The following is a 72,089-nucleotide window of genomic DNA, read 5'->3' as shown; positions in this document are numbered from 1 at the left end:
AAATTTGGTACACATATGTTCCTTAATCGTGCCAATGTGCGCACACAACGTGATGATCCTATCATTCTTATAAGTGTGTCAAACAATAAAATATACTTGTAAAAATCACCAAATTTACGAACAATCCAGAAATACGGCCAAATTTAACGTATAAGGGAGAGAGATACGACAAAATGTCACAGGACCAAAGTTGTAGATCACTCCCAATTGAAGGGACATTGTGCCATCCGTTTTGTGATACGACTTACCGTTTAGCCAAAAAATAGCTCAAAAGGATTGTCTGCGCAGTCATTAAAATTGCCTCCATATTTCGATATCTTTGGGGTTAAAAAGTGAAAAATTTGAACACATTGGAATTTTCCCGTCGGTTAGGGACCAAAAGCTATAATTTCACCAAATTTCAATTGTCTACCTCGTCTCGCAGGTTGTGCCGCCATCTTGATTTGGGGGGATGGGGGATAAAAATGAGGAAATTTCCGAAAATTTTTAAGCCCACGGAACCTATAGGTTATCGTTTTGGATATACTATACGACTGTGTTCTTATGCTGAGCCCAAAATTTGAGCCCCCCCAGCGTGCCCGCTTCAGGGAATTTTGAGAATTTCCGATTTTTCTAGGGATCCTGGGGTCATCAGTTTCCCTCGTACCAAGTTTCAAATTTCTGAGATTTCCGGAAGTGCCTCATTAATTCACGTCTTTTTTCATTTTTAAATATTTATATATACATCGCTCCAGCCCGACTTGCTTTTATATATATAGATAGATGACGGATAAGCATGAGCACGTTGAAAAGTGCAGACTTCCACTTCGAGATTCATATCTCCTAAACGGTTTATGATATTAAGAAACGGTTTGCGCCATCAGACGCCTCATTTATCGCTCTACATGTTTGTTTCTAAACCATTTCCTCGTATCTCCCATATTAAGGGGGTAAATTCAGTTCAAGTTTTGAATCGGGTGAAATTTGGGTGCATTTTTAACATTTTACATTACATTTTGCCTACTTATGTATAAGCTAGAATCATGAAATTTGGTACACATATGTCCCTTAATCGTGCCAATGTGCGCATACAACGTGATGATCCTATCATTCTTATAAGTGTGTCAAACAATAAAATATACTTGTAATAATCACCAAATTTACGAACAATCCAGAAATACGGCCAAATTTAACGTATAAGGGAGAGAGATACGACAAAATGTCACAGGACCAAAGTTGTAGACCACTCCGAATTGAAGGGACATTGTGCCATCCGTTTTGTGATACGACTTACCGTTTAGCCAAAAAATAGCTCAAAAGGATTGTCTGCGCAGTCATTAAAATTGCCTCCATATTTCGATATCTTTGGGGTTAAAAAGTGAAAAATTTGAACACATTGGAATTTTCCCGTCGGTTAGGGACCAAAAGCTATAATTTCACCAAATTTCAATTGTCTACCTCGTCTCGCAGGTTGTGCCGCCATCTTGATTTGGGGGGATGGGGGATAAAAATGAGGAAACTTCCGAAATTTTTTAAGCCCACGGAACCTATAGGTTATCGTTTTGGATATACTATACGACTGTGTTCTTATGCTGAGCCCAAAATTTGAGCCCCCCCAGCGTGCCCCCTTCAGGGAATTTTGAGAATTTCCGATTTTTCTGGGGTCATCAGTTTCCCTCGTACCAAGTTTCAAATTTCTGAGATTTCTGGAAGTGCCTCATTAATTCACGTCTTTTTTCATTTTTAAATATTTATATATACATCGCTCCAGCCCGACTTGCTTTTATATATATATAGAATAGATAGATAGATGACGGATAAGCATGACCACGTTGAAAAGTGCAGACTTCCACTTCGAGATTCATATCTCCTAAACGGTTTATGATATTAAGAAACGGTTTGCGCCATCAGACGCCTCATTTATCGCTCTACATGTTTGTTTCTAAACCATTTCCTCGTATCTCCCATATTAAGGGGGTAAATTCAGTTAAAGTTTTGAATCGGGTGAAATTTGGGTGCATTTTTAACATTTTACATTACATTTTGCCTACTTATGTATAAGCTAGAATCATGAAATTTGGTACACATATGTCCCTTAATCGTGCCAATGTGCGCACACAACGTGATGATCCTATCATTCTTATAAGTGTGTCAAACAATAAAATATACTTGTAATAATCACCAAATTTACGAACAATCCAGAAATACGGCCAAATTTAACGTATAAGGGAGAGAGATACGACAAAATGTCACAGGACCAAAGTTGTAGATCACTCCGAATTGAAGGGACATTGTGCCATCCGTTTTGTGATACGACTTACCGTTTAGCCAAAAAATAGCTCAAAAGGATTGTCTGCGCAGTCATTAAAATTGCCTCCATATTTCGATATCTTTGGGGTTAAAAAGTGAAAAATTTGAACACATTGGAATTTTCCCGTCGGTTAGGGACCAAAAGCTATATTTCACCAAATTTCAATTGTCTACCTCGTCTCGCAGGTTGTGCCGCCATCTTGATTTGGGGGGATGGGGGATAAAAATGAGGAAATTTCCGAAAATTTTTAAGCCCACGGAACCTATAGGTTATCGTTTTGGATATACTATACGACTGTGTTCTTATGCTGAGCCCAAAATTTGAGCCCCCCCAGCGTGCCCCCTTCAGGGAATTTTGAGAATTTCCGATTTTTCTAGGGATCCTGGGGTCATCAGTTTCCCTCGTACCAAGTTTCAAATTTCTGAGATTTCCGGAAGTGCCTCATTAATTCACGTCTTTTTTCATTTTTAAATATTTATATATACATCGCTCCAGCCCGACTTGCTTTTATATATATAGATAGATGACGGATAAGCATGAGCACGTTGAAAAGTGCAGACTTCCACTTCGAGATTCATATCTCCTAAACGGTTTATGATATTAAGAAACGGTTTGCGCCATCAGACGCCTCATTTATCGCTCTACATGTTTGTTTCTAAACCATTTCCTCGTATCTCCCATATTAAGGGGGTAAATTCAGTTCAAGTTTTGAATCGGGTGAAATTTGGGTGCATTTTTAACATTTTACATTACATTTTGCCTACTTATGTATAAGCTAGAATCATGAAATTTGGTACACATATGTCCCTTAATCGTGCCAATGTGCGCATACAACGTGATGATCCTATCATTCTTATAAGTGTGTCAAACAATAAAATATACTTGTAATAATCACCAAATTTACGAACAATCCAGAAATACGGCCAAATTTAACGTATAAGGGAGAGAGATACGACAAAATGTCACAGGACCAAAGTTGTAGATCACTCCGAATTGAAGGGACATTGTGCCATCCGTTTTGTGATACGACTTACCGTTTAGCCAAAAAATAGCTCAAAAGGATTGTCTGCGCAGTCATTAAAATTGCCTCCATATTTCGATATCTTTGGGGTTAAAAAGTGAAAAATTTGAACACATTGGAATTTTCCCGTCGGTTAGGGACCAAAAGCTATAATTTCACCAAATTTCAATTGTCTACCTCGTCTCGCAGGTTGTGCCGCCATCTTGATTTGGGGGGATGGGGGATAAAAATGAGGAAACTTCCGAAATTTTTTAAGCCCACGGAACCTATAGGTTATCGTTTTGGATATACTATACGACTGTGTTCTTATGCTGAGCCCAAAATTTGAGCCCCCCCAGCGTGCCCCCTTCAGGGAATTTTGAGAATTTCCGATTTTTCTAGGGATCCTGGGGTCATCAGTTTCCCTCGTACCAAGTTTCAAATTTCTGAGATTTCTGGAAGTGCCTCATTAATTCACGTCTTTTTTCATTTTTAAATATTTATATATACATCGCTCCAGCCCGACTTGCTTTTATATATATAGATGACGGATAAGCATGAGCACGTTGAAAAGTGCAGACTTCCACTTCGAGATTCATATCTCCTAAACGGTTTATGATATTAAGAAACGGTTTGCGCCATCAGACGCCTCATTTATCGCTCTACATGTTTGTTTCTAAACCATTTCCTCGTATCTCCCATATTAAGGGGGTAAATTCAGTTCAAATTTTGAATCGGGTGAAATTTGGGTGCATTTTTAACATTTTACATTACATTTTGCCTACTTATGTATAAGCTAGAATCATAAAATTTGGTACACATATGTTCCTTAATCGTGCCAATGTGCGCACACAACGTGATGATCCTATCATTCTTATAAGTGTGTCAAACAATAAAATATACTTGTAAAAATCACCAAATTTACGAACAATCCAGAAATACGGCCAAATTTAACGTATAAGGGAGAGAGATACGACAAAATGTCACAGGACCAAAGTTGTAGATCACTCCGAATTGAAGGGACATTGTGCCATCCGTTTTGTGATACGACTTACCGTTTAGCCAAAAAATAGCTCAAAAGGATTGTCTGCGCAGTCATTAAAATTGCCTCCATATTTCGATATCTTTGGGGTTAAAAAGTGAAAAATTTGAACACATTGGAATTTTCCCGTCGGTTAGGGACCAAAAGCTATAATTTCACCAAATTTCAATTGTCTACCTCGTCTCGCAGGTTGTGCCGCCATCTTGATTTGGGGGGATGGGGGATAAAAATGAGGAAATTTCCGAAAATTTTTAAGCCCACGGAACCTATAGGTTATCGTTTTGGATATACTATACGACTGTGTTCTTATGCTGAGCCCAAAATTTGAGCCCCCCCAGCGTGCCCCCTTCAGGGAATTTTGAGAATTTCCGATTTTTCTAGGGATCCTGGGGTCATCAGTTTCCCTCGTACCAAGTTTCAAATTTCTGAGATTTCTGGAAGTGCCTCATTAATTCACGTCTTTTTTCATTTTTAAATATTTATATATACATCGCTCCAGCCCGACTTGCTTTTATATATATAGATAGATAGATAGATGACGGATAAGCATGACCACGTTGAAAAGTGCAGACTTCCACTTCGAGATTCATATCTCCTAAACGGTTTATGATATTAAGAAACGGTTTGCGCCATCAGACGCCTCATTTATCGCTCTACATGTTTGTTTCTAAACCATTTCCTCGTATCTCCCATATTAAGGGGGTAAATTCAGTTCAAATTTTGAATCGGGTGAAATTTGGGTGCATTTTTAACATTTTACATTACATTTTGCCTACTTATGTATAAGCTAGAATCATAAAATTTGGTACACATATGTTCCTTAATCGTGCCAATGTGCGCACACAACGTGATGATCCTATCATTCTTATAAGTGTGTCAAACAATAAAATATACTTGTAAAAATCACCAAATTTACGAACAATCCAGAAATACGGCCAAATTTAACGTATAAGGGAGAGAGATACGACAAAATGTCACAGGACCAAAGTTGTAGATCACTCCGAATTGAAGGGACATTGTGCCATCCGTTTTGTGATACGACTTACCGTTTAGCCAAAAAATAGCTCAAAAGGATTGTCTGCGCAGTCATTAAAATTGCCTCCATATTTCGATATCTTTGGGGTTAAAAAGTGAAAAATTTGAACACATTGGAATTTTCCCGTCGGTTAGGGACCAAAAGCTATAATTTCACCAAATTTCAATTGTCTACCTCGTCTCGCAGGTTGTGCCGCCATCTTGATTTGGGGGGATGGGGGATAAAAATGAGGAAATTTCCGAAAATTTTTAAGCCCACGGAACCTATAGGTTATCGTTTTGGATATACTATACGACTGTGTTCTTATGCTGAGCCCAAAATTTGAGCCCCCCCAGCGTGCCCCCTTCAGGGAATTTTGAGAATTTCCGATTTTTCTAGGGATCCTGGGGTCATCAGTTTCCCTCGTACCAAGTTTCAAATTTCTGAGATTTCCGGAAGTGCCTCATTAATTCACGTCTTTTTTCATTTTTAAATATTTATATATACATCGCTCCAGCCCGACTTGCTTTTATATATATAGATAGATGACGGATAAGCATGAGCACGTTGAAAAGTGCAGACTTCCACTTCGAGATTCATATCTCCTAAACGGTTTATGATATTAAGAAACGGTTTGCGCCATCAGACGCCTCATTTATCGCTCTACATGTTTGTTTCTAAACCATTTCCTCGTATCTCCCATATTAAGGGGGTAAATTCAGTTCAAGTTTTGAATCGGGTGAAATTTGGGTGCATTTTTAACATTTTACATTACATTTTGCCTACTTATGTATAAGCTAGAATCATGAAATTTGGTACACATATGTCCCTTAATCGTGCCAATGTGCGCATACAACGTGATGATCCTATCATTCTTATAAGTGTGTCAAACAATAAAATATACTTGTAATAATCACCAAATTTACGAACAATCCAGAAATACGGCCAAATTTAACGTATAAGGGAGAGAGATACGACAAAATGTCACAGGACCAAAGTTGTAGATCACTCCGAATTGAAGGGACATTGTGCCATCCGTTTTGTGATACGACTTACCGTTTAGCCAAAAAATAGCTCAAAAGTATTGTCTGCGCAGTCATTAAAATTGCCTCCATATTTCGATATCTTTGGGGTTAAAAAGTGAAAAATTTGAACACATTGGAATTTTCCCGTCGGTTAGGGACCAAAAGCTATAATTTCACCAAATTTCAATTGTCTACCTCGTCTCGCAGGTTGTGCCGCCATCTTGATTTGGGGGGATGGGGGATAAAAATGAGGAAACTTCCGAAATTTTTTAAGCCCACGGAACCTATAGGTTATCGTTTTGGATATACTATACGACTGTGTTCTTATGCTGAGCCCAAAATTTGAGCCCCCCCAGCGTGCCCCCTTCAGGGAATTTTGAGAATTTCCGATTTTTCTAGGGATCCTGGGGTCATCAGTTTCCCTCGTACCAAGTTTCAAATTTCTGAGATTTCTGGAAGTGCCTCATTAATTCACGTCTTTTTTCATTTTTAAATATTTATATATACATCGCTCCAGCCCGACTTGCTTTTATATATATAGATAGATAGATAGATGACGGATAAGCATGACCACGTTGAAAAGTGCAGACTTCCACTTCGAGATTCATATCTCCTAAACGGTTTATGATATTAAGAAACGGTTTGCGCCATCAGACGCCTCATTTATCGCTCTACATGTTTGTTTCTAAACCATTTCCTCGTATCTCCCATATTAAGGGGGTAAATTCAGTTCAAATTTTGAATCGGGTGAAATTTGGGTGCATTTTTAACATTTTACATTACATTTTGCCTACTTATGTATAAGCTAGAATCATAAAATTTGGTACACATATGTTCCTTAATCGTGCCAATGTGCGCACACAACGTGATGATCCTATCATTCTTATAAGTGTGTCAAACAATAAAATATACTTGTAAAAATCACCAAATTTACGAACAATCCAGAAATACGGCCAAATTTAACGTATAAGGGAGAGAGATACGACAAAATGTCACAGGACCAAAGTTGTAGATCACTCCGAATTGAAGGGACATTGTGCCATCCGTTTTGTGATACGACTTACCGTTTAGCCAAAAAATAGCTCAAAAGGATTGTCTGCGCAGTCATTAAAATTGCCTCCATATTTCGATATCTTTGGGGTTAAAAAGTGAAAAATTTGAACACATTGGAATTTTCCCGTCTGTTAGGGACCAAAAGCTATAATTTCACCAAATTTCAATTGTCTACCTCGTCTCGCAGGTTGTGCCGCCATCTTGATTTGGGGGGATGGGGGATAAAAATGAGGAAATTTCCGAAAATTTTTAAGCCCACGGAACCTATAGGTTATCGTTTTGGATATACTATACGACTGTGTTCTTATGCTGAGCCCAAAATTTGAGCCCCCCCAGCGTGCCCCCTTCAGGGAATTTTGAGAATTTCCGATTTTTCTAGGGATCCTGGGGTCATCAGTTTCCCTCGTACCAAGTTTCAAATTTCTGAGATTTCTGGAAGTGCCTCATTAATTCACGTCTTTTTTCATTTTTAAATATTTATATATACATCGCTCCAGCCCGACTTGCTTTTATATATATAGATAGATAGATAGATGACGGATAAGCATGACCACGTTGAAAAGTGCAGACTTCCACTTCGAGATTCATATCTCCTAAACGGTTTATGATATTAAGAAACGGTTTGCGCCATCAGACGCCTCATTTATCGCTCTACATGTTTGTTTCTAAACCATTTTCTCGTATCTCCCATATTAAGGGGGTAAATTCAGTTCAAATTTTGAATCGGGTGAAATTTGGGTGCATTTTTAACATTTTACATTACATTTTGCCTACTTATGTATAAGCTAGAATCATAAAATTTGGTACACATATGTTCCTTAATCGTGCCAATGTGCGCACACAACGTGATGATCCTATCATTCTTATAAGTGTGTCAAACAATAAAATATACTTGTAAAAATCACCAAATTTACGAACAATCCAGAAATACGGCCAAATTTAACGTATAAGGGAGAGAGATACGACAAAATGTCACAGGACCAAAGTTGTAGATCACTCCGAATTGAAGGGACATTGTGCCATCCGTTTTGTGATACGACTTACCGTTTAGCCAAAAAATAGCTCAAAAGGATTGTCTGCGCAGTCATTAAAATTGCCTCCATATTTCGATATCTTTGGGGTTAAAAAGTGAAAAATTTGAACACATTGGAATTTTCCCGTCTGTTAGGGACCAAAAGCTATAATTTCACCAAATTTCAATTGTCTACCTCGTCTCGCAGGTTGTGCCGCCATCTTGATTTGGGGGGATGGGGGATAAAAATGAGGAAATTTCCGAAAATTTTTAAGCCCACGGAACCTATAGGTTATCGTTTTGGATATACTATACGACTGTGTTCTTATGCTGAGCCCAAAATTTGAGCCCCCCCAGCGTGCCCCCTTCAGGGAATTTTGAGAATTTCCGATTTTTCTAGGGATCCTGGGGTCATCAGTTTCCCTCGTACCAAGTTTCAAATTTCTGAGATTTCCGGAAGTGCCTCATTAATTCACGTCTTTTTTCATTTTTAAATATTTATATATACATCGCTCCAGCCCGACTTGCTTTTATATATATAGATTCAACGATTCTATTTTCGAGACTTCGGGAACGTTATGATCCATGAACAGTTTCACTTGGATTTTCATTTCAGTTCCAGATAAATATTAGTTGTGCCTCATTCTCCCGTGTCCATGACCGTCTCCTTTCCAAAATCTACCTAACATATACTGTTTCTGTCCCCATTTTGTCACCTGTTCAGGTTACGCCCCATTAGCATCATCATTTCTGCATCCCCTCAAGTATCCTAACGCTTCGCTTGCAAGCGCTAGACTCATCACTTTCATCCCTCCTATCAGATCAACTTCGGTCAAATCATGTTCTCTTCCGACATCAACGGTACAAGATTTGTGAAGGCCTGAGTAGCCTTTAATTTTTACATTTTGTCTTGTTCTCTATTTCTGTCGAAAGGTTTTTCCATTTTTCACTTCTCATTTCTGCTACATTTGAATTATGACTGGATGATTATCTATCTGGTTATACCGAGCAAATGGCTGTGCGGCTGGCGTCACGCAGCTGTGACCTTGCATTCGGAAGATAGTGGGTTCGATACCCATTGTCGGCAGCCCTGTAGATGTTTTTCCATGGTTTCCCATTTTCACACCGGAAAATGTTGGGGATGTACCTTAATTAATGCCACGGCCGATTCCTTCCAACTCCTACCTCTTTCCTATCCCATCGACGCCGTAAGATCTAACTGTGTCTATGCGACATAAAAAATATAAAAAGTAAAACAACTCTGGTTTAAACAAATTAGTACCACCATCATTTCCAGCATTTCATGAAAGCAAAAGAGGTTGAGTCTGCCTCTGTGGTGTAGTGGTTAGTATGATTAGCTGCCACCCCCGGAAGCCCGGGTTCGATTTCCTGCTCTGCCACGAAATTTGAAAAGTGGTACGAGGGCTGGAACGGGGTCCACTCAGCCTCGGGTTGTGAGCTGAGTAGAGGTGGGTTCGATTCCTACCTCAGCGATCCTGGAAGTGGTTTTCCGTGGTTTTCCACTTCTCCTTCAGGCAAATGCCGGGATGGTACCTAACTTAAGGCCACGGCCGCTTCCTTCACCCTTCCATGTCTATCCCTTCCAATCTTCCCATCCCCCACCAAGGCCCCTGTTCAGCAGAGCAGGTGCGGCCGCCTAGGCGAGGCACTGATCATCCTCCCCAGTTGTATCCCTGTCCCAATGTCTCACGCTCCAGGACACTGATCTTGAGGCGGTATAGGTGGGATCCCTCGCTGAGTCCAGGGGAAAAGCCAACCCTGGACGGTAAACAGATTAAGAAGAAGAAGAAGAAAAGAGGTTGCCTGGGATAACTTTATCCTCTTAGCAAAAAGACACTGCCCCCAGTAGAACAAGGCGTTGGGTATAGTATGATCTATTTCAATGTCAAGAACTTAAAATCGAATGCTGGTCATCGTATTTCCAAATTATCATAGCTTCATTACTCCAAATAAATGAGCTCCGCAATGTACTCCGTCAATGTTGTTAATCAAATAATTATACACGATTAGATATCGTTAAAACTACCTAAAGGTACCTAATCAAATTACTATACATGATGAGATATGGTTAAATCTACCTAAAGGCAACGGATATTAACCTCAGTACCTCCGTCAGGCTAAGACAGCACTCTACCATCTTAACTACGCGCCCTTGTAGGCAGTTTATTATATACCGTACCTCTTACGAACGCTCACACAGTAACCGTTAGTTTAAGCATAGTGCTGTATCAAGCAATCCCAACCAGATGGTCGTGACTGTTTTTACCGGACAAGTGCTTATCCGTCTCTGCAAAGAAAAGCATAGAAGGAATTACTTGCTACGATGATGGCGCATTTTTGAGCGAACGGCAAATATAGTTTTACCATTAGCATGAAGTAGTAATTACTCCAAATAAATGAGCTCCGCAATGTACCCCGTCAATGTTGATGTGCATGGTGCATTTTGAGAAATGTAGAAAACGGACGTAAATTCTTGCAGGCGCCAGGTATCGATCCCTGTACCTCTCACAGCTACGCGAGCGCTCTATCATCTGAGCTACGCCCCCATACGCTCACTGAGCCTCTAAATTAACTTTTCGCAAGGAAACGCTCTGCAGCCGTCAGCTTTGGAATAGTACTCTTATTGTATCAAGTAGTTTTAACAAGCTGTTGCTTATCAGCCTTTCTAAGTTCGAAGTTGGAGGCTACCTGATGTAGATAAATACAATATGTACATAGCGTTTATGTCCGCGTCTGTGGTGTAGTGGTTAGGGGGTTTGATATCCGACTCTGCCACGATATTTATAAGTAGTACGAGGGCTGGAACTCAGTCTCGGGTGGTCAACTGAGTAGACGGGGTTCGATTCCTGTTTTCCGTGGTTTCTCACTTCTCCTCCAGGAAAAATGCTGGGATGGAGCCTAACTTGAGGCCACGGCCGCTTCCTTCCCTCTTCCTTGTCTACCCTTGCCAATCTTCCCATCCCCAACAAAGCACCTGTTCAGCATAGCAGGTGAGGCCACCTGGGCGAGGTACGGTTCTTCCTCCCCAGTTGTATTCCAGACCCAAAGTCTCACGCTTCAGGACACTGCCCTTGAGGCAGTAGAGGTGGGATCCCTTGCTGAGTCCGAGAGAAAAGCCAACCCTGGATAATAAAGGGGTTCAGATGGAAAGAAACGATTGTATTTATTGTAAATTTGCCCTGCGTCGTGCGAATCAATATGGCGGCTCCGCATATCTGCTGGCTTCCACTCTGGCAGCGTTTTGACAACTCTATATTATTCTGTACTCGATGCTTCTACCGTGTGGTCTTCGTGACTTATTTCCACCCTGAGCGCTATCTAGTACAGAACGCTATAGCAACATACGTCCACCTTGGGCGCTATCTAGTCCATAACGTTCGAGCGACAAACATCTACCTTCAGCGCTCTCTACTCCAGAACGCTCAAGCGACATACTTCCACCTACAGCGCTCTCTAGTTCAGAACGTTCGAGCGGCAAACTTCCATCTTCAGCGCTATCTAGTCCAGAACGCTCGAAGTACGTACTTCCACAGCGATCGCTATCTAGCGTGGAACTCTCGAGGTGAATATATTTGTTTTCGAGCTTCCACCCAAGACGCTACCTAGTACAGATAGACTAACAGTACTGTTCGACATTCAGGACCTTGAACATGACGATATGTAGGGCCTACCTAGGAGGACGAGCTTTCCGGAAAGCAGAAGATATTGCTATAGTTAAAACACAGGTGTAGGGGGCATAGCTCAGCATGCGAGAGGTATTGGGATCGATATCCGGCGTCTGCAAAGAATTTCATTTTCGCTTTTTAAAACCTTTCAGAAGCGCCTATCACCGCAGCAATCACATTCCTGCTATAATATACGCAGGAAATACGACGATCAGGACTCAACTTAAAGAAAACAGCTAGGATCCACAACACAGCCGGGCCCACCTACATGGTGCGGCTCCTTCTCCATCAACCCGAAGATGCACAAAGGCTTATACAGCAGGGGATCCAGCTCTTCGGGAAACAACACCGGGTGGAACCATCTCGCTCCAATCCTCAACCACCCACCCGCCATAACCCTAACCCTAACGCTAACCCATCACGGAACCATCCCCATCTCCCCCACCAACCTAACACAATAACTCTAACCTTCTCCTCTTATTACTCACTTCCCTCGTCAATATCACCTCCTGCTATCAGCAAATCATTCACCTGCTCCTCTCCAACAACCCCACTATTAATCAAAATCGTTGTAACTCGTAACTAAATTCAAATCTGTATTGTAATCAAGCAAAATTTGTAAATCATTGTAATAACCAAGCTATGTAATAAGAATCAATAAAAAGCACAAGAGCAGGGACTGCACCCTTAGCCAAGAGGCCAATCCCCCACATCACCAAATTACAAAGCACCCTATTTCTTATCATCCAACCCATTAAATCCCCAAACCCCGCCAAAACTCCTGGCCAGAGAGAAGGCGTAACCTCCTAGGTGGCCCGCCCCTTCCCTTGGGGAAGGGGAATGAAAACATCCCCCTTGGTACTTGGTAGGACAATATTCGTCGTTCCGTCGCATTTCGACATTTTAAAGACGGTAAGCACCAGCTGGTTGAGAATGCTTAATACAGTACTATTCTAAAGCCGTCGACTGCATAGCGAAAGTTTGCGAGAGTCAAATTTAATACAGAAAGTACGCATTTTTTGGGGCGTAGCTCAGATGGTAGAGCACTCGCTTAGAGCATGCGAGAGGTACCTTGATCGACGCCCAGCGCCACCAAGAAATCTTTTTTCGCTTTTTACACCACTTCGGAGCGCCTACCATCGTAGCAAGTAACCTCCTACTACCTCATCCCAATCGTAAAACGCCATTCGTCGAGTTCCACGGTACGGATGCAATGACTGACCGAAACTATGGTCGTAATATCGAAAGATGCATTCTGACACTTCTTAGAGGGAGGTAAGGTTGCCATGGAAACGTGCGCGTGCCCACAGCGTTTGCTATGGAGATAAGCCTGCTGGCCAGGTCGAGTTACTTAGAGTTGCCAAACCTCTCACTTCTGAGCGGTCTGAATGAACGAACAAATGAGCCGAAAACGCGAGAAAGCCGGGCTGAGTGGCTCAGACGGTTAAGGCGCTGGCCTTCTAACCCCAACTTGGCAGGTTCGATCCTGGCTCAGTCCGGTGGTATTTGAAGGTGCTCAAATACGACAGCCTCGTGTCGGTAGATTTACTGGCACGTAAAAGAACTCCTGCGGGACTAAATTCCGGCACCTCGGCGTCTCTGAAGACCTTAAAAGTAGTTAGTGGGACGTAAAGCAAAATAACATTATTATTAAAACGAGAGAAAGGAGAACGGAATGAAAGAATGTGGCAACTCCGTGGATTCGCACGTGCAATGCTCAACCCTCCAACACAGTCTGTCAGAATTAATCTTTAAATATTGCGGTTAAGACCACCCAACTTCAAGATCAAAGTGTTAACATAGCACTGGCAATCAGCAGGTTTCTCCACAAGAAATGCTCGACAACAAAATTTCACCAACCTGCTCAAGACTGTGTCTGCACTCAATGCACTAAACAGTGAGAACTTTACCAACTTATCAAAGATGAGAAAAAAGACAAGTTATTATCTGAAATAAGCAAACATTGAACTATTCGTATCTAGTGCTCTTTCAAGAGCACCTTGTCTATCTACTGTATGTAAAACGATGTTCGTCGTTTCCTCTAACTGAGAACTTACAAAAGCTGATAAGCACCAGCTGACTGGCATATACAGTCAACACCATCTGGTTAAAAACACTTGATACAACAGGCGTACTGTTCCGAAGCTGACGGCTGGCAGAGCGACCGTTTTTGAGAGCTAAATTAAGAGCGGTAGAACGCGTTTGGGGGCGTAGCTCAGATGGTAGAGCGCTCGCTTAGCATGCGAGAGGTACCGGGATCGATACCCGGCGCCTCCAAAATTTTCCGTCTGGCTTTTTACACCTCTAACATGTGCCCAAAACTGTAGTAATTCATCCCGTACTATATCATGTCCGCCTCTGTGGTGTAGTGGTTAGTGTGATTAGCTGCCTCCCCCGGAGGTCCGGGTTCGATTCCCGGCTCTGCCACGAAATTTGAAAAGTGGTACGAGAGCTGGAACGGGGTCCACTCAGCCTCGGGAGGTCAAATGAGTAGAGGTGGGTTCGATTCCCACCTCAACCATCCTGGAAGTGGTTTTCCGTGGTTTCCCACTTCTCCTCCGGGCGAATGCCGGGATGGTACCTAACTTAAGGCCACGGCCGCTTCCTTCCTCGAGAGTTCCAATCTTCCCGTCCCTCCACAAGGCCCCTGTTCAGCATCGCAGGTGAGGCCGCCTGGGCGAGGTACTGGTCATTCTCCCCAGTTGTATCCCCGGACCAAGAGTCTGAAGCTCCAGGACACTGCCCTTGAGGCGGAAGAGATGGGATCCCTCGCTAAGTCTGAGGGAAAAGCCGAACCTAGAGGGTAAACAGATGATGATGATGACTATATCATGCTAATAGTAAAACGGTGTTCGCTCCCGTCCTGTTTCGAACTTATAAAAAGCACTTATAAAGCACTTATCTCGCTAAGACAATCAGCACCGTGGTATTATTCTGAAGGACTAGGAAACTATGTGTTAATGTGGTGGACGATAGTGTAGTATGTGGTATATGAGTTGCAGAAAAGTTGGATACAGCTCAAACACCCAATCCCCGAACCAATGAAATTCATACTTACACTAAAGTCACCCTACCGAGCTAGGAATCGGACGCGGAGGATTGAAGGTCAAGACACTGACCGTTCAGCCATGGAAATGAGGATGTATTTAATCAAATTGTCTGATGTCTAAACACCTCTATATTTTACATTTATATGATTTACTTAAATGTGCGTCTTGGTGTAGTAATTTTATTGTAATTATATAATAACTATCTGAAACCCGTCAGGACCTGACGGTCAATGGGGGCAAATATTTCTTGAAGGATTTCCTTACATACGACATTCTTTGCACTTTTTTTTTTTTTTTTTTTTTTTTTTTTTTACAATTTTCCTTTCAACGCACCGACGCACTTAGGTATTACGACGACGATGGGAGAAGAAATGGCTAGAAGTGGGAAGAAAACGATCGTGGCCAAAATGCCAAGCGAATCGGAATGAAATGCCTTTTGAAAGAAAGCTCTAGTGTTTCGTTGTTAAGTCAATTCGAGGGATAAAAGCTCTCGTCCAGCTTTATCTCCCATTTATTATTTAGAAACCACTTATTATTTCCAAATCTAAACAATTTTCTATCCGTTTGGGAGTAGTTGGGAAACGTGCCGATTTTTTTGAAGCATAACTATGGCTCCCATTTTTAGAATAAGAAAGTGATGACATCTTTAGCAGAAGTGAATGTTTTGTTGTAATTTTCAATCACGATGATTATCATCATGTGCTAAAATACTGGCTGGTAGTCTAACAATATTTGATCGGTCACCAGCTAGAGGAGATCCGCCGTTACCAATTTCTTTTAAAAAATCAGTGAATTCCATTTTGTGTGGTTTTCCTGGATAATTTTATGTAAGCGGTGCATTTTGAAGAAGGGACTGAAAGGAGAGTATTTCATACAATTATAAATAAATAATTGTTTGGTGACAAGCATGTGGCAAAACAGGCAAAACCTTTACGGAACCTCCCCCCAAGAACAATAATTTTCCCATCAGAAGGAATGAAATGTTACCTATGATATATTTTAGAAGACGATTCACATACATCAATGAATGACTATTTGCGAATGGGGCTTTCTTCCATATTGAGTCGTGCTCATCGAATATCGGCAGTTGGTTTGCAATTAAATTTTAATCCAGACACCGAGCTCTCATTTAAATTTAGAGGATTTTTTAATGTAATGAGCACTGTTCAACCGCCAGGGAAGCAAACAGCGGCTATTCCGGTCCACGAAGTTCAGCTGACCAGGAAGGCACCTGAATGCGCATTATTGCTTACCCCCTTACACCTCTTCTATCGTGCTACATATCTCAGTGCTCTCACGGTTCAGGCGGCCTTGAATTACTGGCGAACGCTTTGGCCAATCAGAAGTCTACATTTTTAGTTAACAGTTTAAAAATATTGTCCGCGTCTGTAGTATGGTAGTTAGTGTGATTAGCTGCCACCCCCGGAGGCCCCAGTTCGATTCCAGGCTCTGCCACGAAACATGGAAAAGTTTTACGAAGGCTCGAACGGAGTCCACTCGGCCTCTGGAGATCAGCCATCCTCGAAGTGGTTTTCCGTGGTTTCCCACTTCTTCTTCAGGCTAATGCCGGGAAGGTATCTAACTTAAGGCCAAGGCGGCTATCTTCCCTCTTCCTTATCTACCCCTTCCAATCCTCATCCCTTCCCCACAAAGCCCCTTTTCTAAATAGCAGGTGAGGCCGTCCGGTCAAAGTATTGGTCCTCCTCCCTAGTGTTATCCACGACTCAAACGCTCACGCTCCAGGACACTGGCCTTGAGGCGGTAGAGGTAGGGTACCTCGCTGAGACCGAAGAAAAAGCAAACCCTGAAGGGTAAACGGCTTAAGAGGAAGAAGATATTTTATGGTTTTAAAGACGATTCACAAATTAACAGTCCAAGAACTTTTGTCAAAATATTTTACGCTGTCAATCGGTTCAGCCGTTCACTAAACCTCGCGGTCACAAAAATCAGCCTAGTGTTGTATATACCGGTATATATATGATAGCTTTTGTGTAGTATATGATTCTTTTGTCCGACTCATTGGATGAATGGCCAGCGTTGAGACCTTCGGTTCAGAGGGTCCCGATTTCTATTCCCGGCCGGGTCGGGGATTTTAATCGTGTTTGAATAAATCTTCAGGCCCGGGGTCTGGGTGTTTGTGTTTGTTCCAACACCTTTCTCTTCATATTCAAACAACACACTACACTACCCTCCGGCTCCATAGCTAAATGGTTAGCCAGTTGGCCTTTGGTCACCGGGGTCCCGTGTTCGATTCCCTTCAAGGTTGGGAATCTTAACCATAATTTTGCTGGCACAGGGGCTGTGTGTATGTGTCGTCTTCATCATCATTTCATCCTCATCACGACGTGCAGGTCGCCTACGGGAGTCAAATCTAAAGACCTGCACCTGGCGAGCAGAACTTGTCCTCGGACACTCCCGGCACTAAAAGTCATGTGCCGTTTTTTACAACACTACCAACCAACACAGAAACACGCAATAGTGATGAAATTCTACCATATAAGGTTGGCGTCAGCAAGGCATCCGACCGTAAACAGGGCCAAATCCACATGTGCGACACAGTTCGCATCCCCAACCCCACAATGGTGGGAAGTGCGGTAGAAGAAGAAGACTCGTGAACCGTTCTTTTTATCTCGTAAAAAGTATTTGACGGCAAATTTTCGAATCTTTTAACTACTGTGATTTAAAAAATGTTCTGGTCTATGGAGTGCGTATTGTTACGACTACGATTCTTTTCTATTGCACCAAATCGGTAAAACGACGAAGTAACAACACCGAAATGTCTTTCAAAATCAGTTTAACTCGCACTGGTTAAACGGGCAATATGGCGAAGTGCGCAAAACTTGGCTTCGGTGACGGAGTGCCCTGGAGTCAGGGGCTGGAGTACGCACCGCCATTATTTTGTACTCTTTGGTTAGAAGCCTCAAGAGTGCTACTCCACCACAGTCCAGCCGATGTGAGCGGTGCCTAACGTACAGCCATCATCCAACAGCCCCCTGCGAAGATGAGACTCCCAAATGCGGCCACTGTGCATAAAATCACTCAACCTCCAAGTTTCCTAACACATTACAACCTCCTCGTTGTAACACCTGCGGGGAACAGCTTCCTAATTCCGCACACAGCCGCAAAGCACGTCCCGCTCCGCCCCACGACAAACCGGAAGTTGTGACACCAGTAAGAACAATTGATACACTCACCAGTTCAACTCGCTCAGTGTTGTGTAACCGAACGAGTTGGCCGTACGGTTAGGGTAGTGTAGCCATGAGATGAAGATGCTGGGACTATAACTTAAATAAGCCCGCAGCAGCTATTCTCCCAATCCTAGCCCTTTCCCATCCTTTCGTCGCCGAAAACCTTCGATGTGTTAGTGCGACGTCAAACCACAAGCAAAATTAAAAACAACATTTAAAGATAAAGAATTGAAAGCTTGTTAAAAAGTTAATGACGCCCGAGACCCAGCAGATCGCTATGATGCAACTCTGCATTCAGGAGGCGAGAGTGGGTTCAAACCCCACCGTCGGCTCCCCTCAGAATGAATTTCAGTGGTTTACTATTTTCTCATCCAGGCAAAATCCAGGACAGCTCTTTTTATAGGCCACGGCTTATCCTATCTCCTTTCTCCTCAACGCACTGCAAATAACCACACATCTCCTGGCCAGAGAGAGGATGTTACACTCTATACCCACCAGAGTGGGCTTCGGCTCCACAGCGGCTAGTTTTACTCGTCTCGCAGCTCTACATTCGGAGGCAGAGGGACTGGTCCCCACCGTCGGATGTCCTGAGAATGGTTTTCCGTGGTTTGGTATTCTCCTGCGCTAAGGCAAATGCCGAGACAGATCTTTTTATGAGTCACGATTGCCACTTCCTCACCTCGCTTGCACCTTAAATCGCCGCTCAAATCACCTTGGGCTGGGAGAGGGCGTAACCCTCTAGGAGGCCCGCCTTACCCCGTCAGGGTACGGAATGAAAACATTTTATTAGTCGTACTACCCTGTAAGTGACCCTCCGTGCCCCTTCAGGGTGCATAATGAAAGGTAAAATAAAAATATAAAAACTGTCGCTCGAGTGTTCTAGACTAGATAGGTGGATGTATGTTGCTCGGACTTCTCCATTTCACAACACTACGGACGTTAATCACTTTAAATTTTAGTATCATCATGTATAGTTTATAGTCCATCAACAGTTCCCACACCGAAACTGTGTGATTTGCTGTTTAAGAACGTGAAAGACCAGATGGACCTATTTTAATAAAGCCCTCTCGGGGCTTCTACGCCTCCTCTTCTCCTTCGCTTCAGGGTCTCATCCCTGTTTCCTTCGGGGTCTGTTGTTAATCCGTATGGATGGGTTTATCCCTCAACGAGAGCTGTGTTGCATGGTGGGTTGCGGTTTGGCCCCACTCCTGCCAGGTGTTCTGTCTCCCTACCCCAGTAAACAGCCAGACTGGAAGAGCTGCTCCGTATACATAGCATTAGAGATCTTAATGCTGTATTCTTACACGCCCTGTGTTTCTGTTGCCAGTACAATAACAACAAACAACACCACCATCCAGGGGCGGCTGTATCGTATGTGCTGAGGGGCTGCAGCACATTGTATAATTCAAAATAAATTACTTTAAAAAGTTACCTAGTACAATCAAATACAGTGCATTGAAAAAGGCGTTATTCAAAGAACAGGAAATCATTCGACTCCCCTCACAATCAGGTAAGTTGTCATGCGTCCCACTCCGGAGGCTGAGCGGATACAGCTCAGCGAGAATTCGTTAAGATGTTTGACAGAAAGCAGGAACTCTGCCTATTACGCATGCGTGCCCAACTCTTTCGATATGCTGTGGAAAGAACAACCAAGGCATCACTTGCTAGCGATTCTGCGTTCGACCACAGAGAGGCAGCCGAAATGAGAGCGTGGCAGGTGGCACCCTCTGGATTCAGTGGTAGTATTAAGAGGGAATCGCTCAAAACAAAATACTGTAGAGGAAGGCACCAGCTGTTCCCGCCAGATCTTTTAATACTCCCAACTTTCTTTTTCCGTAGCCACATTTGTAAAACGATGAAAATTGTACTTTTTATGTTGTCAAGATAAGGACACGATGTTTTTATTTTCTTTAATTACAAAATGCCTAGTTCATAAATGTCACTATAGCAACATAACATGTATTTTGCATTACTGCGTTGCTGGTTTTATTTCAATGCTTTTGGTAACATTGAGAAGTTCTGTTTTTGCGCGCTCACACAAAGTGTTTCTGAGTTCGTGAATGTTTTGTCATTGCAGGTATTATTGTGTGCTTAATTAGTTTTCTATGAGGAATGTATATGTGTTGAGGTTATTTGAGTGTTAGTTCAGAATTGAAAACTGAGTGGAGAGCCCCTTGAGAAGAGGATTTTCAACCAGAACTCTGGAAGAAAAATTTAAGGTAAAGAAGTTAGGTAGACCTACCCCAGATTTAGATATTGCTCAGAAAGGCATATCTAATAAAACTCCATACACTAGGAAATTTAATAGAAAAGTGTATAAAAACGATTTGGTGTGCGGATGCGAGATTAGAAAAGCCCTTTTCTGTTTTCCGTGTTTATGTTTTGGCAATAGTGATTTTTGGGGAACAGTGGGTGTTAAAGGTCTTGGACGTCTAAACGCTTTAATTAAGAAGCGTAATGACAGTGAGAAACACATTAATAATTCTTTAAACTTAAGTGCTTTAGGAAGGGTTAATATTGCAACATTTTTAAGCCGTGCTTATCACGAAGAAAAAGAAAAGCACAATCAACAAGTGGAAAAGAACAGGTATGTGCTATCAAGAATTGTAGACTGCATTACGTTTTGCGGTTGAATTAGCTTTAAGGGAACACGACGAAAGTGATAGTTCCGACAATCCTGGTGTTTTTATGGCCCTGTCTGTCTGTTAGGTCATCAGCCCAGAGGCTGGTTGGATCCTCAAATAGCACCACCAAAGGCTATGCAGTTATAGGGAAACTGCAAAAACTAATGGCAGAGCCCAAATGAGGCGTACTAGGCAAGGTGAGGAATGAGGTAGTTTGCCATTGCTTTCCTCACTGGACCAGAAGGTGCCACTGCAGCACGACTGATCCTATGAGCAACACCTTACATAACACTCAGACACTAGTTGTGCCCCAAATGTCATTACTCAACACCACCTTTATGGGCCTAGTATATTTAATTTCTAGCATAGACAGTGTAGTAAAGGAGCACATTGAATCTAGTAGAGTTTTCAAAGGGACCTCAAAAACCATCCAGAACGAGCTGTTGGACTGCTTGCATGAGACCTGCAGAGAATTGATAGCAGAAGAAATACTCTTTTTTTTTTTCTATTGGCTTTACGTCGCACCGACACAGATAGGTATTATGGCGACGATAGAACAGGAAAGGGCTAGATCTGGGAAGGAAGCGGCCGTGGCTTTAATTAAGGTACATCCCCGGCATTTGCCTGGTGTGAAAATGGGAAACCACGGAAAACCATCTTCAGAGCTGCCGACAGTGGGGTTAGAACCCACTATCTCCCGAATACTGGATACTGGCCGCACTTAAGCGACTGCAGCAGAAGAAATACAGCAAGCAGATTTTGTTAGTATAATGGCCGATGAAACTACCGATATTTCAGAGCAGACGCAGTTAGTGTTGGTATTTCGGTATGAAAAAGATAGTATTTCATACGAACGATTTTTGGGACTTCTTTAAACCAGAAAGTCAGGATGCGGATGCTCTTGCATCATGCATTTTAAGTTAAATGAACAACATGTTTAAAAGTACACCGCACAAAGTTATTGCCCAGACATACGACGGAGCATCAGTATGAGTGGTGGTAAAGGTGGAGTGCAAGCAAAGATAAAAGCCTACTATGCCAACGCACATTACATCCACTGCTATGCACACCAGTTGAATCTGACAATGGAACATGCTGCTTCGCATAATCAGTCGGCTAGGGTGTTCTTCGCTCACCTTTCAGCATTCCCTGTTTTCTTTTCAAGGTCGCCGAAACGGATATCTGCTTTAGAAGCAGTGGCAGCTCGAAGAATTCCAACAGGACCAGCGACTAGATGGAATTTAGGGTCGCGCACCGTAAATGTGGTGTATGAACAAAGTGATTCCATAAGAGAGTGTTTATTAATGTTGGAGAAAACCCCATCCTATAAAACTTGCCTTCAAGCAAACGGGCTTCGTCGCAGCTTAGAAGACGAGAAGTTCATCTTTTGGTTATAATTTTTTCATAAATTGATGCCACATGTGGACATTATATGCAGTCAAGAACAGCTGATGCTGTAAAAATAAAATATGCTGTGTCACACTTCATTCAAGTGATAAAGAACATACGGGAATCTGTAGAAAAAATTGCCAGTACTTCTGAAGGAACGTGTACTTCAGAAACCAAGCGCAGGAAACTCTCATGTCGGCATACTGATGCCAAGGAAGTGTGCGATAAAATAACACGTGCGGCCCGTGATCGCTTCCAAAACTTGGATCACTTGGAAGCAACAAAATTGTTAGCGTCCACCAACTTTGAACGGTTTTCTAAAACGTTTCCGGATAAAGAACTTGATATGACTGTCCAGGCCTATAGCATGGTAGAAAAGAAAAGGCTCAGAACAGAGCTGTCGGTTCTGTATTGTAGGCCAGATATAAGAATACTAGCAAGGTACCCGTGCTTCGCTACGGTATTATACTGAAATTTAGAATTGAATGCTTATTGTTTTAGATATATAATCCGCCGAAATTCGCGATCTGACTCGTTTTCTGCGAGAATCCGCCAAAATTCGCGATCTGACTCGATTTCTAATTGATTACGGCAAGTCTCCCTCCATTTTTCAATCTTTCTTTCCAGCAATCGATTTCGTACTTCCCGGGCTAGGTCCAGGTATTCCACCCGGTCAGTTGCGTCCCTAAATCTTTGCCATCTTCTCCTATAAGCATTTTTAATATGGATGAAATCCTTCAGGGGATCCGGCGTGGTGTCGTCTTGGGTGCCTTGGGGGTTCTGAACCCGCAGCCGGACTGCATTCTTAGTCATTACCCGTCCAGGACCCGTTTCCAGCGCGGCCCGCACATTTGACGACGGTCCAGAACATTATTATTATTATTATTATTATTATTATTATTATTATTATTATTATTATTATTATTATTGTTACCGTGTTTTAGCGGTAGGTAGAGGCGTAAGAAGGTGCGGGCGTGAATGGGTTTCAAACTAAGGAATCAAAGTTAATGTAAAATTAATTTAAAATTTAACTAGGTTATATTTTCTTTTCAAAAACCAAGCAATAACAGACATGGCAGGTACAATGTAGCAAAACAAGGGGAGATACAATATTTACAGGTTTTGGGCTTCACGCCCTAACTTCAGCGATCAGCTCAGTTTTACCACAAACACAAGTTTTAACCGAGGGGCAGAAAACCCCATTCATCCCTAGGAGCCCCTGGCTCCGAATTACACAGAAAAGCCTCCACGAGGCATATGACACTCCATTTTCAAAAGAGCGATCCGCTCTTAAAATTTAAGCCTCTCAAAGGCCACACCAAACTCTACCTTCAAGCTGTCCTCTAAGGACGTATTCACAGGGGTAAAATACCCAACCTACAGAGGTCTATTACATGAAAAGAAGGTTGATTACATGACCTCTAAAATAACAATTTGAGAGGAGGCGATCTTGCACTCCTAATACACTTTGTTTTTTAAAACCTAATCTGGCTCAGGGCCGCTAACGCAAGGGCTAATCCCATACTACAGAGGTGACTTAGAGAAGAACACTTTACATTACATAAACGAAGAATAGTTTGAGAAAATAAGTTCACCTCAAAACAAATGTGAGTGGGAGCTCGAGAGGGTTAGCACTCTCTATCCCAATATGTAGCTTTACAAGAAAAGATGAAAAGAGTAATTACATTTTAGGAAAAGGTTACATGATGGAAATGCTTCGAACCCGCCGCGAGTGTTAAACTGCCGACCTAGCAAAAAAAGAAGTTATTAATAGGCCATTACCTGGTGTTGAACGGCTGAAGAAGAAAGAGGCGCTTCCCGCCTCCTGCTATGTACTTAATACACTGAAAGATGGAACAGAAGTGGCCCGGAGACCCCAAAATCAGCAGTTTATATCCTCTCGCGGAAGATTCTAGGCCTTAGGGGAAATAAAACACCCTCCCTCAAAGTTTTTATTGGCTAGGGAAAAGAAACCCCTACATAGAGGAAGAAGAAACACATTATTGGTGGAAAATTAATTAAAGAAATTCGGGATTGGCTAGATCCAAAATAAGGGGAAAAAGAGGGGTATACAGCCAACTTAAACCATGACAGAAAGAAATTTAACAAAGAACAAACTCTTGAAATAAAAATTTCTCCAACAAAATAGTTCTTTGATTTCGCACTAGGTTGCACTATTGTAATTCTTCAGTAGTGTCCTCTAGAAGAGAAAGTTCACACTTCTTACTTCAAGCGAAACAAAAACACATCAAAAGTGACACAGTTCAAAAACTCAAAATTTTCCACGTGGTGACATCTTCTGAGAAAGTAGAGAATTAATAGAATAGATAAAGTTCAACCTTCCTCCAGAAGAGGAGTTTCAACTGGCGCAACTTTTAAATAAACGGTGTAGAGGTGTACCGCCCGGTACAGACCTCCCCCCCCAAAAGTTCCTCCAGGGGTGACACATGAAATCCGTTTGAAACAAAGTCCAAGTAATGATGTTGATACGAAGATAGATAGCAGAAGCATTTACAAGATTTCTTAATTCAGTTTCAAAATGTTGTTGTTGCAGGTGAATGAAAGTCTTTATGTTTGTAGAATTTGAATTTCTGAAGATAAACTTTTAATACTTAAAGGTGAAGAAAAATTTTGCAATGTCCACCAAATATTGTAGTTGAATTCCCAAGTGTAGTTATTGCTTATGGTGACTGTCCATGTAGTTGATGTAGATTGAGTCGAATGGCCGGACCGGCCGTTGCAGCTTGCGTCCAACGGAGGCCGCTCGGACCCCTCAAGTACCCTGAGATACCGCTCGCCCGCACTATGAGGGGAGCAGAGGTGTTGAAGTACGCCGCGCCCGCGGTGAACAGATACAGGCTGCGGGCATGTAGCAGGTCGTGCGCCGCACATCAGCCTTGGCCGGGAGGAGAGCTCCGGCTCGCCGTGCACATGTCGTCCTCGCTGGAGAGGAGGGGGCCCATCCCCCTCCCCAGTCGCTGCACGGCGCTGCGCGGCTGCGGGGGCGCTGAAACATTAAAGCTAGGCGGCAGAATTGTGTTGGACAATCATTTTCTTTGAGGGTACAGGCTTGTGGAGAGGTTGAGGGGCCAGCGGCGTGTAGATATCCCTGGCATTTACTATTATGAAGCCACAGTGTAAGGTGGAGCAGGAGACGGGAGCGTGGTAATGGCCGTGGCAAGAACAGGATGGCAGTTTAACGGGTCGGGGCAGGTTTTACACAAGGCTTACATCTAAAACCAAAATATTACAGAAGGGGCAGAATGCCTTAAAGTGAAACTCAAAAAAAAAATATAACCTTCATATCCTTTCAAAATAATATGAAGCAAGTTAACACAGAAATTACACCGGTTTCACCTGGGACAGGTGAACTCTAAATATCCTCTCGGTGGCTGGATTACTTAGCAATAAGGTAACCGGCGTAAGAAAATCGAGAATGATACAAGGCCCATGAAATCTGGGGGCAAGCTTGCCCGCGGGAACAAAATTTTTGACCATAACCTGGTCACCTACCTTCAAGGTGGTGGGTCTCCGTCCACGATCATACCTTTCCCTAACCTTTTCATGAGATACTTTAAGATTAGCTTTAGCCTTCTTCCAAAGATCTTTAATGTTGTCCGGATCTATTGTCTCGGGCAGAATGTCATTCAGAGACCAGAGGTTAGAGAGCGGCGTATTGGGAACGAACTTAAACATCAAAGAAGCTGGAGTAAATTTGTGAGATTCATGAACCGCCGAATTCAAAGCAAAAGCTAACCAATGCAGGGACGTGTCCCACCTAGAATGATCTTCATGATGATAGGCAATAAGTGCGGACCTGAGATTACGGTTAACCCGTTCAGCCAGAGATGGTTGAGGGTAATAAGCAGATGTAGTTACATGAGAGATGGACAAGTCAAAACAGAATTTACGAAACAGATTTGATGTAAAAGCTTTAGCATTATCAGATACAATGTATTGGCACGGACCAAAAGAAGCAAAAATAGAATTTAGGCAAGTAATGGTGGACTGAGCGGTAGCCAGCTTAGTCGGAAATAACCAGGAAAATCTTGTAAAACCATCTACACACACAAAGATGAACTTGTTGGCATTACCCTTTGACTGGGGGAAGGGTCCCACATAATCGATATACAGGCGTTCCATGGGGCGCGACGCTTGATGAGAAGACAAAAGGCCTACTTTAGTGGACATGGTGGGTTTACTGATCAAACAAGATTTACAGGCTTTTACAAGTTCCCGAATTTCACCGTCCATACCTTTCCATATGAAAATTTCACGAATCTTTTCACGAGTTTTAAAGATTCCAAGATGCCCCCCCAATGGGGTCTCATGATAGTATTTGAAGATCATAGGTACAAGAACCGCTGGAACAACAACTTTCATCAACTTATCATGCCTCGAAGGGCAACATAGAACACCATTCCTCAGAACATAAGGGACAGCATGTTCCCCAGAAGAAAGGGTTTCCATTATCGGAGCCAGCGTCGGATCTTCACGTTGGTATTTCTCAATATCCCTAAAAAGCATGGGAGCATCTGTTAAGATGGCATTAACACCAGATAGTATGGACTCGGAAGGTGATGAACTGTCGACCGGTTCGTGGGTCTCTACGTCGTTATGAAACATACGGCTGAGTCCATCGGCAACAACATTTTCAGTACCTCTGATATGCCGTACATCGAATTGGAAGGCAGAAATACGGATGGCCCAACGGGCTATACGACCTGTACGACGCGGCCTACCTAAGACCCAGCTTAAGGCTTGATTATCTGTCTCCAGATCGAATTTGACGTGTTCCAGATAGAGACGGAACTTTTCTAAGGCGAATAAGACTGCCAAACCTTCAAGCTCATATATGGAGTACTTTGCTTCTTGAGCTGACAATGTCCTAGACGCATAGGCGATGGGTCGCCTCCCTAGTTCAGTCTCTTGAAGAAGAACTGCAGCTACTGCTGACGACGATGCGTCGGTTTGGACGATGAATTTCTTCGAGAAATCAGGCATAGCAAGTACAGGGGCATTACAGAGAGCTAATTTCAGATCTTCAAAAGCGGCTTGTTGAGAAGGTCCCCACTCGAATTTGATGCCTTTCCTACGAAGAAGGTTTAAGGGCGCCGCTCTATTAGCAAAATTAGGAATGAACTTCCTGAAGAAATTCACCATGCCAATGAACCTGGCGATACCTTTAATGTCCTTGGGAGGTTTAAAATCACGGATGGCCTGTGTTCTAGAATGATCGACTGCTACACCATCAGGTGACACAATATGCCCTAGGAATGACATAGAGGGCTTAGCAAAGGCAACCTTGGACAACTTAACAGTTAACCCAGCCTTACGAAGGCGATTGAGAACTTCTCGCAAATGGTCTAGATGTTCTTCAAAGGTTTCGGAAAATACGACGACATCATCCAAGTAGTGATATAAGTACTCAAATTTGATGTCGGAAAAGACCCTATCTAGTAGCCTAGTGAGCACAGCTGCCCCCGTGGGGAGCCCGAAAGGCACGCGGTTGTATTCATATAAATTCCAGTCCGTGGCAAACGCTGTAAGATGTTTAGACTCTTCGGCAAGGGGAATTTGATTATAGGCCTGATTCAAGTCCAAGATGGTGAAGAACTTGGCCTTACGAAACCATGAAAAGCAAGAATGAAGGTCGGGAAGGGGCACAGATTGCAACACCACCTTCCGATTGAGAGCCCTGTAATCAATGACAGGCCTGAAGCCTCCTTGGGGTTTCGGGACTAGAAAAATAGGCGAAGAATACGCTGACTTAGAGGGCCTAATAATACCATCCTTCAACATCTGATCGATGATTTCTTTCAGAGCCTTCATTTTAGGTGGAGATAGCCTATACGGTGGAAAACGGACAGGAATTGAATCCGTGACCTCAATTTTGTATTCAATAAGGTCAGTAACACCAAGAGTATCAGAGAACACCTCGGGAAACGACTGACACAGTTTCCGAATACTATCAGCCTGCTCCTCAGGTAGATGTCTAAGGTCTAACAACATCTCATCCTGGGTAGGCGAAATAGATGAACATGATCCAGAATTACACTTTAACAAGGGAATTCTACAATTGGACGCAAATTTGAATGTGCACGACCTACTCTGGAGATCGAGCACAAGACCAGTGTGAGAAATGAAGTCCGCTCCCAATATGATGGGGCAAGACAAACGCTTGGCCACAAACAATTTGATCTTCCATGTAAATTTAAAAACCCGAATTTTGACATGTAAGGAACCTAGAATTTCTAATGGAGATGAATTAGCCGAAACATATTTAACAGGAGATGAGTCATAGTCAGGGAGTTTACAAACAGATTTCAATTTAGAATACCAATCAGCCGAAATAATGGAACAAACACTGCCTGAATCTAAGAGAGCGGTTATAGGCTCGTTATTTAACTCAATCTTAAGAAAAGGAACAGGTGCGGGGGTATCCGCCGCAATCCTAAGACACTCTTTAGGGCATTCAAAAGATGAATTTGAAGGCTGGTCGTTCTCTGCATTTACAACCTGTTTACTAGGGGCTAAGTCTCGGGAAGATGGATTAGTCGGCTCAGCCGACGCCACTAGTCACTTTTTATTATTGGAATAGCTGGAATTTGCACCAGAAGTTGAGCAGGAGGGGGTGCTATTTGAGTTTGGGCAATTCTTGGCGATATGTGAGAAGGCCCCACACTTAAAACAGCCTTGTGATGACCCTGCTCCATTCCTTGTCCCACTTGACTTGATCAGAGGACACTTATTCCGCAGATGTTCGGGCGACCCGCAAGCATAACATTTACGGGGATTGACTGGTCGGCGAGGTGGAGGCCGAGTGTTACTAAAGGAAGGCGGGGGTTCTTTCGCGACACGCAAAGAATCGGCGTATCTAACTCCTTCCGCTGAGACGGCCAATGCTTCAAGTTCAGAGAAGGTTTGCGGACACGCCGCGAAACACAAATATGACCTGTAGGATGGCGAAATACCTTCTACAATAGCCTGCACAATCTGATCTTCAGGAAAGTGCAGAGCAAACACCCTAGTGTAGAATTTGATATCTTGAATGAAATCAGCCAAGTTTTCATCCAAGCGCTGTACACGGTAATAGTACTTCTGAATCAGGGAGGACCTGGCCCTAGCCGGGATGAAGTTAGCTAGCAAATGGGCATGGAAATCCTCAATAGATGATTGCTCGGCAATGGCTCTTACGATTTTATCAGAGAGAATACCAATAGCATACGGATAGATAATTTGCAAAATTTGACATGGCGAAAGAGAAAAAACCAGAGCATGATCCTGAAATTCCACTAGAAATCTTAAAAATGAAATTACATCACTGTTGGTGTTGACGGAAAACTTAGAGATACCTCTAAGCAACATTGCCAATGGATGAGGCAAGCTACTGAACCCAGGTGGCATAGTCGTTAAAGGTTTCAATGGCAAAGAAGTTAATTCCGAGCGGATGTTACCCAATGACGCACGGCGTTCAGATTCGTTGTTCGATGGGGCAGAGATAGTTTGAGCAGCAACGGTTATCCTATTGACTTCTCCCTGAGGAGGCTCTTCATCACTACCTACTTTCCCTGTGGCGGGTTGATCAGTTTTGGGAGGAACTTCGCCGGTTAGCAATTGAGTGACCTTATTAGACAATTCAGAAATAGTTTCAAGGAGCGTATTAGCGTCCTTCCTCTGAACGTCATTCACCTTTAGAGACAACAGATCATTAACTCTATTTGCAAAGTGATACAGCCTGCCTTGCACAGGCTTAATTTGATTAGGAGACGGATCGTTTTCATCAAAAAAGCTGACTACAGATGCTAGCCCAGTAATATTCTCGACGATCGTGGAAAGAGAGTCATCAATTTCTTTCTCTCCCAAATTGGGGATGGAAATGGGCAAATCAAGGGACTCTCTAAGCTTGTTGGTGTCGATTGCAACCGTGCCTCCAGATTGCACATTTCTGATAGTTAACTCGTATATCAACTCCTCTTTGCGCAAATAGTTAAGGAGGAGAACATCGCGAGGGCCGGGCATGATGACAGAACAATTTTGAAAAACTCAAAAAATTCCAGCAACTGAGACAATTGTTAGAGTTCGAATCAAAGCAATGTTTAGCCGTCAAAAGGGGCTAAATTGAGACCCATTCAACCACGCTCTGCAACCACTTGTTACCGTGTTTTAGCGGTAGGTAGAGGCGTAAGAAGGTGCGGGCGTGAATGGGTTTCAAACTACGGAATCAAAGTTAATGTAAAATTAATTTAAAATTTAACTAGGTTATATTTTCTTTTCAAAAACCAAGCAATAACAGACATGGCAGGTACAATGTAGCAAAACAAGGGGAGATACAATATTTACAGGTTTTGGGCTTCACGCCCTAACTTCAGCGATCAGCTCAGTTTTACCACAAACACAAGTTTTAACCGAGGGGCAGAAAACCCCATTCATCCCTAGGAGCCCCTGGCTCCGAATTACACAGAAAAGCCTCCACGAGGCATATGACACTCCATTTTCAAAAGAGCGATCCGCTCTTAAAATTTAAGCCTCTCAAAGGCCACACCAAACTCTACCTTCAAGCTGTCCTCTAAGGACGTATTCACAGGGGTAAAATACCCAACCTACAGAGGTCTATTACATGAAAAGAAGGTTGATTACATGACCTCTAAAATAACAATTTGAGAGGAGGCGATCTTGCACTCCTAATACACTTTGTTTTTTAAAACCTAATCTGGCTCAGGGCCGCTAACGCAAGGGCTAATCCCATACTACAGAGGTGACTTAGAGAAGAACACTTTACATTACATAAACGAAGAATAGTTTGAGAAAATAAGTTCACCTCAAAACAAATGTGAGTGGGAGCTCGAGAGGGTTAGCACTCTCTATCCCAATATGTAGCTTTACAAGAAAAGATGAAAAGAGTAATTACATTTTAGGAAAAGGTTACATGATGGAAATGCTTCGAACCCGCCGCGAGTGTTAAACTGCCGACCTAGCAAAAAAAGAAGTTATTAATAGGCCATTACCTGGTGTTGAACGGCTGAAGAAGAAAGAGGCGCTTCCCGCCTCCTGCTATGTACTTAATACACTGAAAGATGGAACAGAAGTGGCCCGGAGACCCCAAAATCAGCAGTTTATATCCTCTCGCGGAAGATTCTAGGCGTTAGGGGAAATAAAACACCCTCCCTCAAAGTTTTTATTGGCTAGGGAAAAGAAACCCCTACATAGAGGAAGAAGAAACACATTATTGGTGGAAAATTAATTAAAGAAATTCGGGATTGGCTAGATCCAAAATAAGGGGAAAAAGAGGGGTATACAGACAACTTAAACCATGACAGAAAGAAATTTAACAAAGAACAAACTCTTGAAATAAAAATTTCTCCAACAAAATAGTTCTTTGATTTCGCACTAGGTTGCACTATTGTAATTCTTCAGTAGTGTCCTCTAGAAGAGAAAGTTCACACTTCTTACTTCAAGCGAAACAAAAACACATCAAAAGTGACACAGTTCAAAAACTCAAAATTTTCCACGTGGTGACATCTTCTGAGAAAGTAGAGAATTAATAGAATAGATAAAGTTCAACCTTCCTCCAGAAGAGGAGTTTCAACTGGCGCAACTTTTAAATAAACGGTGTAGAGGTGTACCGCCCGGTACAATTATTATTATTATTATTATAGATGTTCTGGACCCAACAGCAAGATGCAAGACCGCTACTTGGCGGTAAATTACATCTGCTGCCATTGTCATTGTTGAGAATGTGACCAGCACCATTGTCGCGCGTAGGCAAGTGTGGGGTATTTCTGGCCATACGAATGACATACTTCCGTGCATTATTGACCTTATTATAGAGGTGAAAAACTGAACGGTCAATCTCATTCCTATAGTTTATTTCAAATGTGTTTACATTTTTATTTATATGCCAGGAGAAGGTACTGTAAACTAAGAACGTTCTGCGAAGGCAAAGATGGCTCTTGAAAACGAACCCAGGAAAGATTAAAAATGATCGGTTTATGATCAGAATAAGTACATCGAAAATCTACAGCCTGTTTCCAGTCATTCGACAAGGTCAGGAATGGAATGAATAAAGCCCCAATCTAGCGGCGACAATAGGAATTGTGCCGGCAGCCGAAACCTGTCGCACTCCTCTGGGGCAATGATTAATGGATGACAAATGAAATGAAATTATATTGGACAGTGTTGCTGGAATGAATCATGACAGGGAAAACCGGAGTATCCGGAGAAAAACCTGTCCCACCTCCGTTTTGTCCAGCACGAATGTCACATGGAGAGACCGGGATTTGAACCACGGAACCCAGCTGTTGGAGGCCGCCACGCTTCCGCCTGAGCAAAGGAGGCTCCTTATAAATACATTATGAACAGTAAAATCAATTTGTCTCAACTCCTTTTACACCCCACCGCCGTTATGTTTATTTACCCCCCCCCCAAAAAAAAACTAAAAGAAGGCGTGTTTCTTTATGTTTAAAGGAGATTCTAAACACCATTGTTTACGTCTATTACCTTCAGTTTTCAGATTAAAATAATTCACTTTTTTCACTTTCACACTCCTCCCCCCTCAAGTGAATTTTCTTGCAAAAAATACTTGTTTCCTTAATACCAATTATCACGACTGTAACTTCTTCAGTTTTTAATTTATGTGTCCTCATGAAAGGAATTCAACTCCTTTTCACTCACGCCTCCCAAGATGAATCCCCCCCCCCTATTAAACGGGCTTTTCTTTGTCTTTAAAGGAGATCCAAATACCAATTTTCACGTCTGTAGGCCCTAACAACTTAAGTTTTTATTAGATGTGAGTATTCTCATACAATTAAGTCAATTAATTTTTCAATACTTTCACCTCCCCCCATCCCCATTCATTGGATTTTCCGAGAATTCGTGCTTCTTTACTTTTAAAGCAGATTCCAAATATCAAATTTCACGTCTGTAACACCTTCCTTTTTGCGATATCAGTATCCTAATTAAAATAATTCAACACCATTTTCAGTAACTTTTAACCCCCCCCCCCTTAAGTGCTATATCCGAAAACTAAATATTCGCGTTTCCTTATTTTTATAGAGATAAAAATACCATTTTTCACTTCTGTCACATGTTATGTTTCTTGAGATATACTGTATAAATTCTCATTTTAAAATTTAACCCCCTTTTTAGTTCCCCTTCAGAGGAGTTTCCAAAAACAAATCGCCTGTGTTTCTCTAGATTTACAGGAGATTCCAAATATCACTTTTTACGTCTGTAACATTCTACGTTTCTCAGGTATTCTTTAGATACTGTCTTTCAAAAAATTCACCCAAATATGTCACCCCTGTTTAACCGCCAATAATTGGATTTTCAAAAAACAAAAAAATACGTGTTTCTTTATTTTTAAAGGAGATCCCATATACAAATTTTCAGTTCTGTAATATCTTCCGTTTCTGAGATATATGTATCCTCATTAAAGACATTCAGCCCATTATTCACCCTTTTACACGCCTCCTATTGGGATTTTTCGAAAACAAAAAATGCATTTTTCTTTATTTTTAAAGGAGATTCAAAATACCAATTTTCACATCTGTAAACATTTAAAATTTTAAGATGTAGATACACTCATTTTAAAAATTCACTCCCCTTTTCACCCCCCATTATTTGGATTTTCCAAAAACGAAAAATACCTGTTTCTTTATTATTTTAAAGTAAATCCCAAATACCAATTTTCAGGTCTGTAATACCTTCAGGTTCTGAAATATAATTAGCCTCACTAAAGGCATACCACACATTTTCACCCTTTTCCACCCTTCCTATTGGGATTTTCCGAAAACAAAAATATACTTGTTTCTTTATTTTTAAAGGGGATTCCAAATACAAATTTTTTACATCTCTAAACTTTAAAAGTTTTTTTGATATAGATACACTCATTTTTAAAATTCACCCCTCTCACCCCCACCATTAATTATATTTTCCAAAAACAAAAAAATACGTGTTTCTTTATTTTTAAAGGAGATCCAAAACACCAATGTTCAGGTTTGTAATATATTCAGTTTCTGAGATACAGTATAAGTATCCTCATTAAATGCATTCAACCCATTTTCACCCCTTTCCACCTTTCCTATTGGGATTTTCCGAAAACAAAAAAATACGTGTTTCTTTATTTTTAATGGAGATTCTAAATACCAATTTTTACATCTGTAAACTTTCAAAGTTTTGAGATACAGATACACTGATATTAAAAATTCACCCCCCTTTTCATACTCCCATCAATTGGATTTTCCAAAAACAAAAAAATTCGTGTTTCTTTATTTTTAATAGAGATCAGTTTCTGAGATATAAGTACCGGTATCCTGATTAAAGGCATTCAACCCCTTTTTCACCCTTTTCCACCCCTCCTATTGGGATTTTCTGAAAACAAAAAAATACGTGTTTCCTTATTTTTCAAGAAGATTCTAAATACCAATTTTTACATTTGTAAACTTTTAAAGTTTTGAGATATAGACTCACTCATTTTAAAATTTAACCCCCCCTTTTCACCCCCTTAGCGACGGAATATCCGAAAACCCTCTCTTAGCGAGCACCTACATCTTAATATGAATGTATTCCCAAAATTTCATTTCATTATGTCCAGTAGTTTTGGCTCGGCGATGATGAATCAGTCAGTCAGTCAGTCAGTCAGTCAGTCAGTCAGGACAAGCTATTTTATATATATAGATTGGTGGGGGAATTTCCACTTCTGCAGTTCATAATTTCTATTAATCTCTAAGGTACATTCTGCCAAACAACTAAGCTTTTGAAGATATTAGTAACAACACCCATGACTACTTCAGAGCCTGAGAGATGTTTCTCATCACTGAAGAGGATCAAACAGAGCTCGATAGCTGCAGTCGCTTAAGTGCGGCCAGTATCCAGTATTCTGGAGATAGTAGGTTCGAACCCCACTGTCGGCAGCTCTGAAAATGGTTTTCCGTAGTTTCCCATTTTCACACCAGGCAAATGCTAGGGCTGTACCTTAATGAAGGCCACGGCCGCTTCCTTGCCACTCCTAGCCATATCCCGTCCCATCGTCGCCATAAGACCTATCTGTGTCGGTGCGGCGTAAAAGCAACTAGCAAAAAAAAAAAAAAAAGAAAAAAGAAGAGCATCAAGACCTTCCTGCGGAACACCATGTTACAAGAAAGACTAAGTGCCCTCGCAATGCTTTTCCGTTGAGAAAAAGATGGTCTCCAGCATGGAGGGGTTCGACGCCAGGGTGATCGACAAATTCTGTAGCAAGAAGGAGCGACGTATGGACTTCATTTACCATCACTGAGTGAGTTTTTCTGTATGTTTGTAAATATTTTTATTTTGGACGGGGGGGGGGGGGGCGTGGAAATGGGTTACGTTACAGCACACAACTGATTTTATGCACCAGCCGCCACTGCCACCATCACTATCCAGTCTCTGCAATCATTGCACACGGCACTGATGTCAATATACGCTCACCCTTTCTACGTTGCTCGTTATCTTCCAGTAACGCCGGGAGCTCTCGCGCTGTGCCCTTGAACTGGGCCAAGTACCCATCAAGTGCTGACCCCAAGAAATTAGGAGAATAACTAGAAGAAAAACAAGACAACTAATTGGCTTACGTGACCAGCGTTTAATTTTTCTTTCTTTTTTTCAACTTGATTTACGTCGCACCGACACGGGTAGGCTTATAGCGATGGGACAGGAAAGGGCTAGGAGTAGGAAGGAATCGACCGTGGCCTTGATTAAGATACAGCCCTAGCATTTGTCTGGTACGTAAATGGTAAACCACAGAAAACCACTTTCAGGGAAGTTCGAACCCACTATCTCCTGAATTTCAGCCGATAGCTTTTCTTTCTTTCTTTCTTTCTTTCTTTCTTTCTTTCTTTCTTTCTTTCTTAATCTGCTTACCTTCCAGGGTTGGTTTTTCCCTCGAACTCAGCGAGGGATCCCACCTCTACCGCCTCAAGGGTAGTGTCCCGGAGCTTCAGACTCTGGGTCGGGGTATACAACTGGGGAGGATGACCAGTATCTCACCCAGGAAGAGGGAAGGAAGCGGCCATGGTCTTAAGTTAGGTACCATCCCGGCATTTGACTGGAGGAGAAGTGGAAAACCGCGGAAAACCACTTCGAGGGTGGCTGAGGTGGAATCGAACCCACCTCTACTCATTTGACCTCCCAAGGCTGAGTGGACCCCGTTCCAGCCCTCGTACCACTTTGCGAATTTCGTGGCAGAGCCGGGAATCGAACCCGGGCCTGCGGGGGTGGCAGCTAATCACAGTAACCACTACAACACAGTGGCGGCTAAGCCGATAGTTACCCGACCCAAACCACGCAGCCACACTCTTGGTGGGAGAGTTTACAACTCGAACAAAGTGGATTGTTGGCAAGTGCTGTGTGACCTCAATACGAACTTGAAATAGCGTAAAATAGGCAGCCCTATCGGAATTTGGGAGTGTACCAATTCATTCTTCTTGGCATTCGACGGGGGAAAGGCCAACTCAGTGTCTTGTTATTATGGTATTGCACAACAGGCATGAGTTACGTTGAGTTTACTTGGCGCCGTGGCTTAGTGGGTTAAAGCGCCTGTCTAGTAAACAGGAGATCAAGGGTTCGAATCCCTCCGGTGCCTTAGCGGATTCTTTTACTTGATTAGTGAAGCTTAAACAAACTACGGTCAAACTTTGTACATATTCTTAATTAATACAATGTGCGAGGGTAATTTTCTCGTCGGTGTACCTATAGTGTGTTAGGAAACTAATTAGCCTTTTTTCTTAATATTGTCATTCTTTCTTAATCCGTTTACCCTCCACGGTTGGTTTTTCCCTCGGAATCAGCGAGGCATCCCACCACTACCGCCCCAAGTTCAGTGTTCTGGAGTGTGAGACATTAGGTCGGGGATAGAACTGGGGAGGATGACCAGTACCTCGTCCAGGGGGCCTGACTTGCTATGCTGAACAGGGGCGTTGGTGGGGGATGGGAAGATTGGAAGGGATAGACAAGGAAGAGGGATGGAAGCGGTCGCGGGATTAAGTACCCTCACAGCATTTGTCTGGATGAGAATTGGGTAATCACGCAAAACCACTTCCAGAGTGGCTGAGGTGTTAGTCAAACCCACCTCTACTCAGTTGACTTCCCGAGGCTGAGTGGACCCCGTTCCAGTCCTCGTACCACTGTTCAAATTTCGTGGCAGAGCTGCTCCATCATAAAATACTTTTTTTAGGGATTTCATAGAAAATTGTGGATGAAAATATTTATCATAGCGTTATGCAGATCTGAAACATACTGTAGCTGAGTTGACTTTGATGAAAATCCAAATTAAAATTTTTTAAAAAAATATGTTTTCGCCCGGGATCGAACCGGGGACCTTCCGCGTGTTAGGCGGATGTGATAACCACTACACCACGAAAACACATACCGGCATGTGAAAGTTCTTGTAATAGATCTGACGCAAGTCGAAGTACAGTAACTGGTTCGTTGTTTGTGTGCAAATTAGGCCACACCTTACGTTACCTATTCTCATGAGGTTGTGTGAAAAAGGCGAAACTATTATAGGATCTTACATGCAAGTTTATATTTTCTTTCCTTCTTCATCTGTTTACCCTCCAGGATTGGTTTTTCCCTCGGACTCAGCTAGGGATCCAACATCTGCCGCCTCATTGCAGGGTCCTTGAGCGTGCGACTTTTGGATCGAGAGATACAACTGGGAAGGTGGACCAGTACCTCGTCCAGGCAGCCTCACCTTCTATGCTGAACAGGGGCCTTGTGGGGGGGATGGGAAGATTGGAAGATATCAGGTGGAGGGTCACCCATCCATTAGGTAACCACGCCCGATGTTGCTGTCATAACTATTAGTTGTAAAATTTTGCATAAATGTTGGGAGGTAAGTTCGGGTAGTCAGAGTGGATGATGGTGCTGCGGGGGGGAGTGGGTTAATGATGAGGGCTAGATGAGGAGTTAAACGTCTTGGTGCAGGGCGGGATTTGTACAGGGGGTAGATTAGTTAATGATTAGCTGACGACTTGGTAGAGGAGCCTGGTTGAGGGACGAAAATAACTGGATGAGGAGCAAGTTGAGAAGGGTGGAGTTGTCGAGACTTGGCAGGGCGGGATGTTGGGTAGGGGAGGGTGCTGGGTTCGAGGTGGAGGCTATGTGATATTGAGGCTGTGGGGAATGGTTGGAGTGGGTGGTCAGGTGTTGTGAGTGTTTATAGTGAGCTTTAATTGCCTTCTTTAGGAAGGGACAGCCAGGGTAAGAGGCAGCGTGACTGCCTTCGCAGTTAGCGCACCTCGCCTGTTCCTTTGGTACCTTACAGACAGTGTGGCGGTGGGGACCACCACATCTGTTGCAGCGGGTAGCTTCTGAGCATGAGGCCGCAGAATGGTTCAGTTTCAGGCAATTATAGCATTGTGTAATGAGTGAGGGGGGGGGGGGGCGAGGGCGTGTAGCTGTTCTGGAGGTGTTGGATGTTTGTGCGGGTTTTGACTGGGCGACAGGTTTGTTACGCCTGCTCCCAGTTTGAGTCTGTTTGTTTAGTGTGTCCTTACCCGGTTGTGAGATTGAAGGGGTCTCACTTCCGAGCTCGAAGATGGTGGGGAGTCATAGAGTGGTGATGGTGAGTTAGTGGATAATGTTGTCTGATGTTCAGGTGGGAGCGTAATATCGGATTGTGTGAATCTGGAAATCCCGGGGGGAAGACGGGAGAAAAGAGTTTGGCAGGATTTGTGGTTGGTGAGTGGGGTAGTTTGTGTTAGTTGGTAGGTGGTCTGGGATGGGGTGGGAGGGAGAGGAGTGGAAGTATCAGGTGGGATAGAAAGATCTGTTTGAACGGCCATGTCGTCAATTTCGAATGACTACTTGCACATGTAATGGAACACATTGCAAGGTACCAGTTGGGTGGCGATGTCGTACCAACCCTCTTTGTCGTGCGCGAAGATGAGGACATAGCCATTCTCAAGTTCCTGGAGGAGCTGGATATGGTGGTAGACAGGATCAACGGCTACGGATATGTTTTCATGTTGTCTGTGTAGTTTGTCGAGGTGGGCAGGGTAGATTGGGATGATGAAGGGGGTGATTGTGGTATTTAGTGTTTTGGAGCAGTAAAACAGAGGGGTTTGGTAACGGGACTTGGACTTGGGCGGTGGTGGTTTGGAAACTATGGACGGTTTCATGGCTGGAATTATCGGGGTCCCAGCTACTCAATCAACCGGGTATTCAGGCTCAGCAATTGGCCCCGTGTTCGCCAGCCAACGGTCGTAATTTGAGCGTAGCAAGGGTGTCATCCTTTTAGTCGCCTCCTTCGATAGCGGATATCGTGAATGTGTTCAATCCGTCCACCCAAAATGGGAAGGAAAACACGAAGTAGTACAGTAAAAAAGGTTATCAGTCAACGTAAGCACGAAATACATGAATGCTGTTAATAAATGTGCAGTAACAAGCCTCTGAAAGGATTCTGCAACGGTAAATAAGTAACCAGTCCAAGTTAGTTTTGTATGTTGAGTCCTCACGACTGGATTTCCAGCGGTTTCACGCGTCTACTGCCATACGAACCTCAAAGGCGACTTTTAAAAGTTTAGGAGATCCGTGATAAATCCTAAGCAATCGTGTGTATTGCAGAGTTACTCTTTCTGATCTATATTCTTTATTTCTTACTCTGTTTATCCTCCAGAGTTGGTTTTTCCTCGGACTCAGCGAGGGATCCCACCTCTACCGCCTCACTGGCAGTGTCCTGGAGCGTGAGACTTTGGGTCGGAGGATACAACTGGAGAGAATGACAAGTACGTCGCCAGGCAGCCTCACCTGCTATGCTGAACAGCGGCCTTGTGGGGACATTGGAATATTCTAAGAGATAGACAAGGAAGAGGGAAGGAAGCGGCCGTGGCCTTAACTTAGGTACCATCCCGGCATTTTCCTGGAGGAGAAGTGGGAAACCACGGAACCCACTTCCGGGATGACTGAGGTGGGAATCGAACCCTCCTCTACTCATTTGACCTCCCGAGGCTGAGTGAACCCAGTTCCAGCTCTCGTACCACTTTTCAAATGTCGTGGCAGAGCCGGCAATCGAACCCGGGCTTCCGGAGGTGGCAGCTGATCACACTAAACACTACACCACAGAGGCGGACTGCATCTATATTGATATTTCAGAATCAGTAAGACATTAAATATGCCGGTGCTAAAGATCGTACACAGAAAACAGTATTGCTAAATAGTCAACAAATTTTCAGGCACCGGTTGACTGTTCCTTTCACTACTGCGGCACCTGCCACTAGTTTAAAACATGAGCGGGAAGAACTCATTAATTCCCAAAACGGACAATAGCGTTATTACGTGCTCGTGGGGCAGCCAGCCGTCTGGAAGCCCTCTTCGATATTTCCTGGAAGAGGGGAATGATTTAGACCGGAAATTTCCAAGTTGGCCTGTGGGCCTGCTACAGCCTCTCCTTCTATCGTGCCTTTCGTCCGGTGACCAGCTGATTTTCTGGAAGGCGAAACTCGACCGTTCTCATTCTGACTGCTCCCTGAAAATACCAGGCATATACAAAGGGCACTAGGAAAGTTTTGCAATGTGAGTGAACGCTTAGGACTTTTTCAAAATAATTTCCATCACACTCAATACACTTTTCCATACGTCGAAACCAGTCACTGAACCAACTCTGCCACTTTTCTTCGGTTACATTTTCACACTCTTGATTCCATGCTGCCAAACGCTCCTGGTCGGCTGCTAAACGCTGCCCTTTCAGCTTCTTCTTCACTTCTGGAAAGAGTGCGAAGACACATGGACCAAGATCAGGACTGTATGGAGGGTGATCAAGCACAGTCAACGCTGATCTGGCAAGAAAAAACATTGTTACATTAGCACGATGTGCTGGAGCATTGTCGTGATGCAAGAACCAAGTGTTGAGAGCCGTGAACTTGGACGGAGCTGCTTGAGACCATGGATGACCTGAGGCAGACAAGTCTCACTGTACCACTTCGCAGTAACTGTCCTTTGTGTTTCTAGCACAACCCGAGTCAGGATGCCCCGTTTAGTGAAGAATACTGCAATCATCCTTTTCTTCACTGACCTTGACTTTCGCACGGTCACAGGAGTACCCTCATCTTCAAACAGCCACACTTTGTTCTGGGATTTTGTTGGAACCTCGTAATAATAAAGGTAAGTTTCGTCATCTGTGGCGATGCTATTGACTGTTTATATCGGACAACAAATGCTTATCCTTCTCTGCAAGGTCGAAACAGGAGCGTACGACGAATATAGTTTTACCTTAAGCGTGAGGCAGTAAGAATAGCTGCGGCGATGCCGCATTTTGAGAAACATAGAAAACGGATATAAAATTGTTGGAGGCGAAGGGTTTCGATCCCGACACCTCTCGCATGCTAAGCGAGCGCTCTACCACCTACTATGGCCTCGCATGCACACTTTCGCTCTAAATTTACCTCTCATAAGGAAACGCTCTGCAACCGTCAGATTTGTAATAGTAAGCTTATTGTATTAAGTAGTTTTAACAATCTGTTGTTTATCCACATTTGTAAGTTCGAAGTTGGAGGCTACCTGATGTAAAGCAATAAAATATGTACCTTGTGTTTATGTCCGCGTCTGTGGTGTAGTGGTTAGTGGGTTTGATTCCCGATTCTGCCACAATATTTTAAAAATGGAACGAGGGCTGGAACTCAGGTTCGGGAAGTCAAATGAGTAGACGGGATTCGATCCCTGTTTTCCGCGGTTTCCCACTTCTCATCCAAGAAGAATGCTGGGGTCGTACCTAACTTGAGGCTACGGCCGGTTCCTTCCCACTTCCTTGTCTACCCTTTAAAATTTTCCCATCCCCAAAAAGGCACCTGTTCTCCATTGCAGGCGAGGCCGCCTGGGCGAGGTATTGTTCCTCCTCCCCAGTTGTATATCCGGCCCAAAGTCTCACTCTCCAGGACACTGCCCTTGGGGCGGTAGAGGTGGGATCCCTTGCTGAGTCCGAGGGAAAATCCAATCCTGGATAATAAACCGATTGAGAAAGAAATGAAAGATTGTATTTATTGTAAATTTGCCGGGCGTCGTGCGAATCAATATGGCGGCTGCGCATATTTGCTGGATTCCACTCTGGCAGCGTACTGGCAACTGTACTCGTTGCTTCTACCGTATGGTTTTTACGACTTCTAGTACTACGAAACCTTTTCGTTCCTCCCCTGAAGGGGGCGGCGAGCCTCTTAGACGGTTACACGTTCTCTCAGGCAAGGAGATTTGTTACGGTGAAGGAGATGTGCGGAGAAGGTGAGGGGGTGGGCGGCCGTGGCCTATACTACGAACTGTCCCGCCATTCGCCTTAGTACACGAGAATGAAATATCACGCAAAAACATTCTCTGGACAGCCGACGGGCGAGGCCAGGCGAGAAATGCAGCACTGTGCCCCAGGCCCGTCTCCCGAATGCAGAGGCGTAGAGCCACGGTAGAGCCGTGACCACTTCTCCTCTGCTCGGATGGCCGGTCAGAGTACAGAGCTTACGGGACAACAACCCACTCTGCATCTACCGACGTTTTTGCAACTTGCTCCCACCCTGAGCGCTATCTAGTACGGAACGCTATAGCAAAATACGTCAACATTGCGGGCTATCTAGTCCATAACATTCGAGCGACAAACATCTACCTTTAGCGCTCTCTACTCCAGAACGCTCGAGCGTACTTCCACATACAGCGCTCTCTAGTTCAGAACGCTCGAGAGACAAACTTCTACCTTCAGCGCTCTCTAGTTCAGAACGCTCGAGAGACAAACTTCTACCTTCAGCGCTCTCTACTCTAGAACACTCGAGCGACATACTTCCACCTTCAGCGCTCTCTAGTTCAGAACGCTCGAATAACAACCACCTTCAGCGTTATCTAGTCCAGAACGCTGGAGGTACGTACTTCCACAGCGACCGCTATCTACCGTAGAACTCTCGAGGTGATTATATTTGTTTTCGAGCTTCTACCCAGACGCTATCTAGTAAACATAGACTGTCAGTAGCCTACTGTTCAACAGGCAGGGCCTTGAACATGACGATATGTACGTAGGAGGTCGATCTTTCCGGAAAGCAGAAGATATTGCTATAGTTGAAACAGAGTGGTAGGGGGGCATAGCTGAGCATGCGAGAGGTACAGGTATCAACACCCGGCGCCTGCAAAGAATTTCATTTTCGCTTTCTAAAACCTTTTATGTGTCCGCCTCTGTGGTACAGTGGTTAGTGGGATTATGTGCCACTGATGAAGGCCCGGGTTCGATTCCCGGCACTGTCACGAAATTTGAAATGTGGTACGAGGACTGGAACGGGGTCCACTCAGTCTCGGAAGTCAAGTGAGTAGAGGTGGGTTCGATTCCCACCTCAGCCATCCTGGAAGTGGTTTTCCGTGGTTTCCCACTTCTCTCCTCCAGGCAAATGCCGGAATGGTACCTTCCTCCCCTCTTCCTTGTCTACCCCTTCCAATCCTCCCATCACCCACCAATCCCGCTGTACAGCATAGCAGGTAAGGCCACCTGGGCGAGGTACTGGTCATTTTCCCCAGTTGTATCCTCCGACCCATTGTCCCCCGCTCCAGGACACTGCCCTTGAGGCGATAGAGGTGGGATCCCTCGCTGAGTCCGAGGGAAAAACCGAACCTGGAAGGTAAACAGATTACGAACGAACGAATGTCGTAATTCGACCTTTTCAAGAAGGTAAGCACCAGCTGGTTGAGAATGCTTAATACAGTACTATTCCAAAGGCGTACTGTTCCGAAGCTGACGGCTGCAGGGCGAACGTTTCTGAGAGCTAAATTGAGAGCATGTTTAATACAGAACGTACGCATTTTGGGGGGCGTACCTCAGCTGGTAGAGCGCTCTCTTAGCATGTGAGAGGTACCTTGATCGACATCCGGTGCCTCCAAGAATTCCTTTTTTGCTTTTTACTTTTGCTGGGAGCGCCTATTATCGTAGGAAGTAATCTCCTACTACCCAATTCCAATGGTGAAACGCCATTCGTCGAGTTCCACGGTACGTATGAAATCACTGACCGGAACTATGGTCGTAATATCGAAAGGTGCATTCTTACACTTCTTCTGGGCGGGTAAGGTTGCCACGGAAACATGCGCGTGCCCACTACGTTTGCCATAGAGATAAACCTGCTGTTCAGATCGAGTTGATTGGAGTTGCCAAACCTCTCACTTCTGAGCGGTCTGAGCCAAAACCGAGAGAAAGGAGAACGGAATAAAGGAGTGTGGCAACTCAATGCATTCGCAAGTGCAATGCTCCTCCCTCCAACCCTGTCTTTCAGAATTATTCTTTAAATATTGCGAGTATAGACCACGCAACTTGAAGATCAAAGTGTCAGCATAGCACTGGCAATCAACAGGTCTCTCCACAAGAAAAGCTCGACAACAGGAGAACTTTACCAACTTTACCAAAGATGAGAAAAAAAGACAAGTTATTACCTGAATTAAGCAAACATGTAAAACAATGTTCGTCGTTTCCTCTAACTTCGAACTTACAATGGCTGATAAGCACCAGCTGACTGGCATATGCAATCAACACCATCTGGTTAAAAACACTTGATACAAAGGCGTACTGTTCCGAAGCTGACGGCTGCAGGGCGAACGTTTCTGAGAGCTAAATTGAAAGCAGGAACACATGTTTGGGGGCGTAGTTCAGATGGTAGAGCGCTCGCTTAGCATGCGAGAGGTACCGGGATCGATACCCGGCGCCTCCAAAATTTTCATTCTGCCTTTTTGCACCTCTACTGTGTGCCCATAACTGCAGTAATTCATCCCGTACTATATCATGCTAATAGTAAAACGGTGTCCGCTTGCCGTCCTGTTTCGAACTTATAAGCACTTATAAAGCACCTATCTCGCAAATACAATCAGCACCGTCCGGTTGAGAATATCTGGTGTGATATTATTCTGAAGGGATAGGAAACTATGTGTTAATGTGGTGGAATACAGTGAAGTGTGTGGTATATGAGTTGCAGCAAAGTTGGACATAGCTCAAACACCCAGTCTCCGAACCGAAAACATTCATCTTTACACTAAAATCACCAAACCCGGCTAGAAATCGAACGAGGAGGATTGAAGGTCAAGATGCTGACCATTCAGCCATGGAAACGAAGATGTATTTAATCAAACTGCTTGATGTCTAAATATCTCTACATTTTATATTTATATGATTATGGTGTAGTAATTTTATTGTAAAAATATAATATCTTATCTTCTTATCTTAATCTGTTTACCCTCCGTGGTTGGCTGTTCCCTCGGACTCGGCGAGGGATCCCACCTCTACCGCCTCATGGGCAGTGTCCTGGAGTTTCAAACTTTGGGTCGGGGATACAACTGGGGAGAATGACCAATATCTCACCCAGGCGGCCTCACCTGCTATGCTGAACAGGGGCCTTGTGGAGGGATGGGAAGTTTGGAAGGGATAGACAAGGAAGAGGGAAGGAAGCGGCCGTGGCCTTAAGTGAGGTACCATCCCGGCATTTGCCTGGAGGAAAAGTGGGAAACCACGGAAAACCACTTCCAGTATGGCTGAGGTTGGAATCGAACCCACCTCTACTCAGTTGACCTACCAAAGCTGAGTGGACCCCGTTCCAGCCCTCGTACCATTTTTCAAATTTCGTGGCAGAGCCGGGAATCGAACCCTGACCTCAGGGGGTGGCAGCTAATAACGCTAACCACTACACCACAGAGGCGGACCCAGCTTTATCTGCCACTTATTATTTCCAAATCTAAACAATTTTCGTTCCGTTTAGGAGTAGTGGGAAACGTGCCGTTTTATAAGAAGCATAACAATGGCTCCAATTTTTAGAATAAGAATGTGTGATTTTCAAATTAATTAAGATTGGCAACTTTCGAGAAAGTGATGACATCTTTAGCAGAAGTGAATGTTTTGCTATAAATTTCAACCACGATGATTATCATCATGTGCTAAAATACTGACTGGTAGTTTAACAACATTTGATCCGCCCGTCACCAGCTAGAGGAGATTCGCCGTTACCGATTTAGTTTAAAAAATCAGTAAATTCCATTTTGTGTGGTTTTCCCGGATACTTTTTTGTAAGCGGTGCATTTTGAAGAAGGGACTAAGATGAGAGTATTTCATGCAATTATAACAAATAATTGGTGACAAGCATGTGGCAAAACAGGCAAAACCTTTACGGAACCTCCTCCAAGAAAAGTAATTTTCCCATCAGAAGGAATGTTACTTGTGACATATTTTAGAAGACGATTCACACATATTAATGAATGACTATTTGCGAATGGGGCTTTCTTCCATATTGAGCCGTGCTCATCGAATATCGGCAGTTGGTTTGCAATTAAATTTTAATCCAGACACCGAGCTCTCATTTAAATTTGGAGGAATTTTTAATGTAATGAGCATTGTTCAACCACCAGGGTAGCAAACAGCGGCTAATCCGGTCCACGAAGTTCAGCTGACCAGGAAAACGCCTGACTGCGCATTCGTTCTTACCCCCTTCCACCTCTTCTATCGTGCCACATGCCTCAGGGCTCTCACTATTAAGGCGGCCTTGAATTGTTGGCGAGCGCTTTGGCCAATCAGAATTCTACATTTTTCGTTAACAGTTTAGAATATTGTCCGCCTCTGTAGTATGGTAGTTAGTGTGATTAGCTGCCACCCCCCGGAGGCCAGAGTTCGATTCCAGGCTCTGCCACGAAATATGAAAAAGTTTTACGAAGGCTGGAATGGAGTTCACTCGGCCTCGGGAGATCATCTAAGTAGAGGGGGTTCGATTCCCACCTTAGCCATCCTCGAAGTGGTTTTCCGTAGTTTCCCACTTCTCCTTCACCCTAATGCCGGGATTATATCTAACTTAAGGTCCCGGCCACTTCCTCCTCTCTTCCTTTTCTACCCCTTCCAATCTTCGCCCCTCCCCCCACAAGGCCCCATTTCTGAATAGCGAGTGAGGCCGTCCGGGCAAGGTACTGGTCCTCGTCCCCAGTCTTATCTACGACTCAAATTCTCTCGCTCCAGGACATTGGCCTTGAGGCGGTAGAAGTGGGTTACCTCGCTGAGTCCGAAAGAAAAAGCAATAACGAAGGGTAAACGGCTCAAGAAAGAGAAGATAATTTCATGCTTTTAAAGACACTTCGCAAATAAACCGCCCAAGAACTTTCATCAAAATATTTTACGCTGCCAATCGGTTTTGCCGTTCTCTAAACCTCACGGTCACAAAAATCAGCCTAGTCTTTTAAATGCCGAGATATAAATGATAGCTTTTGTGTAGTATATGATATTTAGGAAATTTTCATACTGGCTGTGTAATTATGTAATTAATTCATAGGCCTACTGTGTATATTTTTATTGAGTATGGTATTATACCTATATACTATGTGTACAGTACTAAAAACTCATGCCGGGCTGAGTGGCTCGGACTGTTGAGGCGATGGCTTACTGATCCCAATTTGGCAAGTTCGACCCTAGCTTAGTCCGGTGGTATTTGAAGATGCTCAAATACGACAGCCTCTTGTCGGTAGATTTACAGGCACGTTAAACAACTCTTGCGGGACAAAATTCCGGCACTTAGGCGTCTCCGAAAACCGTAAATTACTTAGTGTGACGGAAAGCAAATAACATTATAATTAAATACTCATGAACCTTTCTTTTGTCCAACTCATTGGCTGAATGGTCAGCGTTGAGGCCTTCGGTTCAGAGGGTCTCGGGTTCGATTCCTGGCCTGGTCGGGGATTCTAATCGTGTTTGATTCATTCTTCTGGCCCGGGGACTGTGTGTTTGTGTTTGTTCTAACACTTTCCTCTTAATAATCTAACAACACACTACAGTACCAACCACCACAGAAACACGCAATAATGATTACATCCTTCCATATAAGGTTGGCGTCAGTAAGGGCACCCGGCAGTTAAACAGTGCCAATCCATATGTGCGCCACAGTTCGCATCCGCGACCCCACAAGTGTGGGAAGCGCTATAGAAAAAGAAGACACATGAACCGTTCTTTTATCTTATAGGCTATGCCTTCGTAAAAAGTCCCATTATTCTTTGCTCTAACTTGCAAACTTGTGATACGTTTGAGCTAAAAACCTTTTGATATTATACTAGGCTATTTGATAGCATATTTCCGAAACTTCTACTTTGAGTTTTAAAATTTTCTGCGCTGTGGAGTGGGTGTTATTACGACTACAATTCTTGCATGAAATTGGTAAAACGACGAGATAACAACACCGAAATGCCGTTCAAAATCACTGTTTCTCGTAGGAATTAACAGGCACTGATTAAATGGGCAATATGGCGAAGCGCGCAAAACTTGGCTTCAGTGAGGGAGTGCGCTGGAGTCAGAGGCTGGAGTTCGCACCGCCATTATTTCGTGCTCTTTGGGTAGAAGCCTCAAAGAGTGCTCCTCCACCAAAGTCCAGCCGAAGTTACCGGTGCCTCACGTACAGACATTATCCCTCAACCCAATGCAAAGTTGAGACGCCCAATTGCGGCCACTGTACATAAAACCACTCTACCTCTATGTGTCCTAATACATACAACCTCCTCGTTGCAACACCTGCGGGGATCAGCTTCCTAATTATGCACACCGCCATAAAGCACGTCCCAATCCGCCCACGACAAACAGAAACTTGTGGCACCAGTAAAAACAATTGATACACCCACCACTTCAACTCGCTCAGTGTTGTGTAACCGAACGAGTTGGCCATACGGTTAGGGTAGTGTAGCCATGAGCTGAAGATGCTTCTCTTGCTTTCCCCTTTTCACAGCCGGTAAATGTTGGGACGATAACTTAAATAAGCCCGCGGCCGCTATCCTCCCAATACTAGCCCTTTCCCGTCCTTTCGTCGCCGAAAACCTTCGATGTGTTAGTGCGACGTTAAACCGCAAGCAAAAAAAAAAAAAAAAAAAAAAAGCTTGTTAAAAAAGTTAATGTCGCCCGAGACCCAGCAGATCGCTATGGGGAAACTCTGCATTCGGGAGGCAGAGGGACGCGTCCCCACCGTCGGATGTCCTGAGAATGGTTTTCCGTGGTTTTCTATTCTCCTGCACTAAGGTAAATGCCGAGACAGATCTTTTTACGAGCCACGACTGCCACCTCCTCACCTCGCTTGCACCTTAAATCACCGCTTCAAATCTCCTTGGCCTGAGAGAGGGCGTAACCCTCTAGGAGGCCCGCCTAACACCGTCAGGGTACGGAATGAAAACATTTTAATAGTCATATAACCCTGTAAGTGATCCCCTATACCCCTTCAGGGTGCAGAATGAAAGGCAAAATCAAAATATTAAAACTGTCGTTCTAGTGTTCTGGACTAGATAGGTTGATGTATGTTGCTCGGACTTCATTTCACAACGCTACGAACGTTAATCACTTTAAATTTTAGTATCATCCTGTATATTTTATAGTCCATCAACAGTTCCCACACCGAAAGAGGGGCCACAGCAGTGATTTACTGTTTAAAAACGTGAACCACCAGATGGACCTATTTTAGTAAAGTATCGCCTCTGGACATCTCCACTCTCGGAGCTTCTACGTCTCCTCCTCTTCTTCGCTTCAGGGTCTCATCCCTGTTTCCTTCGGGGTCTGTTGTCAATCCGTATGGGTGGGTTTCTCTCTCAACGAGAGCTGTGTCTGCTGGGTGGGTTGAGGTTTGCCCCCAGACCTGCCAGGTGTTCTGTCTCTCTACCCCAGTAAACAGCCGGACTGGAAGAGCTGCTCCGTACACATAACACTAGAGACCTTAATGCTGCAATCTTACAAGCCCTGTGTTTCTGTTGGCAGTACAATAACAACAAACACTACCACAATCACTATCCAGTATCTGCAATCATTGCACAGGGCTCTGATATCAATATACCCTCACCCTTTCTACGTTGCTCGTTATCGTCCAGTAACGCTGGGAGCTCTGGTGCTGGGCGCTTGAACTGGGCCAAGTACCCTTGCATCTTAAATCACCGCTTCAGATCTCCTTGGCCTGGGAGAAATTAGGACAATAATTAGATTAAGATACAGCCTGGTGCGTAAATGCTAAAACCACAGAAAACCACTTTCAGGGAAGTTCGAAGGCACTATCTCTTGAATTTAAGCCGATAGCTTTCCTTTTCTTTCTTAATCTGCTTACCCTCCAGGGTTGGTTTTTGTCTCGGACTCAGCGAGGGATCCCACCTCTACCACTTCAAAGGCAGTGTCCTGGAGTAGAGCTGGGAACGTTAGGAGCGGAGCGGAGCAGTTGTTTTCGCTCGTCCTCCGGAGACCTCCGGTAGTCCTCCGATTGAATTCACGGGCGGAAAATTCAAATGCTATAATGTGGGCAATGTTGTAACGGTGATCTTAGGAGAAATACAATTTAAATTTCATTACTAATTCCACAGATGCATGTGTTCCCCCACGTTTGTCATCCAATGCTGAAGTCGTTTCAAGATCGCCGCATTATTTGTTACGCTATGAACAACAGATTTTGATCTGCTGACATTCAGTTGCAATAGGTGCAGGTGGATAGAATACTGTAGATTGAATATTGGCACATATAATACCATTGCAAATGCATTTACAATATTATTAATAGTAAAACAGTTTAAGCAATAAGTATATTCCAGTGCATGTAAACATGTATTATATACGATGCTCTTACATTGTGTTATACGTGTAGCTCATTTATTACGGAAAAGTACGTCCGGCTCTATGACTTAATGGTTACCGTGCTGGCCTTTGGTCACAGGGTCGATTCCCAGCAGGATCGGGAATTTTAATTTTAATTGGTTAATTTCGCTGGTACTGGAGCTGGGTGTATTTGTCGTCTTCATAATCATTTCATCCTCATCACGACGCTAGGTCGCCTAAGGGTGTCAAATAAAAAGACCTGCATCTGGTGAGCCGAACTTGTCCTCGAACACTCATCATCATTATCATCCGTTTACCCTCCAGGTTCGGTTTTTCCCTCGGACTTAGCGAGGGATCCCACCTCTACCGCCTCAAGGGCAGTGTCCTGGAGCTTCAGACTCTGGGTCGGGGGATACACCTGGAGAGGATGACCAGTACCTCACCAAGGTGGACTCACCTGCTATGCTGAACAGAGGCCTTGTGGAGGGATGGGTAGATTGGAATGGATAGACAAGGAAGAGGGAAGGAAGCGGCCATGGTCTTAAGTTAGGTACCATCCCGTCATTTGCCTAGAGGAGAAGTGCAAAACCACTTCGAGGATGGCCTAGGTGGGAATCGAACCCACCTTTACTCATTTGACCTCCCAAGGCTGAGTGGACCCCGTTTCAGCCCTCCTACCACTTTTCAGATTTCGTGGCAGAGCCAGGAATAGAACCCGGGCCTGCGGGGGTGGCAGCTAATCACACTAACCACTACACCACACAGGCGGCTAAGCCGATAGCCACCCGACCCAAACCACGCAGCCACACTCTTGGTGGGAGTTTTTATAACTCGAACAAAGTGGATTGTTGGCATGTGCTGTGCGAAAATGACCTCAATACGAACTTGAAATAGCGTAAAATAGGCCGCCCTCTCGAAATTTGGGAGTGTGCCAATTCATTTAACTTGGCATTCGACGGAGGAAAGGCCAACTCAGTGTCTGGTTATTATGGTATTGAGCAACACGCATGAGTTACGCTTACGGTCCTTGGCGCCGTTTCTTAGTTGGTTAAAGCGCCTGTGTAGTAAACAGGAAATCGAGGGTTCGAATCCCTCCGGTGGCCTAGAGGATTCTTTCACTTGATAGTGCATTTACTTGAATCTACGGTCAAACTTTGCACATGTTCTTAACATAATTAATACAATGTGCGTGTGTATTTTTCTCGTCTGTGTACCTATATATTAACTGTGTTAGGAAACATTCAAATCCGTTTACCTTTCGTGGTTGGTTCTTCCCTCGGAATCAGCGAGGGTTGTCACCTCTTTCTTTCTTTCTTTCTTTATTAATCTGCTTACCCTCCAGGGTCGGTTTTTCCCTCGGACTCAGCAAGGGATCCCACCTCTACCGCCTCATGGGCAGTGTTCTGGAGCTTCGGTTACGTCTCAAAACTCACGAGTTTCAAACTCACAGGCTAAAATTCGTGACAAACAGTATCAAAACTCACGACCACGAACTGGTAGCTAAAGTAAACATGCTAATGAATCTCAACATTCACGACTCCGGACAGCAGGTGCTTGCGATGACCGCAGGAGGGATGAGGTGCGCGGTGACTCACGCTTCCCTTACGACAGGCAGGGGATACTGTGGACGTTATTCTGCCACCCCAACCTACAGGGGAATAATAATGGCTGGTGAATGAAAGAGACCGAGGTGTATTATTATTATTATTATTATTATTATTATTATTATTATTATTATTATTATTATTATTATTATTATTATTATTATTATTATTATTTAAATATTTTGCTCTTGTCTTAAGGCTAATATAATGCATATTTTACCTTTCACATACATTTATAATAATGGCATGTGGCCCTCGTTGAGGTCTTGTGCAGGTCTATAGATGACGGCGTATAGGTGACCTGCATGTCTGTGAGGATGAGGCCCTACCTAAGATGAAGTATAATGCTGAGGGCGTTACGAACACCCAGTCCCCAAGCCATAGGAATTAACTAATGAAAGTTAAAATCTCTGACCCGACCGGAAATCGAACTCGGGACCCCTTGGACCAAAGGCCAGCATGCTAACAATTTACGCATGCAGCCGGACGACATAAAATTAAAGTAGGTATATTGCCCTCTGCTAGTTAAAAAAAAAAATTTAAATAAAAAATAAAAAAACCTGTCACTTGGTGGTGCTGGGGCTTAGTTCCATTATGCGTCCAGAAGGCGGCATTTACATGAATAAGGAATGTTATTTATTTATTTGCTAGTGGCTTTACGTCGCACTGACACAGATAGGTATTATGGCGACGATGGGATATGAAAAGCCTAAGAGTTTGAAGGAAGCGGCCCTGTACTTAACTATAAGGTACAGCCTGGTGTGCAAATGGGAAACCACGGAAAACCATCTTCAGAGCTGCCTACAGTGGGATTCGAACCCACTATCTCCCGGATGCAAGCTCACAGCCACGCGCCCCTAACTGCACGGCCAACTCGCCCGGCGAATTTTATTTAGAGATATTATACATCAAGTCACTTAATTCACTCATTTAGTTTCAACACTTGGGGATTCATTTGAAAAGAAGGCGTATTTCTATTTTTCGTAAGAGTTCATCTATTCGCTTATTTGAATAGATTGTCTACCCGACACACTTAAACCGAAAAGATATTCCTGACGCATCCGATTATTATATGCGATATAACTGAATGATATAGAAACTCATTCGATTATTTAAATCGATTATTCATTCTATCATTTAAATAATCGGATGGAAGTTATTCTATTATTAAAAGTATTCCAATATCCCATTACTAAAAGGATGGACATTTATCCATTCAAAGAAGAAGTGGCCCTAGTCGTGAGTTTTGTTTCTGGCCCAGGTGGAGAAACCTGTTCTTACTAATCCTCTTCCTGGAATTCGTGAATTTTGGAACTCGTGACTTTTGAGACGACACGGGCCAGACTCTGGGTCGGGGGTTTCAACTGGGGAGGTTGACTAGTAGGCTACTTCGCCCAGGCGGCCTCACCTGCTATACTTAGGCCTAACAGGGAAGATTGGAATGGATAGACAGGGAAGAGGGAAGGAAGCGGCGGTGTCCTTAAGTTAGGTACCATCCCGGCAATTGTCTGGCGGAGAAGTGGAAACCACGGAAAGCCACTTCGAGGATGGCTGAGGCGGGGATCGAACCCGCCTCTACTCAGTCGACCTCCCGAGGCTGAGTGGACCCCTTCCAGCCCTAGTACCACATTTCAAATTTCTTGGCAGAGTCGGGAATCGAACCCGTGACTGCGGGGGTGGCACCTAATCACACTAACCACTACACCACACAGAGGCCGTTCAACCCTTACTTAAAAATGCTTACGGGTAATCCATGTTGTCACGTCTTTGACTACACTTTTTCTTTTCTTTCTTAATCCGTTTACAGTCCAGGGTTGGTTTTGCCCTCGGACTCAGCGAGGCATCCCACCACTACCATCCCAAATGCAGTGTTCTGGACCGTGAGACATTAGGTCGGGGATAGAACTGGGGAGGATGACCAGTACCTCGTCCAGGCGGCCTCACCTGCTATGCTGAACAGGGACGTTGGTGGGGGATGGGAAGATTGGAAGTGATAGACAAGGAAGAGGGAAGGAAGCGGCCGTGGGATTAAGTACCCCACGGCATTTGCCTGGAGGAGAAGTGGGGAATCAAGGAAAAGCACTTCCAGAGTGGCTGAGGTGGGATCGAACCCACCACTACTCAGGTGACTTCCCGAGGCTGAGTGGACCCCGTTCCAGTCCTCGTACCACTTTTCATATTTCGTGGCAGAACTGCTCCATCACAAAACCATTATTTAGGGATTTCATAGAAAATTGTGGATGAAAATACTTATCATAGCGTTAGACAGATCTGATACATAGCTGTGTTGAATTTGATGAAAATCTAAATTTAAAGTGTTAAAAAAATGTTTTCGCCCGGGATCGAACCGGGGACCTTCCGCGTGTTAGGCGGATGTGATAACCACTACACCACGAAAACACACACTGTCAAACCAAAGTTATTGTAATAGATCTGGAGCAAGTCGAAGTTCAGTAACCGGTTCGTTGTGTGCAATTTAGGCCACACCTTACTTTACCTGTTCTCATGAGGCTGTGTGGAAAAGGCTGAACTATTATAGGATCTTACATGCAGGTTTATATTTTCTTTCTTTCTTTCTTTCTTTCTTTCTTAATCTGTTTACCCTCGAGGGTGGTTTTTCCCTCGGATTCAGCGAGGGATCCAACCTCTACCGCCTCATTGCAGGGTCCTGGAGCGTGTGACTTTCGGATCGGGGATTGAAACTGGGAAGGAGGACCAGTACCTCGTCCAGGCAGCCTCACCTGCTATGCTGAAAAGGGGCCTTGTGGTGGGGGAGGGGGATGGGAATATTGGAAGATATATAAAAGGAAGGGGGAAGGAAGTAGCAGTGGCCCTAAGTTAGGTATCATCCCGACATTTGCCTAGAGAAGAATTAGGAAGCCACGGAAAACCACTTCAAGGATGGCTGAGGTGGGATTCGAACCCACCACTACTCAGTCGATCTCCCGAGGTTTAGTGGATCCCGTTCCAGTCCTCGTACAACTTTTCAAATTTCGTGGCAGAGCCGGGAATCGAACCCGTGCCTCCAGGAAGGCAGCGAATCACTCTAACCTCTACAACAACTTGGTATCATATTACAAATTTCGTAAGATTTTACTCTTGCGTCCACTCTAGGTGAATTATATAATAGTGTTATGTGCTTATAATATGAAATCAAGAACGTATCCTCCCCAACCATAATGCCAGTTAACTGTGAATACATGGAGCAGTCACGGCGATAAAGAGTTAATTGTGTGAGTTATCGGCCTCGCCTGCATTTGAGTCGAGTGTACAGCAGCTGTGTCATTGCAACAGTTGTCAGACTTGTCCGGAGTCAAGCCAAATAAACAGCAGTCATGTGTTGTGATGGCCAAAGTTCCTGTGATCGAACCCTACTGCAGGAAACAGCTGAGGGAAGAGACTGGTGTACGTGTAACGATGTGAAATGAAAGGCCTTGCAATCAAGATCGCAGAAGTGTTATCCTCTTCAGGTAAAGATTTCCGCAAACATAGTGCAACAGGGTGAGATCCCTCCCTGAGTCCGGGGAGAAAAAAATATCCTGGAGGGTAAACGGATAAATAAATAAATAAATAAATAAATAAATAAATAAATAAATAAATAAATAAATAAATTAATTAATTAATAGCCCGCCTCTGTGGTGTAGTGGTTAATGTGATTAGCTGCCACCCCCTGAGGCCCGGGTTCGATTCCCGCTCTGCCACGAAATTTGAAAAGTGGTGCGAGGGCTGGAACCGGGTCCACTCAGCCTCGAGAGGTCAACGTAGTAGAGGTGGGTTCGATTCCTACCTCAGCCATCCTGGAAGTGGTTTTTCGTGGTTTCCCACTTCTAATCCAGGCAAATGCCGGGATGAAACCTAACTTAAGTCCACGGCCGCTTCCTTCCCTATTCCTTGTCTATTCCTTCCAATTTTCCCACCCCCCACCAAGGCCCCTGTTCAGTATGGCAGGTGAGGCGCCGCCTTGGCGAGGTACTGCTCATCCTCCCCAGTTGTATCCCCCGACCCAATGTCTCACACTCCAGAATACTGCCCTTGAGAAATACATAAATAAATAAAGAAAGAAAGAAAGAAAGAAAGAAAGAAAGAAAGAAAGAAAGTAAACGGATCAAATAAATAAATACATAAATAAATAAATAAATAAATAAATAAATAAATAAATAAATAAATAAATAAATAAATAAATAAATAAATAAATAAATAAATACTTCCCATGGATTTCGAGCTTTACTCGAAAATGAAATAGCCTAAAACTTGAAATCAAACACATCTATATAACTCTAAAACTACATAATAGATCGTAAAATATCAATCAAGTCCGCCTCTGTGGTGTAGTGGTTAGTGTGAATAGCTGCCACCCCTGGAGGGCCGGGTTCGATTCCTGACTCTACCAGGAAGTTTAAAAAGTGGTACGAAGGCTGGAACAGGTTCCACTTAGTCTTGGGAGGTTTTTCAACTTTCCCACTTCTCCTCCAGGCAAATGCCGGGATGGGACCTAACGTAAGGCCACGGCCGCTTCCTTCCTTCTTCCGTATTTATCCCTTCCAATCTTCCCATCCCCCGATAAGTCCCCTGTTCAGTATAGCAGATGAGGCCGCCTGGGCGAGGTACTGGTCATCCTCCACAGTTGTATCCTTAGACCCGAAGTCTCACGCTCCAGGACACTGCCTTGAAGTGGTAGAGGTGGGAACCCTTGTAGAGAGCGAGGGAAAAACCAACCCTGGAGGGTAAACGGATTAAGAAAGAAAGAACTAATTTATGCTGCTCAGTTTAGGATATGTTTAAATGATCATTCAGTCAAGATTCAATTAAATCTGTCTTGTCCAAGCCAGACAGTTCCCTTGTTAAGACTAAGATCACCTTCCATTCCCCGAAGGACCTGCATGACCTGTACGGAAATACAGTTGATTACTTAGCGTGAAATACTCCTAAACCCTCCTTGTATCATGTCACTTAATCAGAAGTAACTGACCATTCTTAATCAGCAAGTGAGAATGTACTCATCAAGTTGAAAACTTGAATGTTCCCTACCTGGAGGTCGAATGGTGACCTTCTATGTAAATAAAAAGCGTTACGACAGGCACCGGAGGGATTCGAACCCTCGATCTCCTGTTTACTAGACAGGCGCTTTAACCAACTAAGCCACGGCGCCTACGCGAGCTAGCAGGCGCTCATAAAGCGTAGTATACGTATATAAGAATGTGTAAGTTAGCATAGGCCATTTGTCGATGGGTCATAGCGTTAATTTGTCCATACGTGAAAACCTAGTTATGGTATGATAAGTGGCTGATCTGTTACGTCAGTAGTAACAGCCTCTTGCATTGTATCTTATCGTGTCCTTATCGTTGTTACAAGTTACTTTCCAATACCCGTCTTCTGTGAACCAAATGCACGCCGGTATCCATAATAAGGCGGTAGAGGTGGGATCCCTCGCTGAGTCCGAGGGAAAAAACCAGCCTGGAGGGCAAACGGATTAAGAAAGAAAGAAACAAAGAACGGAAAATAATTGTTATTCACAAGTGAGCGATCATAATTTGTGCTAAGACGGTAACACTAAAGAGCGCGCGACATTATAACAATGCTCAGTCTCGGGACATTATGACGGGGCAGATAACAATCGGAGATCACTCTGAAACTTGAATCCATAACCTTTAACAACGCCAGTGAAAGGCTCTCTACAAAAATAAAACATCCTCCCCGGCGGGGAATCGAACCCCGGTCTCCCGCGTGACAGGCGGGGATACTGACCACTATACTACCGAGGACACATACAAAACGTACAGTCTATAGGCTTTATTACATTTACAAAATCAGCCAGGGCAGTTTTCAGAACGTATTTTCGTATAGTTGCCGAATTTTAATGCTAAAAATACCGGTATGGGAGATTTAAAATCCAGAACATTATTTTGACATGTTCTCCAACAGGAGTATATTACAATATATTTGCTTAAACCTCCGTGGCTCACTGCTGGGTTCCGTAGTTCAAATCCCAGTCATTCCATGTGAGATTTGGACTGGACAAAGCGGAGGTGGGACAGGTTTATCTCTGGGTACTCTGGTTGTACTCCGGTTTCCCCTGTTCCCCTGTCATCTTTAATTCCAGTAACACTCTACAATATCACTTCATTTCAAGTGTCAGTCATTAATCTGTCCGCCTCTGTGGTGTAGTGGTTAGCGTTATTAGCTGGAACGGGGTCCACTCAGCCTCGGGAGGTCAACTGAGTAGATGTGGGTTCGATTCCCACCTCAGCCATCCTGGAAGTGGTTTTCCGTGGTTTCCCACTTCTCCTCCAGGCAAATGCCGGGATGGTACCTCACTTAAGGCCACGGCCGCTTCCTTCCCTCTTCCTTGTCTATCCCTTCCAATCTTCCCATCCCTCCACAGGTGAGGCCGCCTGGGCGAGGTACTGGTCATTCTCCCCAGTTGTATCCCCGACCCAAAGTCTGAAACTCCAGAACACTGCCCTTGCAGCGGTAGAGGTGAGATCCCTCGCCGAGTCCGAGGGAAAAGCCAACCCTGGAGGGTAAACAGATTAAGATAGAGGAAGAAGATAGATAGTTATTAATCTTTGTCCCAGCGGAGTGCGACAGGGTCCGGCAGCCGGCACAATTCGCTGCCTTCATTCATTCCATTCCTCATCCAGTCGAATGACTAGAAACAGGCTTGTGAATTTTCATTTTCATTACATTTACAAAATCCAGAAGAATGACGGAAATTTACGACGACTTGTAAGATAACATACCGCTACAGAAAGCTTCACTGCCATGTAGACGAGAGCACTTGGCTCCCAGTAGGCAAGTACATTGGTGTGAAGTATAGAACTCGCTCTTCATTTGGAAATAATCGACGAGAACTGCATTTCTGCATATAATCCGAACATCAAGGTGACGACTGGGATTCAAACACGCCGTGATTTTAAAAACAAATTATTAAAAGTCTATGGAGGCGCCGGGTATCGATCCCGGTACCTCTCGCATGCTAAGCGAGCGCTCTACCATCTGAGCTACGCCCCCCTACCACCGATTAGTCCGTAGGGACAACATTCTAGTTGAGGAAGTAGCATAGTAGCCCACGATTCTGTTAGGCCCGGTTTCATCAACACATGTTAAATATATACTAACAAGTAGTTAGTTAATACGGAGTTAAAATTTTAACATCTTGCTAGGTTTCTTGCGTTTTATCAAACTTTTCTTGTGAAATGTTAACTAATCGACTGTTAACTCTCCCAATATTGCGAACTGGTGCGAATCAAGGAGGCAGTGGTACGAACATGCTGTTTTACAGCGCGCTCCGATGCGCTTTTGTTTGCGTACAGCTGCAAAATATGGCTCGAGAAGTGAAACGGAATCGTAGTTCTAATTTTTCCTCCTTCGAAAAAGAGTTGTTAATTGAATTAGTAAATGTATATAAGTTATTGAGTGCAAGCGCACGGATGGCTTGGCGATAAAACAAAAGGGCGAGGCGTGGGAGAAAGTCCACGATGGTTTCAATGGGGTTAACAGATACTTTTTTAGCGGGTATCCACTGTCACCTAACAAAATCACTTCGTTAATTGTCCAACTTCAAACTGTGCTCCGATATGGGAGTTATTATATATTGTATTGTCGTGTGCAGAACCAGACCACCTAGCAAGTATATCCCTGATTTGGAGGTTAGGCTCATTAATCACCTGAACATTAACAGAGAAATATCCCTTCCGATTACGATATATTTCGGCCCAATTGCCTCCAGGTGATTGGATTCTTACATGTGTGTAATCTATTGCACCTAGAACAAACACTAGGTAAACGGCTTATTTCATAGAAGTCGCGGATAATTTGCTGACGCTCTTCTACTGAAGGGAATGTAATATTATATCCCTCCTCCTCATAGATGCTATTGCTGCAGACACTCGTCAAACAACTCTACTAACAGTGGCTTTAGAATTTCCAGCATTGTCTCCGACGATTATGTGAAAATAACCAGTAGCAACAAATCGTAATATTATCAGTACCTGCAACATTGGAGAAAGAGGTTAAGTTTCTCTTCGTAGGATATTCTAACCTCACTCGAATTTCGTCAACAACCTTAGCAACGACTATGAAGAAATTCCGCATCCGTCAAATTTTCAAAAGTCATTACGTCGCTGAAGTCTTCTTGTTTTGTAAAAGATCTAAATAGAGCAATTCCGCATCGAAAGCGAGATTCACAGCAGCCATTTTGGAACAGGTTGCTAAAAGCTAATGTTAGCCATTTAACATTGGAAATGGCTGATGTTAACTTTAATACGCAGTTTAACATTTGTTAATGTTAACAGTTGTTGATGAAACGCAAATTTTCTTAAATCGTATGTTAAAATGATTTAACACCTTGTTAAGTACTAACATGTGTTGATGAAACCGGGCGTAGTGTGTTAAGGCCCGGTTTCATCAACACATGTTAAATATATACTAACAAGTAGATAGTTAATACGGAGTTAGAAATTTAACATCTTGTTAGGTTTCTTGCGTTTCATCAAACTTTTCTTGTGAAATGTTAACTAATCGACTGTTAACTCTCCCAATATTGCGAACTGGTGCGAATCAAGGAGGCAGTGGTACGAACATGCTGTTTTACAACGCGCTCCGATGCGCTTTTGTTTGAGCACAGCTGTAAAATATGGCGCGTGAAGTGAAACAGAATCGTAGTTCTAATTTTTCCTCCTTCGAAAAAGAGTTGTTAATTGAATTAGTTAGTAAATATATATATAAGTTATTGAGTGCAAGCGCGCAGATGGCTTGACGATAAAAGAAAAGGACGAGGCGCGGGAAAAGTCCGCGAGGGTTTCAATGGGGGTAAACAGATACTTTTTTTAGCGGGAATCCGCTGTCACTTAACAAAATCACTTCGTTAATTGTCCCACTTCAAACTGTGCTCCGATATGGGAGTTATTAAATACTGTATTGTCGTGTGCAGAACCAGACCACCTAGCAAGTATATCCTTGATTTGGAGGTTAGGCTCACTAATCACCTGAACATTAAAACATTAACAGAGAAATATCCCTTTCGATTACGATATATTTCGGCCCAGTTGCATCCAGGTGATTGGATTCTTACATGTGTTCAATCTATTGCACGTAGAACAAACACCAGGAAAACGGCTTATTTCATAGAAGTCGCGGATAATTTGCTGACGCTCTTGTACTGAAGGGAATGTTATACACCTCCTTCTCATTGATGCTATTGCTGCAGACACTGGACAAACAACTTTATTAACAGTGGCTTTAGAAATTCCAGCATTGTCTCCGGCCATTATGTGAAAATAACCAGTAGCAAAAACTCGTAATATTATCAGTGCCTGCAACATTGGAGAAAGAGGTAAGTTTCTCTTCGTAGGATATTCTAACCTCACTTGAATTTCGTCAACAACCTTAGCAACGACTGTTTTCGATAACCTGTATCTATGAAGAAATTTCGTATCCGTCAAATTTTCAAAGTCATTACGTCGCTGAACTCTTCTTCGATCAGGATTGTTTTGTAAAAGATCTAAATAGAGCAATTCCGCCTCGAAAGCGAGATTCACAGCAGCCATTTTGGAACAGGTTGCTAAATGCTAATGTTAGGCCCGGTTTCATCAACACATGTTAGTACTTAACAAGGTGTTAAATCATTTTAACATACGATTTAAGAAAATTTGCGTTTCATCAACAAATGTTAACATTAACAAATGTTAAACTGCGTATTAAAGTTAACATCAGCCATTTCCAATGTTAAATGGCTAACATTAGGATTTAGCAACCTGTTCCAAAATGGCTGCTGTGAATCTCGCTTTCGAGGCGGAATTGCTCTATTTAGATCTTTTACAAAACAGTCCTGATCGAAGAAAAGTTCAGCGACGTAATGACTTTCAAAATTTGACGGATCCGAAATTTCTTCATAGATACAGGTTATCGAAAACAGTCGTTGCTAAGGTTGTTGACGAAATTCAAGTGAGGTTAGAATATCCTACGAAGAGAAACTTACCTCTTTCTCCAATGTTGCAGGTACTGATAATATTACGAGTTTTTGCTACTGGTTATTTTCACATAATGGCCGGAGACAATGCTGGAATTTCTAAAGCCACTGTTAATAGAGTTGCTTGTCGTGTGTCTGCAGCCATAGCATCCATGAGAAGGAGGTATATAACATTCCCTTCAGTAGAACAGCGTCAGTAAATTATCCGCGACTTCTATGAAATAAGCCGTTTTCCTGGTGTTTGTTCTACGTGCAATAGATTGCATACATGTAAGAATCCAATCACCTGGAGGCAATTGGGCCGAAATATATCGTAATCGAAAGGGATATTTCTCTGTTAATGTTAATGTTCAGGTGATTAGTGAGCCTAACCTCCAAATCAGGGATATACTTGCTAGGTAGTCTGGTTCTGCACACGACAATACAATATTTAATAACTCCCATATCGGAGCACAGTTTGAAGTGGGACAATTAACGAAGTGATTTTGTTAGGTGACAGCGGATACCCGCTAAAAAAAAAGTATCTGTTTACCCCATTGAAAACCTCGCGGACTTTTCCCCCGCCTCGTCCTTTTCTTTTATCGTCAAGCCATCTGTGCGCTTGCACTCAATAACTTATATATATATTTACTAACTAATTCAATTAACAACTCTTCTTCGAAGGAGGAAAAATTAGAACTACGATTCCGTTTCACTTCACGCGCCATATTTTACAGCTGTGCTCAAACAAAAGCGCATCGGAGCGCGCTGTAAAACAGCATGTTCGTACCACTGCCTCCTTGATTCGCACCAGTTCGCAATATTGGGAGAGTTAACAGTCGATTAGTTAACATTTCACAAGAAAAGTTTGATGAAACGCAAGAAACCTAACAAGATGTTAAATTTCTAACTCCGTATTAACTAACTACTTGTTAGTATATATTTAACATGTGTTGATGAAACCGGGCCTTAGTCATTTAACATTGGAAATGGCTGATGTTAACTTTAATACGCAGTTTAACATTTGTTAATGTTAACATTTGTTGATGAAACGCAAATTTTCTTAAATCGTATGTTAAAATGATTTAACACCTTGTTAAGTACTAACATGTGTTGATGAAACCGGGCCTAAGAATAGTCCCTCATTTCAAGATTTCAAGAGCTAGCGGCTAGATAGCGCTGACGCAGGTTTTCCAATTAATTGTTTCCAGATTAGCTGGCCCGCGTCGAGCAGTGGATGTTAAATGAATGAAGTTTTACCACAGGTATGTGGTATACTACTGTAACTACTCTGTACTATACTGTACTACAATAAAGCAAAGCAAAGTCATCTCCGTACAGGCCATGAAGGCGCTTGGAGGCGTGGAAGGCAAAGGCTTCCAATATCCATAATCTCGGCACTTGGTGAGGTAGAGTGGTTAGCTCTACGCCTGGCCGCCTTTGCCCCCATGAATTAACCTGGTACTCATTTCTGGTGTAGGCTGAGTGAACCTCAGGACCACATGCACCTCCGGAAGTGGAAATATCGTTTCTTAATTTTTTCGACTTCCTGATGGGTAATCGAACCCACGTCCTTCCGGGTGAACCACCTCGACCAGGTAGCCCCTATCCTATAGGCTTCGTGCGCTGCTGGGAGAAATGCACCGCTGCGCTGCGAGTGGCGAACATTGTAAGTTTCACCGCGCACATATCCGCTGTCGTCTCACCGCGTGCTGCCATGGCGACTAAATAATAACAATGGGATCTCAGAGTGTTTTATGCAACAACAACTGGCCACATTATTCTAAACTTGCAGAAAGTGGTCATGTAATAATGTACAAGAAAAACAGTTCGCAGGAAATATAAATTGTGATCAGAAAGAAACATTGGTTCACTAGATATCCTACTCTTTCACGATAGAAGCAACGTAGTACTTTGGGCCGATGGCCTTCGATGTTCGGCCCCTTAAAACAACAAGCATCATCATCATCATCATCATCATCATCATCATCATCATCATCATCGTAGTACTTTATGTATTAGTAGTGGTGATAACGAGATTAGTGTTCATGTATACATTCAACAATGCTATCTTAAGAAAAATATATCTGGTCTATTTCTAATACGATATCATATTAGTGCAGGTTATTGCTGCTAGGGAGGCGATTCATTTTACATTTTAATTTTAATTAATTTTAAACATAACCATGTATTCTAAAGCAGGCCTTGGTAACAATCATTATTATTTCACGAAGGCGAATAATTGTTTCCATGAAATTTAAGCATATTTCAACTGTTGTTTATGTATTTTGCTCAGAACATGTCACCTCGCGTACTGATCGACCGTGTAAATGGTCTTGACCTCGCATCTCAAGCATAGGGACAGAGAACTACAACAGGGGGTAGAGAGTACAGGAATTTTTTCTGATAAAAAGGCTCAGGCTTGATGCTGGACCTATTGAAATTCCTGATATTGAAACGGCATGTACACTATCAAAAATTATGCATGAGAAGAAAAGTTCAGAGTCACTTAAAGTTGCCAATAAGTGATCAGTTATATTGCGTGTCTGTGTATCTATAATATGATCAAGTCCACCTCTGTAATATAACGGTTGGCGCTACTAGCTGTCTTTCTCGGAGGCCCGAGCTTGAATCCTGACACTGCGAGAAACTTAAGAACCGAGCTCGATAGCTTCAGTCGCTTAAGTGCGGCCAGTATCCAGTAATCGGGAGATAGTGGGTTCGAGCCCCACTGTCGGCAGCCCTGAAGATGGTTTTCCGTGGTTTCCTATTTTCACACCAGGCAAATGCCGGGGCTGTACCTTAATTAAGGCCACGGCCGCTTCCTTCCAATTCCCAGACCTTTCCTATCCCATCGTCGCCATAACCTATTTGTGGCAGTACGACGTAAAGCAAATAATAATAATAATAATAATAATAATAATAATAAAAAGAAACTTAACATCGGCATGAGGGTTCGTATGTGATTAAAACGGTGCATGCATCTCATTTCCATTAGGGATGTGCTTGAAAAGAAATGCACCACCTCGACGAGGACAAGAATTTACAGATGTAAAATACGGTATTTCTGTGAGCTATTGATATTGTGTAATGGAGGCCTATTTGTGTAATTATATTGTCTACTGCCTTTCCAAATCCATCTCGTTAGGTTGTAACGGGATACTATAAAATTTCACACTTTGGTCTGTAGTACAGTACGGTATATTATTATTATTATTGTTGTGTTTGTTGTTGTTGTTGTTCCGGGGATACCCGTGGAGCAGAAAGAGGTTATAGAAGAAGGTGCTGGCTTGAATGGGTCTAACTACAATATCAAAATTAATTAAAAACTGAAACTGAAGGTTATATTTTCAGAACTTCAAACTTAACAATTATTTCATGACAATATTACAGGTACAAGTAGCAATCACTAAACAATATTGGGAAAATTCAAGATTCAGAACCTTAACACTTTTGGGCTGGAAGCCCCTAGTTTTACAATTTTACAAATGGAAGAAAAATTATTTCGTTAAGGGCAGAAATCCCTTAATTCATAGAGCACTTGCCTCCAAAATACAATATCTAGCCTTACAGAGGCACTCTTTACTCTTAAAAAAACTTTGAAAAGAGCTAACAGGCTCTCAGTTTCTCAAGCCTACTCAAGGCAACATCAACTCACAATCTCTGGCCTTTCAAGGCGCAACTTACAATTTGAAACAGGGGGATCTTGTATCCAACCTATTGGGCCTTCGGGGAATAAGAATAACAGGTTAAATTAATGGCCCGAACACAAAATGAATGGAGGCGTATACTTGCACTCCTAGATATGAACACTAAAACAATAACCTAAGGGGCTCTAGGACGATGAAACAGGGGCTATTCCCAAACTACTGAGGTTACTCGTATATAAATTACATTAACCAATTACAAAATGAAAAACAGCTACAAAACGTAGTCACCTCAAACCAAGATGAAGGGAAGCTCGTGAGGGTAATTCACTCTCTATCCCCGATTTACAATTAAAGATTTTATGAAGGTTTTTACATTAGCCGAAAGAAAGTTACATTTTAGAGAAGTTGTTACATACTAAAGAGTCGGACATTTCCCTCGGGTTAAACTGCGGAGGTAGCAAGAAAGAAATAAGTTATGTGGCCATTACCTTGTAGATGCTCTGCTGACCAATGAAAGAGGCTGCTCGCCTCCTGCTTTGACACACACACACTCAGTAAGATGACGATCAATTGGCCAAGAAACGTGAAAAGCCGCAGTTTATAAACACTCAGGGAAGGTTCGAGATCATTCAAGATTAAACTAGCCACACCCTCTCAATTTTATTGGAGGAATTCAAAGTAACACTCAGAATCGAACAGGAAGCCTGTGATAGGTTGAAAATTAAATACAGAAATTCGGGATTGGCTAGATTCAAAACTGGCGGAAAGAAAAGGAAATATTGTCAACCAAAAATAAATGAACATCATTCAATTACAAAAACCTAGAACTACAAAACTGTCATCTGTGGAAAAATGTCCAAACTTCTTGATAAATGGCAAACAAAACAAGGAGAAATTCACTCAGGTTAGGCAACTGCACAATAACAAAATACATAATATTTCGGTGGTAACATCTTCTGGTTAAAGTTCTAACTTGTTGTATTTTTTGGTTTAGTGTAAGAGAAGGCCTAATGGCCTTAACTACGCCAATAAAGACATTTATCTATCTATCTATTATTGGTTTCACTTTTGATTGATAGAGGAGTTCTTTTAGGCGCTAATTTTGAATGCGCGGCGTAGAGGAGTACCTCCTGGTACAATTATTATTATTATTATTATTATTATTATTATTATTATTATTATTATTATTATTATTACGGGGATACCCGTGGAATGCAGAGGTGAAAGAAGGTGCGGGCTGGAATGGGTCTATCCACAATATGAAACTAAACTTAAAATTTTACTGAAGGTTATATTTTCAATAGATAACATGATTTAACAAATTTTCGCTAGGTGAAATAACTATGAAAGATCAGGTTCAAGGTGTAATTTTACAAACAAGAGCACGAAAGCACAAGTTTAGGGGTCTTTACAAGTTCTGGACTTCGAGCCCCAATTTTTACAATCCTTGAGCTACTTGCCCAACTTTACCAAGGCACATTTTTGTCCAAAGGGCAGAAAACCCCCTCATTCAAGGAGCATTTGCCCCAAAAACCATATCAGGCCTCCTAGAGACACTTTTACCACATATAAAAGAGCTGGCCTGCTCTCAATTTATCACGCCTATTACCAGGCCATACCAGATTTAACCCTTAATTGCCCTCAAGGCACAACTTACATCAAATGAAGCGGGAGTATCTCGTACCCAACCTACTGGGCCTTAGTAGAAAAAACATAGGTTAAGTAAATGGTCCAAAATACAAAATGAATGGAGGCGTGTACTTGCACTCCTAAATGAAACTTCTTAAAACCTAAGAGGCACAAGGCCGATGAAACAGGGGCTATTCCCAAACTATGGAGGTGACTCGTATAAGGAAAATTTAAGACATTACAGAAAGGAAGAAAACCAATTACAAAACGTAGTCACCTCAAACCAAAATGAAGGGGAGCTCTAGAGGGTGAATCACTCCCTATCCGCGAATTACAGTTAAAGATATATGAAGTTTTACAAAAGCGACGGAAAATTACATGTTTGAAGATAGGTTACATAGTAAAGGTTTCGGACCTTCCTCGCGGGTCTATCCACAATATAAAACTAAACTTAAAATTTTACTGAAGGTTATATTTTCAATAGATAACATGATTTAACAAATTTTCGCTAGGTGAAATAACTATGAAAGATCAGGTTCAAGATGTAATTTTACAAACAAGAGCACGAAAGCACAAGGGGGGGGGGGGGCAAGTTGATGATGTGGCCGAGGGACAGGAAAATCAGCAGTTTTTATACCCTCGGGGAAGATTCGAGACCTTTCATGAATAATTAAGACACACCCACAGGCGTTTATTGGGTAGCTTACAGTTACACATCAGAATCAAAGAAGAAAGACAAGATTGGTCAAAAATTAATTACAGAAATAATTGATTGGCTAACTTCAAAACTGGAGGAAAGAAAAGATTAATATTGCCAACCCAAAAATGAAAGAATGAAATTTATTAATAATAAACTTATGAGTACAAAATATCTTCAAGGAAGTTCCCTCACTTCGCACCAGGGTGCATGATCATAGTTTTTTAGTACAGACATCTATGAGACAATGTCCAAACTTCTTGATAAATAGTAAAAACAACACGTCGAAATTAACACAGTGGCATCTTCAGAGCAAAAGTTTATGTAGATCCAGTTTTAAGTTCACAGTTTCTGCTGTAGAGGAGTACTTTAAGGCGGAAAATTCAAATGTGCGGCGTAGAGGTGTACCAGCCGGTACAATTATTATTATTATTATTATTATTATTATTATTATTATTATTATTATTATTATTATTATTATTATTATTATTATTCTACTGGCTATAATTAAGACTATGGCAATAGAATACAATGTGTATCTATTAAGATGTGTGTGCTCTAAAAAGATGGCCTACTGCAGCTTGCTTTGCAAATATAACATTGCTATAATAATTTGTTTCTAATTGTTAACCTATTTGTAAAATGGTTAAAATACATGTTGTTAAGAGGAGTTATATATCCCGAATTACTTCTTGCGATTTTTTGCTATGGTCCACCGTCTTTTCAAATGCATTTCATGAGGTCGTGAAGAAAACCTTTGTATCACAGTATCTATTAATGCAGCCAACAACCAGCAAATAGTTCTGCCCGAACGTTATGACATTGAAAAATAATCATCTGAAGACGGCATAGCAAAATTATTATTCTTCCTCTTCTATTTATTCTCCTTCTTAAATTATTGATTGTGTTCCGCTTTCGCGTTATACCCGGTCACTAGTCGTTTTATCGAGTAAAGCCAAAACTATGAAGGATGATATATCAATTGCAAAGAGGGGGGGGGGGACAAGATATTAGCTGAAAAAACAAACTTGGGATAGATAATGTACAGGGATACAAGATTCTACTATTCACGCCAGTGTGATCAAACACGGCGGCTATGCACATCACAAACATGGCCGGATCAATATGTAGGGTATGTGGTCTTAGATTCCAATAATGGCTTCAAACAAAAACATAGAAAGTGATTCAGTGATAGACTGAATACATGTATGTAAACATCAGACATATTCTAGCTTCTTTTGATCAGCTGTTGATAAAGGTGCCCCTAAGTAGTTCTCGTAATTACCAGCCGTAGCAGCACATTGCTATACGCACGGAGCCTCTACTATATGCCCATGAGTCTAACGCACTTAAAACATGGCCCTAATGCTGGCCGACTGCCAGATAGATTCAATTCTTATTGCTAAATTTACGGAGTAATGATACTAGTTAACTGACGAGGCTAATTAATTCTGTGTTTTCACCACACTTCTCTTCTTTTGCTATTCGTTTTACGTTGCACCGACACAAATAGGTCTTACGGCAACGATGGGATAGGAAATGTTGAGGATTGGAAAGGGAGCGAACGTGGTCTTAATTAAGGTACTGGGCCAGCATGTTCTTGATATGAAAATGGGAAACCATGGAAAACCATTTTCAGGGCTGCCGACAGTAAGGTTCGAACCCACAATCTCCATCCCTCAGAGTTACGTGACAAACACTGTTCGGCCACCTTGCTCGCTAGCACACCACTCGACGAAAACTCTATCAACATTATTCTGCTTTGTCCTTCTGTACCTTTCCCCTGTCTCTGATGGCCTAGCTCAACGGAGACGCTGCGTGGTACGTCCGAAAAATAAATCTGTCTAACAAAATTATCATACAAGATCGCGACAGGGTCTAGAATACATATTCGTGAATGAGAACTCTGCAAGTCTGCCTCTGTGGTGTAGTGGTTAGTGTGATTAGCTGCCAACCCCGGAGGTCCGGGTTCGATTACCGGCTGTGCCACGAAATTTGAAAAGTGGTACGAGGGCTGGTACGGGGTCTACTCAGCCTCTCGGGTGGTCAACTAAGTAGAGGTGGGTTCGATTCCCACCTGAGCCATTCCAGGCAAATGCCGGGATGGTGCCTAACTTAAGGCCACGGCCGCTTCTTTCCCTCTTCCTTGTCTATCCCTTCCAATCTTCCCATCCCCCACCAAGGCTCCTGTTCAGCATAGCAAGCGAGGCAGCCTCGGAGAGGTACTGGTCATCCTCCCCAGTTGTATTCCCCGACCCAATGTCTCACGCTCCAAGACACTGCCCTTGATGCGGTAGAGGCGGGATCCCCGGCTGAGTCCGAAGGAAAAACCAACCCTGGAGGGTAAGCAGATTAAGAAAGAAAGAAAGAAGAACTCTGAAATATTAAGGGGGTAAAAACATAATTTATTTCGTCAAAAACATAATTTATTTCGTCAAAAACATAAGGTTCAAATTCAAAAGGAAGTATACCCCCATGAAAACTCCAAATTATATATTACAAAGAAATTCGCAATATAAAATTCGACACTAATGGTCGTTCAAAGCATACGGGTCGAGAACCCGAACATGTTGTTTGAGTCATCAGTCCATAGACTGGTTTGATGCAGCTCTCCATGCCACCCTATCCTGTGCTAATCTTTTCATTTCTACGTAACTACTGCATCCTACATCTGCTCTAATCTGCTTGTCGTATTCATACCTTGGTCTACCCCTACCGTTCTTACCACCTGCACTTCCTTCAAAAACCAACTGAACAAGTCCTGGGTGTCTTAAGATGTGTCCTATCATTCTATCTCTTCTTCTCGTCAAATTTATCCAAATCGATCTCCTCTCGCCAATTCGATTCATTTGTGATTCGATCTATCCATCTCACATTCAGCATTCTTCTGTAACACCACATTTCAAAAGCTTCTATTCTCTTTCTTTCTGAGTTATTTATCGTCCATGTTTCACTTCCATACAATGCCACGCTCCACACGAAAGTCTTCAAAAACATCTTTCAATGTTTGAAGTGAGAAAATTTCTTTTCTTAAGAAAGCTCTTCCTTACTCCTGCCATCGTTAGTTATTTTACTCCCCAAGTAACAATATTCATCTACTTCCTTTAAGACTTCATTTCCTAATTTAATATTTCCTGCATCTACTGCCTTCGTTCGACTGCACTCCATTACTTTTCGTTTGGACTTATTTATTTTCATCTTGTACTCCTTACCCAAGACTTCGTCCATACCATTCAGCAGCTTCTCGAGATCTTCTGCAGTCTCAGATAAAATAAGAATATCATCGGCAAATCTCAAGGTTTTGATTTCCTCTCCTTGGATTGTGATTCCCTTTCCAAATTCCTCTTTGATTTCCTTTACTGCCTCTTCTATGTAAACATTGAAAAGGAGGAGATACAAACTGGATTCTGGATTGCTGCTTCTTTTTCAAAGCCCTCGATTCTTATCACTGCAGACTGATTTTTATACAGATTGTAGATAATTCTTCGTTCTCGGCATCAGATCCCAATCACCTTCAGAATCGTAAACCGAACATATAAAGTTCAATAATTTCCGAATCATTAAATCTATCTATTTGTAATGGAGATCGAGATAGTTCGACGGCGATTAGCCTGCAGGCTGCGATTAAAACCCGTCTCTTCCATGAATATAT

At 42.9% G+C, this 72,089-nt stretch overlaps 8 non-coding genes across 8 annotated transcripts; 3 read left to right on the top strand and 5 right to left on the bottom strand.

Moving 5' to 3' along the window:
• Positions 1 to 14,327: 14,327 nt before the first annotated feature.
• On the top strand, positions 14,328 to 14,400 carry TRNAA-AGC (transfer RNA alanine (anticodon AGC)). Its single transcript has one exon. It is a non-coding gene; the product is annotated as a tRNA-Ala (tRNA).
• A 22,502-nt stretch (positions 14,401 to 36,902) lies between these two features.
• On the top strand, positions 36,903 to 36,976 carry TRNAT-AGU (transfer RNA threonine (anticodon AGU)). Its single transcript has one exon. It is a non-coding gene; the product is annotated as a tRNA-Thr (tRNA).
• A 707-nt stretch (positions 36,977 to 37,683) lies between these two features.
• TRNAV-AAC (transfer RNA valine (anticodon AAC)) lies at positions 37,684 to 37,756 on the bottom strand. The gene has a single exon. It is a non-coding gene; the product is annotated as a tRNA-Val (tRNA).
• A 7,221-nt stretch (positions 37,757 to 44,977) lies between these two features.
• TRNAA-AGC (transfer RNA alanine (anticodon AGC)) lies at positions 44,978 to 45,050 on the top strand. The gene has a single exon. It is a non-coding gene; the product is annotated as a tRNA-Ala (tRNA).
• Positions 45,051 to 54,839: 9,789 nt separating this feature from the next.
• On the bottom strand, positions 54,840 to 54,912 carry TRNAV-AAC (transfer RNA valine (anticodon AAC)). Its single transcript has one exon. It is a non-coding gene; the product is annotated as a tRNA-Val (tRNA).
• A 2,675-nt stretch (positions 54,913 to 57,587) lies between these two features.
• On the bottom strand, positions 57,588 to 57,661 carry TRNAT-AGU (transfer RNA threonine (anticodon AGU)). Its single transcript has one exon. It is a non-coding gene; the product is annotated as a tRNA-Thr (tRNA).
• Positions 57,662 to 58,202: 541 nt separating this feature from the next.
• Positions 58,203 to 58,274, bottom strand: TRNAD-GUC (transfer RNA aspartic acid (anticodon GUC)). Its single transcript has one exon. It is a non-coding gene; the product is annotated as a tRNA-Asp (tRNA).
• A 1,176-nt stretch (positions 58,275 to 59,450) lies between these two features.
• On the bottom strand, positions 59,451 to 59,523 carry TRNAA-AGC (transfer RNA alanine (anticodon AGC)). The gene has a single exon. It is a non-coding gene; the product is annotated as a tRNA-Ala (tRNA).
• Between the last annotated feature and the right edge of the window lie 12,566 nt (positions 59,524 to 72,089).

Source organism: Anabrus simplex, chromosome 3, assembly GCF_040414725.1.
Source record: "Anabrus simplex isolate iqAnaSimp1 chromosome 3, ASM4041472v1, whole genome shotgun sequence".
Taxonomy (NCBI): domain Eukaryota; kingdom Metazoa; phylum Arthropoda; class Insecta; order Orthoptera; family Tettigoniidae; genus Anabrus; species Anabrus simplex.
This window is presented reverse-complemented; position numbering and strand designations above follow the sequence as displayed.